This window comes from Phasianus colchicus, chromosome Z (genome assembly GCF_987193195.1).
Source record: "Phasianus colchicus chromosome Z, bPhaCol1.hap1.1, whole genome shotgun sequence".
NCBI classification, from domain to species: domain Eukaryota; kingdom Metazoa; phylum Chordata; class Aves; order Galliformes; family Phasianidae; genus Phasianus; species Phasianus colchicus.
In genome coordinates this window covers 8552651-8623423 of record NC_143476.1, presented here as the reverse complement: position 1 = coordinate 8623423, position 70773 = coordinate 8552651, and the positions used below count along the sequence as shown (strand labels likewise).

Here is a 70773-nt window from a genome sequence, read left to right as displayed (position 1 = left end):
CTGAGATGTCACTGATAAGAAAGATTTAGAGACCTTGGAAGTTATATTTTCTGCCACAAAGATTTCAGCGAGGCCAGTGGCAATATAAGTTACTACCATATCATCCAGATGATTAAATGCCACTTAAATGTTTTAAGGACAAGGAATAGTTCTGCTGCTTTATCTATCCTGTTCATTATCCTTCTCCTTAGCTCGTAAAGCAATAGGATAACAATTTCATTTGTATGACAGTGGTAACTGTCCAGCAGGAACAAGCCTGAGACCATCAATTCATTTCCCAAAAGCCATCCATTACTTAATCACAGCACGTTTAACACTGGGATTCAACTGAGTCACATACATTAACCATGTTATGCTTTCCTAATTGGAGACTTTAGTAGATAGTGTTTACATTAAACGTACATGAAATTCTGTTAATGAGTTTCTGATTCTTCCTCATGTTTGGTACTTACACAAACACTTTAAACGTGGGCAAATATTGCACAATGATATCTGTATGTCTGTAAATTCTCCTTCAACACATTGTTCATGTTCTTTTCATGTAAATTTGAAAGCACACTCTATGGCAGTTTGTAAGCGGAAAAAAAATTAAGATAGGACTACTTCTATTCTCTGAACATAGATTTGTGAACAGAAAGTTATATCAGCGTACTCACATTTATATTGAAAGCCATTTGTGGGATTAATCAATCTCTGAACCAAGGAAAAGACATCACACAGGTGATTTGGATTATTACACATTACAAATTAATAGAAAGGCTGATAGTCATAGTAATTAACTCAAAAGCAACTCACAGATCGAGCATACACTGTGGCAAAGCCCACTTCCAGATGATTCATAAATAGAAGAGAGCAAACTGATGAATCATTGTCCTGTGAAAAAAGTTTGCCAAAGTCTCTTATTGTACTTCTTTTCAGCTCCATCATTCCCTTGCATCTCTATTCCCCTTTCTTCACAGCAAGGACCTCCGTTATCTCCAGTGCGTGGACCTGCAAGGAGGTACTGTTGGCTGTAGCTTAAATGCAGCTCATCTATGATAGATGAGAAAGAGTAAAGCTAAAAAAAGAAGCCTAAAGCTTGTGGTTATACTAACTTTGATGAGAACAGAGTATGGATGAATGGTGATTGTGTGAAGGTCAGCAATTTCTGCAAAAGGAAAAGACAAAAACCATGAAAGACAGCACACCAGTATTGAGAAATCAGTCGCACAGAGTGATCAAAGGGAATGAGAGGAAACTGAGCACGAGACATATTTGTGACTCATTGCAATATAACCAATAGAATGTATTACAAATTAAAAAGTCATTATAGAAATTGACAATCATACAGTAAGAGAAGCATAAAAGGTCTCAAAAAATCACATATGTAAAGCAGTTTATGTAAAACAACTAAAAAGATGTAGAAGAAAAGAATACTACAGTAAAATATCTGTTTGTCTTTTAAAGAAAGTACAACAGTCACATTAAAATCTTCTAAAGTGAAAAAGATGACGTTGCTAAAGAGTGAATCCTTCAAAGATGTATTCATGTACATGAACAGTCCCACTTTAACACATGGAAACACTTATGTGAGTAAAACTCTCAGCAAATGTTTTAGGAGAACTTTGTGTCTTCTAACTTCCCATTTTTTCTTACATCTATTCATTTACCTCCATCAGCATTAGCAGCAGTACTAATATTGGTTGATGTGCTGTAGTATCATTTACCCACAATTTCCATGTACTTCTATGGGTAGCAGAGGAGTTACTGAACTCAGGTAGTCCCTAAGTGAATGCCCAGATCTTCCAGGAAGATCTTCCAGGTTGTGGATGCCCCATCCCTGGAGGTGTTCAAGGCCAGGCTGGATGGGGCCCTGGGCAGCCTGGTCTAGTACTAAATTTGGAGGATGGTGGCCCTGCCTGTGGCATGAGGGCTGGAGCTTCATGATCCTTGAGGCCCCTTCCAACCCGGGCCATTCTATGATGCCATGATTCTGTGATTCCAAGCCATGGTAGCATAAGCTGCTTTTCAGGAACAACTAGAAGGCCAGCTGTCTGCTCAGTTCCATCATTCTTCCCACAAAAATTGCATACCCAAACTGACTGCTAGCAGACAGTCAGACATCATATATTCACCATTTTTTCGCTACTGAAATAGAGGTTCAGTGTGATCCCTGTTGAGCAGACAGCCAGGTGAGCTTTCTGACTGCCTCTCACCACTCATACCATGAAGCAGAGTTACGCAAAGAAAACACTGCTGCCAACATCCAAAATACACCTGTAATTTGGGGCATCATCACATCCACTCTTACAGACAACACCCCCCAACTCCTTTTCACCTTTTCCCAGCAGATTCTCTTAGTACTTTTGCCCCAGTGTTTCCCTTGTGGAGGATTCTTACCCCACTAGTCTTGACAAAGAGTGGAAAAAATGTGATGAAGCAAGCATACTCACAGCGTTTGGTAGAAATTCATGGTGCTTTAGTCTGTAGGGGTTAAATCAATGATGCTTTTTCACTTAGCAGAGGTATCTCACACATCATATATAGAAATTTTTGGCTCCGTGCATGTGATCTGAACACTAAACTCTTCATTTCTTTCTCCTTTTCTCCACTGTGTTACATTTAATTTTTCCCTAACTGAGCAACATTGTGCAGTTGCAGTCATAACAACTGTTCTCAGTCTGGATTTACCTTTGGAGGTCAATATTAATTATTCTGCCATACATCTCCTATTTCAGAACTGCAAGCAGCTTTCATGTCTTCTCTATTTTTTTCAGTTAGTCCAGAAAAAGGTATTAACTCACCCTACAGGTCTTGCCATGGGGCTGTTCTGCCATTCATACAAAGAAAATTGTCTTTCTTCTCTGCAGAGTACAGTGAATTTTTCATCTTCTCACCTAACAATTATATCTTTTAAAGAATAAAAGTAAATACAACATTAGTGAGGATTCAGTAACAGTAGGTCAGCTATAAACACTTGTAAATGGGAAACATATAGTGAACATCTTTGGAATTACAACATTACAGCATTCTGATTTTAGGAAAGTTACAATTAAGCTCCACTTCAATACAACCAGCTCTATATTACAAACTCAACATAAATGTATGGTGGAGCAGAAGTCCTACTCAGTGCACCTCGTGCCTTTTACCCAGTTATTCAGATACAGCACTGTCACAGTTCTGGCCTGGTTCAACCTGGTTCCCTGACTAAATGGCACAGGGGGACCCTGTGATGGGTCTAAAAACAAAACAGCAGCAACGAGCTAAGGGAGAAAATTAATTCACTAAGTATTAGAGCACAATGTGAGAGAATGCAATGTAATACAATACAATTGGAATTGTAGCTAATAAACTAAACAAGAAATTGTCCAAAACCAAAGGCCTTACTCTAATGTTGAAGGTGAGACAGCTAGGGAGCATACACTGCAGAGCCAAGCAGAAAAAGAAGTCTCATGACTCCCAGTTTTCTCTTTCCCTTTAAGCAGAAAATGGAAATGGAACAGTGAGGTATTCTGGGAGATACAGTTCATTCTTTCTCTTCTGTGAAATGTGCCTGGAACTATCAACAATCCATGGAACTGAAGCCTTAACTCTTTAACTCCCCGTGCATTACCTGATGCTATGATGTGGAATACCAATAGCAGAAATCCTGAAACCACAACAAGTATGCCAGGGGACAACATCAGGGCCAACATTGTCTATCTTCATTAATGACCTGAACGTCTGGACAAAGTGCACTCTCATCAAGTTTGCAGATGGTACAACATTGCTGCTGAGGCACTAGTTGAGTGTGCTGCCATTCAAAGGGAGCTGGATTGGCTGCAGTATTAGGCTGAAAAGAATCATGTGATATTCAACAAGAAGAAATGCAAAGTCCTGTGTCTGTCAAGGAATGACTCCCCAGTACATAACGACAGGATGAGGAGAAGCACTACAGAAAGGAATCTGGGTTCTGCAGGACAAAAAGCTGACCACAAGCCAACACTGTGCCTTCACAGCAGAGGAAGTCAGCGACCTCCAGAGTCGCATTAGGCAAGGCATTGACAGCAGGTCAGCAGAGGAATTCCCTCTCCTGTACTCAGTTCTGGTGCAATACATCTGGAGCTCTGGGCTTCCTGGTATGAGACAGGAAGCTACTGCAGCAGGTGCAGTGAAGGGGCACAAAAATAACAAAGGAAGAGGATAATTTGACATGAAGAGAAGCTGAAAGAACTGAGACTGTTCAGCCTGGAAAAGAAGAGGCTTAGGGGGATCTTGTTGATGATATAAATTCTTGATAGGAAGGAATGAAGAAGAGGGAGCCAGATTCTGCCCAGTGATAGGATAACAAGTGATGAACACAAAGTGAATACCTGTGAAAGTCTGTATAAATAGGAAAAACAAAACAAAAAAACAACAGTTTTACTCCAGGAGAAGACAAACACTGGAACAGATTGCCCAGAGAGGTGATGGAATTTCTGGAGATGCTCAAGCCCAATTGGACACGTCTGCGAGCAACACCCTGCCTGAGCAAGCAGTGGACTAGAACATCTCCAAAGGTGCCCTTCCAGAATCTGTGATTCCAATTGAAATTCTCTGAAATTACTCTTCTTGTCCCTTTGGGTGCTCCCAGATGAAATCATTAGGAATCACACAACTTCTTTCCCTAATCGGATATAAGAATCTAACACCTAGAGAGCTGCATTTTTCAAGACTGTCGTGTTGTAAGCATTTACACGGCTTCATTTTTCATGTGAAGCTATATTCATTCAATCTGGAGTTTACTTAAGTAGTTTAGACCACACTTCAGAACTTCATCACATCAGTGGTTCCACCCTCACTCTAAAGGTAATGCTGCTTTTCCTGAATACTCTCTGATTTGGCCCTGAGAGCTCACAAGCTACACCTGCTCACTAACTGAAAATACAGCAGCAAAAATTATTTCCTGATTTGTTCGCTTGCATCAGCCCAAGACATTTCCAAACCAAACCCTCCAGGTGGGCTGAGAGGGTATGGTCTATCTCCTCTGGTTCCTGACTATTGAGTCCCACCACGTCAGAAAGTACAGCACGTCAAAAAGTCTGTGCAGTGCTCAAAAGGGAGATGGGGAGAAGCTAGGTTGGCACGATGAGATATTCTGCACAGCCCTTACTAAGCTGATGCTCAGATAAATCCCTGCTGTCTAGTGTAAACTCCTTTACCTTTTACCTCCAGTTACCTCATCTAATGATCCTCTAGTAAGATGAGGTATATCCATTATGCCCTATCCCCCATTCTTCAGGTGCCCTCTGTGCTCTGTCTGAAGTCAACTCAGGCTCTGCAGGTGGCAGTATGTCCTACCTGTTGCTAAGTCCACACGTTCTCCTTTCCCTACCATGACATTGCTACCCAAAGCTTGCACAGTCTTAGAAGAAAAACAAAAGGACAAAAATGTTCTCCAGAAAATAAGTCCCCTTCTGTTAGCCTGGGCTCATGTAAGGGCCAGTCACTGAAGGAAGTTGTCGTAGTTTGGCCAGGTTTGGTGATAGGGAGCTAAGGGATCTATGGACTAGGAAGACAAAAGGGTGGGGGAAGAGGCAAGAAAACCAGCAGCAGTGAACTAAGGGAAAAACTTCATTTAAAAAATACAGTGTCGGAATGTGAGATAATAGAATACGATGGGATTTTGAGTTAATAACTCAAATAAAACAGGAGAGAGTTTACAAAACTGCATTCCTTACTCTAATGCTATAGGAGAGGCAGCCAAGAGCACAGAGAGCAAAGAGAGGCAGTCTTGAGACTCTGCCAGTTTTATCTTTTTGTTCAAATGGAAATGGAACAATGAAGTCTTCTGGGAGTTGTAGCTCACTCTTTTCTTCTGAGATCAGGAAACCAGAAATGCTGACAAGCCACTGAACTGCAGCACTAACCCTTTAACTCCCAGTACAGTGTGATGTTATGATGTGGAATACTGACCAAAAATCATAAGACCACAACAAGAGAGGATCTCTTGGAGCTAGGCTGCTTCCTGGGAAGGAGTGCTGTGTAGCCATAGAGCCCCTTCACCAGCTGGGGGAGCACAATTTTTCTTGCTATGATTACTGGTCTACCTGTGAATGCTTTGCCTGGTATCTCCAAGAATCTGTCAGAAACAATTTTACTCCTTTGTGAGCAGGGCACCTACATTACCTTTATGTTGTGTGTTCAAACAGTGCTAGTCTGCAGCCATGTGCAAAGCCCTACAAAATCATTAGGGAAAAACTTGTGCCAAGACATCTGAAGGCACTTCTCCAGAAAATACTGGTGGGCAAAACACTGTGCACCTTCTCTCTGCCTTTGATCTCTTACTCTGATTCCCTGAGAAGGAAAGTGCAGAGGCTGGAAGGGAACCACAGGGCACTTCGACAGCCCGTCCACCAGTAGGGATGCATGCGGGACCGTGGCTATGCAACATGCCCACAGAGCCACTTGTCTTCAGCTCTGACAGCTACCTGCAAGTCTTGGACTTCAGTGACTCTGAATAGGGTGCTCACTCTTAACTACTAATACACTACAAAACATTTCAGATAGTTACATTTAGTACTGTTGGAGCAAAGGTTTACTCCAGCTTGAATACATGGAAAACAGAATTTGCTTCTAAGGCCTCCAAGGGTAGACATAATGGCTGCAATAAAATAAATCAGTGATCTACATTTGCTGCTGTTCTCCATCCCAAACATTTCACTGTCGGAGCATAATCAGCTGAGACTACAGATGAGCCTTTAAGAAATTAGCTTAGGAGTTACTGTGCTGTGATCAAGTTACAAAACAACAAGAGGCTCTAATACTTGGATTCAGAGTGCATCAAATTGCTATTCAATGTGAAGAATGAACATTTAATAAACCAACCTACTTGCCTTTCATCTGTCTTCACCATTTTTACCACAAGACTTACAGAAATGTCATTAGAAATTGACAGGTATCTCAGTTCATACGCAGCCTCCTTCTGTAAGATAACAAATACTTAATTGCCACCCAGGGAGTAGGGATATATTTAAGTTTCCCCCACAGCCTTATGGAGTTTGCATCCAGGTCACCTACGTTCCTATAGAGCATGCAAAGCACAAGGAACAGATGTAAAAGTATACACACACACTCAATTCACACCTCTCTACTTGTGTTCATTTTTTTCTCATGTGAACAAATGAAGAACCCATCTGGAGATCAAGGGGAAAACAAATAAAAACTGCACATAAATAGAAGGCATTCTGGGAGCCTGTATGGACTGTAAGCCTGTGTAGCTACTTCTACTATAAACTTGTACTATAAACAGTAATTGAATAAATTGTTGATGTGGTTTTCAGACTAAGAATTAGAGCCACATTTAACTCTCTTTCAGGCAAAGTCCCTGATCATGAGGCTTTCAGCTCTGCTCTTGTTGATGTTTCCTCACTGGGGAGCAGGAGACAACTCTATGCTGAGCAGTTCATCAGCAGGATCTGTCTGGGATGGAAGACCCTTTCCCAGTCCTGGGTCTGTTTGTAGCTGAATCTTATTTCTCCTCTCCAAAGTCTCAAGACAATACTGAATCCTGTGCTCCTGCACTGCCCTATACTGGTCAAGTGCTCTCATCACCTTATCCAACAGCACAGCCTTAAAAGTGCACAGAACTGTGCTGCAGTTCAGCACATACAGGACTGCTGAACGTGACAGGCAGCTTCAGAGACACCCAGACTCGTCTGAGCCAGCAGCAGGAAACAAGGAGCACCCCAGAGCACCTCAACTTTCATCAGTGCCTGCATGTGGGGAACTGAGCCAAGTTCCTAGCTCCATGTGCACACCGACATGAGGACACCTATGTTCAGGAAAGCAATTAACTGGAAATTGAATCTCACTCTTCCTCTGAAATGTTGCAGTCTTCTTTACAACATTTTTAGATGACTGTATAAGAACAGAAAAAAAAATCCATAAAGACATGATTTAATTAAAATTTGTCACCTTCGCTTGATCTTAAAGAGCACTTTCTCTATTAACAAATTTGATACATGAAGAAGGAAAGACAATTCAATCTCTACAATCTCCACTAGATCTTTTTTTTATCTCTCTCCATCAAAATATTTCTAATCCCTTTCTACACCCTTGGTATTCACCCAAAAGCTAATATTAAAATCCACCCCATCTTCATTCTTATTTTCATCTTTATAGATCAAAAGTATTTAAGATAATCTGTGATCCTGAGCAGATCCCAAGCAGCACCCAAATACAAAGTGATGAAGAATAGAAAATAAAGGATATACAATAACTATTTCTCCTGCTATCACAGAATCACCGAGGTTGGAAAAGACCTGCAAGATCATCACCAATATTTCTCACTAAACCACATCCCTCAACACAACATCTGAACGTTCCCTGAATGCCTCCTGGGTCGGTGACTCCACCACCTCCCTGGGCAGCCCATTCCAGTGCCTGCCCACTCTTTCAGAGAAGTACTATTTCCTAATGTCCAACCTGAAGCTCCCCTGGTGCAACTCGAGGCCATTTCCTCCAGTCGTGTCACTAGTTACATGGGAGAAGAGGCCGAGACCAGCTGGCTACAACTTCCCTTCAGGTAGGTAGAGAGAGCTATAATGTCTCCCCTGAGCTTCCACTTCAGCAGACTGAACAATGCCAGCTCCCTCAGCCAAGTTGGTAACAGCCTACACCATTCTGTTAAAGAGAGGAGCTGCATAATATTGTGGCAGATTAAAATTACTCAAGTACCCCAATAGGCAGCAAGGTAAATATTAAAACTAAAGTCCAGTGGGATCAAAAGAACCAAACATAATTTCCAATCGTGCAAATTTTAATTTCATTATTAGGGAGTCCCAAACTTCATGGAAACCAGGAGGATTCACCACTCAACTAGACTTTACTAAGGGTGTTTTATCATACAGTTCTGCACCTAGCTCTCAGGTTTCCTATAAAGCTGCAAGGAAATCTGCCCCTCCAGCAAGTCTGTTACCTTGAACACATCCCATGTCACAGTGCATTTGGGAAGAGTGACAACTGCTAACTCTCCTTGTACACTTGTGTGTGCATTTACCCTAGAGGTCTCCCTGTAAGCAGGAAGCAAAGGCTGTCATTGCTCCAGATGTGTGATAATACGAGATCAATGTCTGAAGCAGCCTGTCTGACAGTGAATCTCTGCTTGGAGGAAGATGAGGAAGAAGGTTAGATATCACATGGACTTCTTCATTATTCATATCTGTCACTTTTATCTCAAGCTGTGAGTAACTGTCTTATTTTGTAGGTTTTCTTCACAGCTGCAAAGCTCAAGTCTTTTGCTTCTGCCTTGCTACACATTCCACTGGAGCCACAGATAAGGTGCAAGATGGGCACCTTATCAGATGTTCCCCCAGACAACAGAGGAGATGCAGCCAGCACAGCTGCTGCTGCCACATGGCATTTCTTATCCCCCTGACATTTCAAAACCACAGGAACAGCTTCAGCTGTCAGTGAAGTGCTTTCTGAGAAGGCATACTGTTTTGGAAAGAGTAAAGACATACTGCCACACTATGTAGTACAGGAGATGAACCAAAGATACACATACCCTACAATTCACACCAAGATTTACTTACATACTAAATAGAGATACAGAGAGTTTTTTAGATGGCTTTCTTAAAGTGACTTCCAGCTCGAGGCGAGGCAAAAATAAGAGATACATAAAATGAATACATAATAAGCAGTTAAGTTAAAAAAAGAAAAAAGAACAGGGCTCAGGTAAGGTCAATTTGCAATAGCTTAATAGGTTTGGGATGAAAGATGGGATTTGTGACTGTGATCAATCATTAATACTTAGAGTTAAGGTCTACATGAAAATCTTTCAAAATGGAAAGACTCATTGGTATGCCCCTACCTTTGTCAGCTGCTCACTTCTTAACTGTATATTGATGATCTTAAAGGCAACTGCCATAGTCTATTTCAGGCTATGAGTAAATACATGGAGAATACTCAGTTCTGCAGTGCTGGCTGTCTTGTTATCTTTTTGGCAAAAAAGGCCGGGGGCTGAATGGTGCCTTTAGAAAGACCTGACATTTCCCAAGCGAGCCTGGAAAGGAACACATTCTATCTTCTTTTCCCTACAAAGTTCCTGCTTAGCCCAGATTTTTGATTCAACAGAAGGGGAATGCAAGCTCATCAAATATGCCTGCAGCGTGTGGCTACAGCTCTCCTGAGCTCTAAAACATTACATCTTTTTCTGCGAAAGGTACATTTGGCCTGCAGGTTTGCCCAGGGAATATCAGCTTCTATGTTTTCCTTCATAATTCTATTCCATTTAGTCAGAGCTGCAGCCAAACAGAGAATGCCATGACCATTGCTACAAACATCTCAAATGATCTCTAAAAAGTCAGAAAGAAGATCTGAACTTTGAGACTAATGATGACTGATGATGGTTACTGCCCGACTTTGTAGCCCCATCATCTGGAAACAGTGATGAAGTGAGAACATACATGCACACACAGCTCCAGAAATTGGATTTCCTGCACCATAAATTGACCACTTTCAATGGTCATTTCTTTCTAATAACTTGCAACTTTCCATCCTGCAACAAAACATCATCCTTCAACCCAGTAGAGATCTGTATTGCTTCCTTTACATTTTGAAAGTTACAGTTTTTATGAGATAAGAAGAGGCCAAGGGGAGAAGTTGGACATACTGCTCATTTTCTGCTGAGCCATACCTGTAACATACTCTGTGGGATCCTCTTACTTGCCACAGCATGTCATTTTTAATTGCCATATCATAAAATAGTTTTTAATGCATTGAACATTAAGGGATTTAAATCTCTTTAATGCTCCTGGATGGCAACCTCTCAAGGTTCATACTGAGGCCAGCTCCATATAATAAATAGAATGTGGGCAAAAAAGCAGTAACATAAATTAATGACAAGTATTGTAGAGAATATTTGAAACACTTGAAATAAGATCTCTAGGAGTTTTGCATTTCCAACAATAAGCCAAAGCAGTAAGTGAGGGAGGAAGGAAGGAGGGAGGGAATATTTCTGTTCTTTCCGGGGTAAAGTCATTTATTACTCTCCAAGCAAAAGGTTTTATACAATTTAATACAGGTCAATACTGTCAAGATGTGTGACATCAAACCTATACAAGGAAGAACCCACAACAGCAATCAGATGTGCATAGGCTGGGGTAAAGCAATATGAAAACCATGGTATCACTGTACTCAATAGAAGGTTAATCTTGAAGATATGAAAGTGCTGTCAGCAGAGGTATAGGCAATGTTTCAAAAACAGTAATGTATACAATGCAATATGAGCCAGTCTGGGGAACTTAACAGCTGTCTTATCCCAACTAACTATGCAATTTACAGAAATCTGTGATTATTTAAGAAATGTGGACAGCAATACCTACACTAGCAGGAGCGAATGGGATCATTTTAGCTAAGATGAAGATTTTCCTATCAAATTATCTCCAAAGAATGAAGAGAAATCAAATTTACGTAATTGAGTTCAGCATATAGGTATTTGAAACCAATTAAGGTTATTTAGATCCTTTGTGTCATTAATGAGCAGTTTCAGATGAGGAAAAGCTCTCTCAACGCACCATTAACAAGCCCAGCAACACTTGTGAAATGAGCTGCAGCTTGGACACACATCAGTGCATCAGGTCATACAGGAAGACATTCCTTTTCAGAGCACATTTTGGCTGTTCTCACAAAACCAGTCAGAAAGCTCCCCATCTGTCTTTTCCAAAGGTATTTTTAGTATCTGAGACAAAGACTTGTTACAAAAGCCTATCAGAATCCTAACAGTTGATAATTGTGGGGTTATTTTATTTTATTAAGGTTATTCTTTTTTGCTAGTTTCAGTGTCTGAACTAAATGATCTTCATTAGTTTGCAAATATTAGGTCTTGTACCTAAGTGCATGTATTTGTAAGTATCCCAGTAGATATCTATGATACATGAGCACTGACAAGTTTCCATGAATGATAGTGCTTGGAATACCAAATTCATTCTTGCTCACATAAAGGATTTTTTCTAATTCTATTTGAATTATTCTAAATTATTCTAAATAATACACAATCTTTTCTGCTTGTTATATGGGTACAAAAGCACATCACTTGTAACCACTATGCTATTTTGCAATAACATCTACGTCATCTCTGAAGTTTTGAAAACTTCAGATTCAAAAAGAAGCTTCATCTTATCTCACATTACTTACATGCCAACCATAACTGTTAAGTTGTTCTGAGTATCCCATTGCCAAAGAAAATGCAAATTTTGCATATTTTTCCTTTTCATACATTCTTCCTCAATTCTAAAGGCATTTTCCATAGAATAACAGAGACTTCTGTGTTCAAGCAAGTCCATCTGTTAAAAGTTAGATAATTTAACAGATTCATCTTCTCAGGCTAAGTTTATACTCAGCAGCTTTCCAGGAGGAGTGCCCAAGTGATCATGACGGCCAAGTTCAAGGCTGGGCAAGCTGTAGTCAAAGTTTCTATCTACTGCAGTTTAACAGTCACATCAAGGCTGAATCAGTCCTTCATCCAGTGAATCAATATATTAAAGCTAGACTCAAACTACAGCAAATCTCAAACGCACCAATGCAGACTTCTGCTCCGACCTGCACAACATCTGAATGAATGCCACAGGGTAAGCGGGTTAGATACAACTCCTACAAAACTCAAAAAATGAAAGACAACAGTCACAAATCACAGCAAATGAAGGGGATTTTAAAGGCTTAGCCTTCTTGCTGTTTGTTGTAGCATGTTTACTTAGCACTCTGAGCATGTCTTCAGTTGACAGATGAAAAACATTGTTTTTACTCATAATGAATAGGCATACAAGAATTCTGAGAACCTTGATCTTGCCACAGTAAACTCAAGAGACTGGAAACTCTAAAAAACAAAGTTGGGAAAGTTTTAACAATTCCATCAACAGCAAGAAATTCTTGACTGCCTGATCAGATTGAAGCAGGGTGGCAATAAATCTCATCAGCTCAGGATGAAGAGGAGGTAGTACTGTCTGGACACCAAAGGAAAAAGAGGACTACATGGAAAAGGTTGCACTTCAATAAATGCCTGGGGAAAAAAAAAAAAAAGAGGAAACGACCAAATCTGAGAATAAGGCACAGAGAGGAGTGAATACAGCTGAGGTTCATCCAAGCAACAAACTTACGAATGAATCGGTGACGCTGGGGAGATGAAGTCAGCTATGCCAGCAAACATTAAGATAGAGATGGTAAACAATACAGAAAACAGAATCAAATGAAACTAGACCTTTGACTTCTAAAACGTCCCCACATAATCACTGCTAAGCTTTCTTTGAGCAAACCTAAAACCATGCCTGCTTTCTTGTTAACTTAGTAAGAGATTAAAGCTCATTGTCCAGAATAAAGTTTCAAGCCAAACTGGATTACCAAGGCAAAAATCAAGTATCTGTAAACAGGGGTAGGAACATCAGATGAAAAGCCAGAAATGTAGTTAAAAGGCAGGCAGTGCCCAGGGATTTGAGATAAAGGGCACAGACTTCACCTACGGATCCAGTAAATTGACACTGCACATGCTACTGCAACTGAAGAGCATGGGAAGCCTCCTCAGCCCTCTGATTGCTATTAAATCTTGGTAGAAGAGATGCTAATAGAAAATAGCTTCAAGCCAATTGCAAATGAAAATCCTTTCATTCAGCTGCATTTACCACACGGTACACTGATATTCTCTTCCAAATAATAATAATTTTTAAAAAAGTATGATTTCAAGCTTTATTTTCTTTTCTACTAAAAGCTTCTAATAGGAGAAGGGAAATTCTGATCTTGTCTGACCTTGTCTGCAAGGCCCATAATAGGACTTAATTGCATATTAGGGCACAGATTTCCATTGCTCTGGCCCCACACCATCAGTTTGAGTCGTGTGTTAAATGCAGCATATTTCAGATCAAAAGCCAGATGCCTTGACCATGCAACCCCTACCGTGAGTCTTTTACTGAACTCCATGAATTCATGTATGGCTGTAATGCACCCTGAGCCTTCTGAGTTCATAGGATGACACTGTTTAGGCATCTCATACTGCTGCTGAGACCTCCAGCTCCAATTCTATCTATCTGATCCATACTGAATCTTCTTCATTAATCTGTCAGTCCATCACCAAGAAAAAGCCCAGTCCCTCTGCACACGGATGCAATAAGGGAGCCCCAGGTTATGAAGGCAATATTTACCAGATGATTTTTTATCCAGATGATTTTTCTCACTTTTACATAGGACCAGCCTGACTTCCTTGCAAGCATCGCAGACGTCACACTGCCAAGGCCTGTCACCTCTTCTGGAAAACACAAGTGCAGCAATGCTTCTTCCTTGACAGGAGGACAGGTAACAGAAGGAGGCCCTGGCCTTGCCCCATCATCAGTCACATCAGACCTCTACAGAGGAGTTGGGGCAGCTTTCTTGTCGGCTCTGTGGTGGTTGGAAACAGATCTAAACAGCTACAGTTAGAAATGTCTCAAGCTCTCAGGACGATTTCCTTCAAACTGCTCTCCCAAAAAAGCACTTCTACACAGTAAGCCTCAGTAACAGAAGAGGTCTATCTTTTCAACAGATTTTCTGTTTCTTAGCTAAATGCCATAGCAGTACTCTTCAGAGCAGGAAATCTGCCATAGTGATTGTCTCCAAGCCACAAATACGATCAGGTATAATAATGCCCTCTGATCTTTAACTTGACACAAAACTATTTACTTGTTGAAGTAGATAGGTAGGAAAGGAGCATTTCAAAAGACCCAGAGCCAGTCATGCACAACCTTTAAACGTGCATCTGCATAATCTGGAGTGTGTGAGCCACAAAAGTGTCTTAAATGGAACCTGCCTTCCAGGAAGAGATAGCAGTTTGACTCAATAAGCCACGCTGCAACTCTCAGCAAAACAGAGCATACACAGCTCAGTGCTCAACTCCTTTCCTGACATTAAAGGCTACAAGTGAACAGAGCTGAACGGCTAGAACTGCCGTGGATCTCTGCTCTAGGCATCATTCTCACCTGTTGATTCAGTACTGCAATCAAGTTTTAAGTTTCCTTCACAAAAACTCCAGCTCCCATTTAGTACCAGTGATTATGCCACTTGGGTTATCCTGCCTTTGTCTAGAAGTACAGCAAAAAGCTGGCATGTTGGGAAATTATCCAAATGGGAGTACCCCTTCAAATAAGGGGTCTGCATAGTGTTGTGCATGGATCAGATGCTTCTTCGGTGCTGCATAACTTGGGGTTCTTAGCATATAAACGGACATCAGTTATTTATTATTCTGTCCTTTTAGCATTCCATCTAATAAACAGCAGGTCAAATGGTACCTTACAGACTCTGAGTGCCTTTCATACCAGGATCCTAATGGACCAGTACTCCCCCAGCACCAAGCAAATACACCAAGAGTACAGGACAGAGCAGTTAAATTGTTATCTTCCTCAAAGTACATAAGACACCACATCCCAGAAAGAACAGTACCGCATGGAAGGATTTGTGTGCCTCCTTAAAATAGAATTTCTGTTCTCTAGAATCAGCCATCCAAAAATTAGACATATTATCTTAAGTTAGTATTTACATTCCCTATATATTCAGCAAAGAGAAAGCAGTGATGAAGGACAGCAATCCATACCTTTTCAAGACAGCCCTCTGGGATGGGAAAGATTAAGCTTCCTCTGTAGATGCACTTAGAACGTCCATAGCAGCCAAATCTGATCTTCAGCCAGCTTAACTTCACACCTAACGGTTACAGGTTTGATGTCAAGTGAGATGATTTGTACCCCAGTTGGTACTGACAAGGAAGTCAGAACAGGCTGGAATCAAAGTATTTGAAGTGTACTAAGGACAAGATAAGTACAGCCATCTATATTGCTATATAAAAAGACGGAATTTTAAGAAATACATACATCCATCTGGTACTGACGATCCATTATTTGGCTATGCCCTCAGTGCTCCACACAGTTCTGCTGGATTTTCTTCATCTTGTAATAAACGACCCACCTGTTGACTCAAGACCAGAGAAATGTATTGGTAAGGACTGGGAACCAAAAAAAATCCATTTTTGACTAGCAACTATTTCTATAATATTTAAATTTTATTTAAATTTTTAAATAAAATATTAATATATATATATATATATTATATTATAATTAAATATTTAATAAATAAAGAATTTAAAACATCCCTTTCTTGCTATAACAGAGTGACTGAGTTACTGGCCCACCATTAACCTGAGCATCTCCAAATATACTGCTATGCACACACAAGCATAAACAGAGATTATGTCAACCTCTTATTTAAACAAACTTGAATACAGGAACTCAAGAAAAATAATTTATGATTAATGTGGAATTGTAAGTATTTACAGACTCCTTCTCTAGCTTACTTTTAGAACAGAAATTCTTACTGATGTTTTCATGATGTCCATTCTTACTCCTTGACTTCCATTTTGCCTTCTTGCTCTCAAGAAAACAAACGATAAAAAAATACTATTAAGCAATTAGTTCTCTGCTTAGACGCCTCTGCTTGCAAGTTGTTCTACTGCAGGATTTCTCTTTATTCCACAATACTACAGTTTGCCAGGTTTTCATGTTTGCCCTAGATAATTCCCAACTGCAGTGAACACATGCTAGAAAACCTTAGTTATACTGTATAATCAATGAATACACAGACATTATAATTACGAAACACAAGAGAGTTTGGCTAAGCAGATTATTACATACACCAAAGAAAGAACAGATAGAGTGCTTACGCTTACCTGGGCTTGTTGAAAAACTCCAAAGAAGGGATCTCCAGAAAAAGATCCTTCCCCACTGGTAGTCAGCTCTTAAATGGGTCTAGGAAAGGTGCAGCCAGGCTCCACTCCTTCCAGCAGCACAGCTGAATTGCCTTCACCTGTGCTCCCAGGGCTGACTCATTGCTCGCCTCAGGTGATCAATCAGAGGTTCAGGCCATTCTTCCCATACATATATACACCATAAAAATCAAACTACAGCTTCAGAAATACATGTAAGCACACTGCTTACACATCCTTGCTTCTCGGCCAGGATGCTGGGTTTTACCCAACCTGAGCTATTGCTCCCCTCTACTCTGTCCTTGTGAGGCCCCATCTGGAGTACTGCATCCCAGTACAGTAAGGATGTGGAGCTGCTGAAGCAGGTCCAGAGGTGGCCTTGGAGATGATGAGAGGGCTGGAGAACATTTCCTGTGAAGAAAGGCTGAGGGAGCTGGGCTTGTGTAGCTTGGAGAAGAGAAGGCTCTGGGCAGGCCTGATTGCAGCCTCCCAGTACTTGAAGGGAGCTTACAAGTTTTTACACAGTCTGCTAGTAATAGGACAGGGGGAAATGATTTTAAATTAAAAAGGGGGCAATTTAAGTTAGATGTTAGGAGGAAATGCTGTACCCAGAGGTTGGTGAGGCGCTGGCACAGCTGCCCAGAGAAGCTGTGGTGCCCCATCCCTGGAGGCGCTCGAGGCCAGGCTGGATGGGGCCCTGGGCAGCTGAGCTGGTGGGGGGCAGCCCTGCACATGGCAGGGGTTGGGGCTGGGGGGGCCTGTAAGGTCCTTTCCAATCTAAGCCATTATATGATTCTGTGATCTTCCAAAGGTATGTGAAGGTTGACATATTTTTGCACCTTTTTAATCATTATAAATTAAACCATTTCACAATGTTAGATTAAGGATGATACTTACTACAATGGTTATGCAAGAAGTGCAGATATGAGATCAGCCAGGGGCTTTTATCCCTGACCAACTCTTGATTAAGGCGAATGCCAGGAAGTCCATGGAAAGCAGTGACTTCATAAGGTGACAGCCAAAAGCTAGACCCTCAAATAGGAAGGATCTGCATAATTCCTTCAAAAGACACAACAGTCTAGCTGAAGTTTTGGCCCTGAAAGCATTGCCCCAGCAATCTTTGTATTCAGATCTGCAGCAGTGAATTAAGGCCATATATTTTTATATATAGTTAAATTATTAAGTTATTAAATTATAATTAATCAAATTAATTAAAAGTGATAGAATTTAGTGTGTTATCATGTACAAATAAAAAATCCCAGTTGTTATATTCTTCCAGACAAAGATTTTTCACATGCTTTGAACCATTAAAACAAGGACATCCAGTGCTTCTAAGGACAATAACAGCATACACTACTGAGGGATATTTAAGAAAGTGTATAGGTTATTAAAACTTGTTCAAAGCATGCAATTAAACTTAGTGCTATTTTCTTTTCTGCTCGGAACTTAATATTCAGATGAAAAACTAACTACCAAATCAAATTATGACATTTCTAGTATTTCTAATGAAAAAACAACTTTCTTTCAAACAACCAACACAGAAGTCTGTTTTTATATATTATTACTCTGAGTTACATTATCCAGTTAAAAATACCCCAGATGTAAGGGAATCTATTCCTTTGAACACAGAAAATAGGCAGTTATAACATTTCTAACAACAAAATGTTCCCTCATGTTACAGAAGAAGACTTGAGAAACCAGCAGACCATCTGGCCAAAAAAAAAAAAAAAAAAAAAAAAAAAAAAAAAAGTGTACTTTACTAACTGTGAACTTGTGGAGGCTTTTTTTCTTGGCATAAAACCAGCCAGCATTCCTTTACCCATTAACTATTTTGAACATGCACTGGAAATCAAGGGCTGGCACTGAAGATAAACATGGCATTTTTCTACAAGGGAGACATTACAAAGAAGTTGTTCTTACGTGGTAAATAATAGAAACTCACAGAAGAGTAGGATGAAATAGTGCAGTTCTTCCAGCACTTTGCTGCATGGCTGCCAATCTTCTTTCTAACTTCTGAAGAAAACACAATGGCTCAGCTGTGAAAAGTTTCCTGGACTGTCAAGTAATTGGAAGGGAAAAAAAAACAACAACAATGAAGACTGATAATGCTCTGTTTTACCTAACATAGTAATTATAACCTCATATGCTGTTTTATTCCCTCACAATTACTTGGCCCCGTACAAATGTTTTCAATATATTGATATTACAGTGAAAAACAAGTAGATAAAACAAGGTTTTACCAACACACCTCTTTTAGAAGCCCTATTTATTAGTGTGCCATTTTCAAATTTAGTGATAACATATTTTAAGCTAGGAAGAGAGTCATCATCATGCTAATATCTATTAATCATTGTAATTATGAAAAAACTATTAGATACATGTTGCATCACCTGACTGAATATCCCTATGATGCATCTGTAGTTTACATCTACTGACTTTCTGATTAGCAAAAATAAACCAAATCAAGTAAGACCTCTCATCTGTGGCTTGGTTTCCAAATTATATTCAACACCTAGCACGTACATCTTCTGTTACTGCAGGTCTGTATTTGTGCTGTCTATTTTCATGTCACATCACCAAAACCTTTTTTCCTTGAGCTTGTTTTTTTAAGTGTTAAAGATGATGCCTCAGTTAGATGGAGAGCCAGCTCCAGGCACAAGAGATGTACCAGCAGAACCAGAGATACTAGGGTAGCAAAGTACAGGATCCAGACCTCTTTTATGCCAAACAACAGAAACTTTTGTAGAGCACTGAATTCAGGCCATGCAGCATGCACACAAATGCTGAACAACCGAGTCAAATACTTAGTTTTTAATGACAGTAAATCTTTATGTAGGTGTTCTTCAAGGTACTGTGACACTCGTTTCAAAACTGACTTGTTTCTACCTAATTCAACTCTGTGGCTATTTGTTATTCTGGTTGTCACACTGCTGCAGCACTCTAGTCACAGGCCATAACCTCAGTGACTAAGGACTGAACAAACAGGACACAAAGCTGCCAGGTGGCCTAGAGAAAATGAGTTTTCCTCTAGTCACAGCTAGAGTGGACTGCTGAATGTTTGGAAGAGAGTGCCAAAGAGAGAAAACCAAGTTTTAATCTGCTTCTCTGTCTCAGAATTTGGAACTGACTTTGTTTCCTGACAAAGTTATCCACAGACAGCATGGATAGAGACAAAAAATTTATCCAAAACCCAGAGGAAGTTAAAGGTGTTGTCTTGCTCCTACCCCACCCCCCCCAAAACAAAACTGAAAAAAAAAAAAGTTGGAGAATAATGAGAGAAGCTCAGAGAGGATACAGTCCCTGAGGAAGGGCAAGAATTCAGTAAGAAAAGCCTGGTTAAATGTGAGGCAGGTGTCTGATAATTTGAAAAAGATAAGCATACTGATGTGGATCTGAGATTCAGCTGCAGTCATCAAAGGCTTTAGTGAGAGAAATTCTAGAGAGATGTCAAGGATGGAGGATGGATTGTTGCCATGATGAAATCAGAGGAGAGTTCAGAATACCAATAAGTTTAGGAATGGAATGCCTGGAAAGAAGTTCGAAGAGTGGGGGGAGGAAAGGGTCACGGGTGGGTTTCCTCTGTGTAGGAAACAAAGAAACTGAGTGCAAGAAAGGCATCTGAAGACACTAGAAGATTACATGGAAACAGAACAGAGAAAAGCAAATGAGATGTTTGTATTTGTGACAGGAGGAAAGGAAGAGTAAGTGGCAAGAGATAGAAATCAAAGCCAAGAGAGTGTGTATAGCGTCTTTTATCATAGAATCCTTAGGGTTGGAACAGACCTTTAGAAGTCATCTAGTCCAACTCCTCTGCAATGAACAGGGACATTTACATCTACATCAGGTTCCCCAGGGTCTGATCCAGCACACTGCCTTGAAAGTCACTAGGGACACAGCATCCACCACATCTCTGGGCAATCTGTTCCACTGCCTTACCACCCTTACTGTAAAAAATCTTTTTCCTTATATCTAACCTAAATCCATCCTTTTTAAGCTTGAAACCATTTCCCCTGGTCCTATCACAACAGACCCTGATAAAGAGTCTATCACCTTTGTTCCTGTAGCTCCCATTGAGATCCTGAAATGCCACAATCACCTCAGAGCCTTCTCTTCTCCAGGCTGAGCAGCCCCAGCTCTTTCAGCCTGTCCTCATAGGAGAGGTGCTTCACCCCTTCGATAATTTTTATGGCCCTCCACTCAATACAATCCAACGGGTCTACGTCTCTCCTGTACTGAGGACTCCACATCTGGACACAGGACTCCAGGTAAGGTCTCACCAGCACAAAGTAGAGAGGAAGGATCCCCTCCTTCACCCTGCTGGCCACACTGCTTTGGGTGCAGCCCAGCACACGGTTGGCTTTCCGGGCTGACTCATGTCCAGCTTTCCATCCACCAGCACTCCCGGGACTTTTTCAGCAGGGCTGCGCTCAATCCTTTCATCCCCCAGTCTGTATTGCTAATGGGTGTTGCCTCAGCCCAGGTGCAAGACCTTGCACTTGAATTTGCTGAGGCTCTCCCAGGCCGAGTGCTCAAGCCCGTCCAGGTCCATTTGGTGGCACCCCATCCCTCCGGTGTGCTGACCACAGCCCACAGCTCGGTGTCATCTACAGACCTGCTGAGGGAACACTCAGCCCCACTGCCAATCTCACGGACACAAAAGAACATCAGTCCCAGCAGCGTGCGACACCACTTGCCTCCGATCTCCAGCGAGACGTCGAGCCACTGAGCACCAGCCTCTGGGCACCGTCCTGCAGCCACTTCTTCGTCCAGGCTTCTCCTCACAGAAACCACCAAAGCCCTGCGCAGAGAGGGATGTGGGAGCAGGAGAAGCAACGCGGGAGCAGGAGAACACTCACACTGCAGAGGTGGATCTCTAGCACCTCATTTTCCCAGCAGAACCACCCACAGAAGACACAGCCTGGACTAACTGAGACAGCAGCCAGGTTCACACGAAGCGCCGCCATTTCACACAGCGGCCGCCGAGCGCAGCAACAACGGAACAGCAGCCCTGCCTGCGTGTGGCAGCTGAGGCGCTTTCGCCGACACAACCCGCAGCTTCCATCTCCACAAGCCGCCCGGTCTGCCGGCGCCCAGCAGCACCCGGGGCTCCGCAGCTGCGGCGTCAGCCTTCCGCCGGGCGCGGCCGCGGCCACTCGGCGCCTCCGGAGCTGCGGCCGCCGGGCCGTCAACGGGAGCCGCGCACTCACCGCTCGCCCGGCGGCGCCGACGGCCGCCCTCGCCGCGCGGTCCCGCGTCCGAGCGGCTCGCGGCTTCTCCTCGTTAAAGCGGCCCGGGCGATCCTCGCGCCCCGCCGCCTCCGCTCCGCCCCCGAGGCTTTTTCCAGGCGAGCCCCGGCGACGTCCCCGCCGCGTCGGCCGCTCTCGCGAGAGCCGCCCGGCCGAGAGCCGCGCGGCCGCTCCGTCGCCTCGGGGAGCCGTGAGTGAGGGAAGCGGCCGGAACCGCGCCGCGCCTCGCGGGCCGTCGCTGCGCTTCTGGCGGGAACGGCTCCGAAGCGGCGAACCTCGGCGGTCGAGGCGTCCGCACTTCGCGGTGATGCCGGAGGACGTGCCGCAGTGTGGGAAGTCTCCACATAACGCTCTGGGACGGCGTCTCGGATAAAGCAGACGTTCTTCGCAGTTGCGGTGGCGGCCTCCTGCAAGCAGGAGAGCCCGAGAAAGCAGGGTTCCATCTTTCATCCCCTCTGCCCGACGCTGCTCTCTTTCTGCCCCGGTTCCTCACAAATACAGGCAAACACAGGAAAAATGTATTTCTGCAGAGTTTAATGTCGCTACAGAAGAAGGCAGTACGTGACAAGTGGTTCATTTGTTCACATCTCACTCTTTCACTAACACTGCAAAATCCAGTGCTTTGTTTTCCAGCTGCCGACTGCTCAACCCTGCCAAATACAGAAATGATACACCGATCTGTAACATAAAGCTTGGCTGGCAGTTATCCTGGTCAGCTTTTATCATTTCCACGTAGACTTCATGGGTTTCCTCATTGCTGCAGGTTAATCGTAGGCCTTGTCAGCAATCTGTGTCAGTGGCCGTACGTTCAGGTGTTGTGATGACAGATAATGATGAATGCCCGTGATATCAGAGGTGACTGTTGGTGGTACGGCAGCAGAGGCTGAACCTTCCTACAAATACTCCATTACGTTCTGTTGTCGTGCCAGCAGATGGCAGCAGAGCTGCAGTTTCCATCGAAATCAACAGCAGGCATTACTTTTGGAGCGACCTACATCGGAGTGTCCAAGTATCCGTATGCACTTGTGTACAGCAATGAAAAAGTCATGGAAAAAGCCCCCTGCAAGGAATGCAGGGAGCATTGCCTTTGCCAACCCCTGAACAAAAGACTGCAGTGTTTTTCTCAGTAATGTCCCAGACGTTTCCAATGGGAGAGAAGGAATCTGTGGGACTGACGGTGGGAAATTCAGCCTCTTTTTTCATCCCCAACAGAGCTGAAATCTGGGCAACCAAAATTACCATGAGATATCTTGGCAATATAGAAGCCAGTATCCTACACTAGGGAAACCCGTGAGTTCTGCCAAAACCCCAAAGCATTGACTGCAAAATGCTACAGTGGAGGAGTGGAAAAGTGGAGAAAATCTTGTTCCTGTGTCCTGGGAAACTCTAGCAGCTTTGTGCCATGGTGAGAGGCCCTTTCTCTAGTAAGATAAGGGCACACCAATGTTGCTGGAGAAGTAAGATCGTGCTTTCTTGGCAAGTAGAAGAAATACAGAAATAAATTTAAAAATTCCTCAGAAATATTTTTGGCTGAGACTTTTTCAGTCCACATCTTTAACCTTTTGGAACACTTTTAATTCTTCGATTTTTGTTGTTGTTGTTTTGACATGGCTTTTTTTTTTCATTCCCATTCAGCATTTTGGTCTCTTATCTACTTATCTGTTGGTAAAATGTGTCAGTGTTTCAAAAACATGTCTAAAGACAGAATTAGTTATGCCAAGGATGAATACACAGCTGGAAAGCCTATTTCTTCCTCCATTAGTTTTGGGCTTGTTATGATACATCCTTCATGAGACAAGTGCTCACAGCAGAGTTCTGGCAGTGTCTGTTTCTCCATTTTCTCTCCGTTTCCTAGTACCCAGAGCAGCTGTTTTCTCAAATCAGTACATTTGGACTACGTTTTGTCTTCCATCTGACCACTGTACACTGAACAATCAAGGATTAATCAAGAGGAAATCAGCTTCTCCATGCTCGTGCATGACCTGAGATTTGAGCTGTCCTTTTCAAGACATTCACAGATGTCACTTACAGTCAGGATTCTGGTGCAGACCTGCTTAAACAGCAAAGCAAGGTGTGCTTAAATGCCTGCTTATCAATGCCTCTAATAGAATGCATTCCTACATTTAAATATGCACAAAAATGTTTATGGATTTTTAATTGTTTGTATGTATTCACGTATATTTCATGGATCTATAATATGTAATTACATATAATTTATGTAATTAAGTGTAATTTATACAATTATATAATTAAGGTATTTGTAATATATGCATATATGCATTAATTCTCTCCTCCTTCTACTGACCAGGGATAACTACGTACTGGAAAATACTCACAAGTCTGCCAGCAGACTGCTGCTCACAAGGTCACATCCAACCCCGCAGTTCAGGTGGACAATGCAGTCGTGACAGCAGCAGTAGAGGAGCTGCTAAGGTGGAAACTCGACCAGCAGTCACATTTCAGCTTGGATCCATCTCTAGAAGAGAGACACCAGTGATACTATCAACACAGAATTAATGCATGGGCAGTCACTGCAATGGTCTGTGATGGCAGCTGAGCTCCAGGTGTGAAAGGTTTATCTATTGCATTTCTTAATTAATTATTATGTGAATATTATTGACAGGTTTTGAATTGCAGATTTTGGTTTCAGCTGTTCAGAAGGTCAGTGCTCCCAAACACTGAACCTACAAGCACAAACTGTGAGATGGTTTTGATACCTCCTATGGGCTCTCTGTACATGGAAACAAAGCAACAAATGGGCCCTGCAGGTAAACACAAACCTGCTTTTAGCACCATCCATCCCTGTGCCGAACATCAGAGGGGATCTGCTCTGTGTCCCACATGCAGAAAGGCAGTCTCTTGTAGGCATTTGGAGAACTAGATGCTCCAGGAAATCCATCCATTCCTTCTTTCTGCAGTTCTTTTGGCTTAAAAATGGTCTTTCCAACACAACAGCTGGGTAACTTGTGTTGCTATTTCATTCATTTTGCCCTTCCTTTTGCTCTCCTTTTCGTGCTGAGTCAAAATTCCCAGCAGAATTAACTTTCTGTTTCTAATGATCAGTGAGAAATTAGCTGGTAACACATCTGAGGAGCTGCCAATCTGGGTTTGTCCAGCTAGCTCAGCACAGGTGATACCAGCAAGCAAGCAATGACATAAAAATACTCAGCATGAAGTGCCTCTTGCAAAGAGTTGCCAGAGCATTTCAGATCAGCACAGAGTGTTGGGAAGTTTCTATCAGTGCTGTACTATTTCATCAAGGATTAATGTAAGTGCAGTGCCATCATTGCCCTCCATTTACTGAAGGGGCCTCCACACATTCTGGTTGTTGGCAGACACTCAAAGATGTGGAAGGTTTGATAGGTAAAAGAGCAGCTCCCTCCTTTTCCGTGACAGTTCTTTCTTTGTTCCTTAAACATTTGCATTTTATGTGTTATACTTTTCAGTCAGTCAAGAGAAAGTCAAGAGGGTTTTTTTTTTTTTTTCATTTTCAGAATATAGGGGTTGTTCGTGTTTTGTTGTTGTTGTTGTTTTGTTTTGTCTTATTTTCCCATAACTGAATGTCTTAAAGAAACGCAAATAGTTTGAAGACCATTCTTCCCAGAATGCATCTTCCAGTTGAAAGGAATAACATTTCTTACTTAGCCTGGAGCTTGAAAGGATGGATAAGGGAACTGGCAGCTCTACACTTTCTTATTTAAAAAAAAACATACAGCTGAAAGGAATCATGTAGTACGTAATGCAGCTATCAATATATCTGGGTGCTTTTTTTTTTTTTTTTTTTGTCATTTATTGATCTTTCTTGTATTTCAGATTGATCAAGCAATCCACCAGCTTTGCAGAATTATGCCTACCCTGCAAGCCAGAAATGCTTCAAACCCATCAGAAGACATCTGTAAATACCTTGGCACAGCCCTTCTCCAGATCAGCCCAGTGAGGGCTGAAATAACTCATGATTCCAGCTGACAACGTGCTGCTTTCTAACAGACGTTTTGCAGGAAGGGTTCTTTCCTTTGTCATTTGGCACAAACCTTTTCCTGCAGAGAATTAAAAATAAATTTCACTGCCGGAAAGATGTGGAGATCATCAACACTGCGTTGCCATGCAGCTTTTGTTGCAGCTTGGCAATGTTCTAGCTCTGACATCAACAGTTCCCTCATAGATCTAACAGCCAGATGGGTGTGAAGTTGTGAACTACTGACTGAGCTGCTCTTGAAGTCATGCCAAGAGAGATCTCTGCAGGCACACATTCATTCTGCAGGGCAGTGCTGTAAGGTCACAGGAAGAACGAGGTCAGAAGTGCCTTGTCTGATGTTTCTGGGGTGTGCATTGGCTCGACTGGCTGCCCACAGTCACTGAGCTGCAAACAGAAGAGGTGGGGATAATCATTCATAACAGGTCAGTTATCCATTGGGTTTTTGCATCTCTTTATGTTTGCAAATGGTCCATCAACAGACCCTGATTTTCCTGAATGCATTAGTTACTCAGAGTTATTGCTGACACAGGACACAAAGCACAGAAGTGCTGGCTGGGGTCACCTTTCTCTGAGGCTGAGCAGGGCTGCCATCAGCTAGGCACTTCACAAGAGGGCTGGTGAAAGAAAGGGAGCATAAAAAAAAATCTGACACACAGCTCCTTCTCAGACATTGTATGGGTAATGTGAAGGTGAAAATACATTCGTGATTTGAGCTGTTAAGCCATTCTGATTCACCCTTTGCATCCACAGCATACAGTTTTTTCCCACACTGCTGTTTCTATCCAGCAATGTGCATATGTGCAGTGGTACAGAGGTTGGTGGCCCTGCCTGTGGCAGGGAGTTGGAGATTCCTGATCCTTGAGGTCCCTTCCAACCCGGGCCATTCTGTGTGTGTGTGTGTGACTGGCTAAACACCAATTGCTGCTAGCTCAGCAGGTGTACTGCTAATTATTGAACGTCTGACAGCTGCTTATCAACACTTGGCCACTATTTCTGGACACCTGCTCATCCCTGAAGAGAGAGAAGTTTGGAAGGAGGACAGAGGGGAGTCTCTTGATGCCTGCCTGTTGCATCCCAACCTGCCCACAGAGTGAGTCAGTTCGGCCTTGTGTGGAGGCCCTGGCTTCTTTGGAGTCTGTTTTTCTTTTGCTGAGCTTCTCCTATCCAAACAGAATGGCCTTACAACATGCTTTCTGGTCCTTAATACTAAACCCATGCAATTTGTAACTATTACAGTTCTGTAAGTGAGAATTGATCACACGATTGAACAACTGTATTTCTAAAATATGTTATGAAATAACTTCTTTTTACTAATACTAATAAAGTCTTTCTACTTTTTCAAACTGTTTCTAAGGGCAAATTACTAAACACATGGTGCTGTACTACTTCAGAGCAATCCCACATTTGATAGCCAGTGCAGAAACAACATTCCATCCTACAGCATTAGCTAGTTCAGAGGTACCAGGCGTGTATCTGGATGTGGCTGTTGTGCTTAACTGGGGCTGAGGGATCAGAAATGACAGCTCCACTCTTGGAGACCACAGAGTTAAAATGGAAAGATAAAATAGTTGCAGGGCAATTGTTCTCTGTGCCTGAAGCAGGGACCGATTTATGGGGGAGAGATTTAACAGTTAAATGAGGATTACAGCTGCAAGTCTGTGAAACAGATGTCAGGTGTCAATGAATGTGTTAACAGCTGTGATGAAGAAGAAATGAATCCAAAGCTGTGGGCAGGGGAAGGAAATCGGGGTGGACTCACAATTTTCCCTTACAAATAACTGCCCGAGGAGGGAGTGGAGCTGTGAAACAGCAACAATATCCCATAGCCTTAGAAGGGAGAGTGGGTCTAAAAGCTGTAACACAGACACTGGTTAAGGATGGTCTTCTGGAACCTTGTCTGTGGCCTTATAACACCCCAATCCTGTCGGCACGGAAGGCAGACGGCACGTATCGGCTGGTGCAAGATGTAAGGAAATGACTGAACCCGTTCTCAAAAGACAGCCTGTGGTTCCTAACCCCTATACCCTAATGAGTCAGATCCCACACGGACAGCAGTGGTTTGGTGTGAGAGACCTCAAAGATGCTTTCCGGACAGCCTCTGGACTCAGAGAGAAATGGCTGCGTTTGTATGAGGACACATTGTAATCCTATCGTGATTCGTGATGATACTGTAGATACTGGAACTCGTGCTAATCTTTGTCTTTGCAGCATTTGAAGCAAGCAGCTGGTGCTGCTGTCATGCAGAAAGCTCCCTTCCAACCACTCAGCAAGCATTTGGATGAGACAGCTTCCTGCTGGGGAGCCCTCCGACATCACTGCTGCCTCCTCCAGAACCATACCTGCAGATGCTTCAGAGCTCTTCAGCATGGACTTCCTTCCTCCCATCAGCAGCTGCTCCTGCACTGACCTTCATTCACACTGGGATACCATCTGCTTCCAGCAGGAGCTGACCTGCGAGACAGAGAAAGGAAACGTGGGATGAGCACCAATGCAGAAGCACAAGGCTGTGTCACCACCACGTCTTGCAGCCTTGGGAAGTCAGCTGCAACTGCAGCCTTGGTCAGAATTACAGCGGGCACCGTAAATTAAGTGAGACCTCTGAAGTTGTTGCCATGATCAGAAATAGACGCTGAAATCGCTCACATAACTGTCGGTGGTTCCCTCCAAATTCTTTTGCTTTGGGGAACAGATGGACTCGGAATGGAAGGACACGAGAAAAATGACATCTGTTTGAGCTCAGCAGACTTGAGAGGTGGGCCTGGGTGAACCTGATGAGGTTCAGCACAGCCAAGTGCAAGGTTTGGCATTTGGGCCGGAGGAATCCCAGGCATTCTTTTGTCATCGTGGTGGTTTCCAATAGACCCCAACAATGAGACATCAGGTCGCCGTGTGGGCTCCTGGGTGACACTGCCATTTCCCAGCCATTGCAGCCTAGGGGCAAATAAAGTAAAATACTTCAGAAAGATCTCACACTGATTGCATATTTTACTGTTCTTTTACACAAAACAGAAGGGGAGGGCAGCAGATGCATGCAGCTGCATCAACACCCAGGCTGCTAAAGGAATGGAAAGACAGAAACATCAAATATCAATGCCTTATTCTAATGCAAGGAGGGAAGCTTTTTTCAATGTTACCTTTTATCATTTAAAATAAGCAGTTGGCACTCTTAAAGGAAAATCCTAGGCCCCAGGTTCTGGCAGTGTGGCAATCTGGCACGGACTCAGCTGTGAATGATCCAAACAGTCTGTTCCAGATTTTAACATCCCTTCTATGCATTCACAAGTTTTCTCTCTTGACTTCCCCTTACAGCCGTTAGATGCCAGCAAAACATCCCACAAACACTCCTTACCTCTGTGCACACAGGCACCCATCCAACCAGAGCCATCAGTCATTCCCAGCCATGCGCTCTTCCTCCAATCATGGTCAGCATCACACGGCCGTCACGCAGCTCACTTGACTCAGTTTTTCTCTTCTTTCTGGAGGTGGCCTTGCTTCTCAGCCTTACCTTCTCGTGATGTTTATCTCGCTCTGCAGCTCCTGCTCTGAATAGGCTTTCTTGGATTCCCGCATGACAGGCACAAAATGCAGCCACAGCCCCTGCCACCAAGGTCAGCTCTTCAGCACACATTACCTGAGGAGCACTTGGCAACTCCTGCAACCTGAGCAGTGCCAGGAAGACTGTTTCACTTCTGCTTCTCCTGGCTCAGAAATTCATTTTCCTACCTAGAAAATGTAATAAATAAATAAATAAATAAATAAAATAAAATAAAAAAATCCTGACACAATTGATGCTATGGAATTCTGGAAGGCAAGGGATTTGCCCTCTGTGATGAGAAGTTGAGTGCAAAGAACTAAGAAGAGCCATGAGCAGGTTGTGAACTTGTGGGTAAAATTAGGAAGTGCAGCAGTGCAGGGCTTCTGGAGGTGAGGGTCTGCTACAGCCGCCTGGAAAGAGAGCCTGTTGGTGGGAGCTGCTTACTGCAGCCAGCAGAAGCATCGCACTCACTGACTCTCATCCTGATGGGGGATTCCAGTCAGTCTGGGAAATCAGCATGGCTGGCTGCAAGCAATCTGACAGACTCCTGGAGTGCAGTGAGAATCACTCTGTGGTGCAGGCATTGGGCACAGCAAGCAGAAGGGAAGCATTGCTGGACATGGTGCACACCAGGGGTTACGACAGGAGGCGGTCAGGGCTGCAGTGACCATGCCCTCCTTGAGTTGGTGATCTCAAGGAATGCGGGCCTGGCAGGAAGCAAAGGCAGGAGCCTGAACTTCAGGAGAGCCAGCTGCAGGCTGTTCCAGGAATTCTTGGACGAGATCCTCTGGACAACTGTTTGTAGGGGCAAAGGGATGGAAAAGAGATGGTCACTTTCTCAGAAAAAAACTTGCTCAGGTTGCAGGCTGAGCTGCAGGAGAGGAAGGGGAGGAGGTGCCAGCACGGCTCTGCACGATGCTCTGCCACACTGGGCAGCTTGATCATGGCTCAGCAGTGGGATCAGACGAGGAGAAGGGGAGAAGGAAATCAAGGATGGGAGGGAGCCATCAGACACAGTCAATAAGTGTCTGTGAAGTCTTGCAGACCCAGAGATTCCCAGGTTGTTTCTGCTTTTGCAGCATTTGTGTGGTGCAGGGTGAGCAAAAGGTTCTGCTGCTTGATTCTTCTGCAGGAGCCGCCTAAAAGGGAAATGGCCACTGAGCTGCAGACCAAGCAGTACTGCCTGACCTTGGCCAGGGGGAGCTTCTCCTGCCGCAGTGTGCTGATGACAGGTCTGGAGATGATCTGCACGGCCAGCTCGTAGGTGGGAGCCAGGAAAGGACACGATGGGAGGAGAGAGGTGTTAAAGAACAGCCAAGGCATGGAAATGCATTAGAAGGCCCTGAAAAGCATCACAAAGCCACAGCCAGGAAGCTTGGGAGTATCATGAGCAGCATCCAGGATGCGAGAGATTATTTGCTACCATGCCAAATGGTAGCAGAGCTCCCCCTGCAGACATCCCAAAGCCAGACAAAACAGGAACAAACCCTGAGCTGTGCTGCACGCACCCCACAGCCACAGCATTGCAAGCTGGGGTGCCTTGCTGTGTGCTGCATTCACCCCAGTCCGTGTGAATGAAGACTCTGGAGGCAGTCAAGGCGTTGATTGAGCACGAGTGTGCTTTTATTATTATATAAAGGACAGGAGGGTGTGAGAGGTCCACGGTGAAGATGGGACTCATCCTGTCTTGTCATGGAGAGAGTGGCTCAGAGCTCTCAGTGCTGCTGTCCGGTGCCTGGGACTGGAGGCCTGATTGAAAGTCCCCCTGCAAGAGGCTCTGCTCCTCTTCACTGATGCTGACCTGCTCCTGCATGGAGGTGCTGCTGTCGGGGCACTCACACTGTGCTTCAGATGGGCTGCACTGCAGAGACTCTGGGTTAAAATCCACACTTGTGACTGTGGTGTCTGGGAGGCTCAGGTCAGCAACTTCAGCAGAGCCAGGTGTAATGAGAGCATGGACTTCGATGAGCTCCTTCTCTCCATTAATGTTGTTAGATGGAAGGCTGCTATTGGAACTGCAGCAATTTGTGCTTCCTAAGAGCTCTCCACTGATGGAAGCACACAGAGCATCCTCGCTACTTGCCCTGGATCTTGTGGGTTGGCAAGGGCTCGATTCACCTAGAAAGGATACACAGGGGTTAGTGTCAAACTTTCACAAGCTGAATTACGACAGTGGTTCTTGATCAGGGGTGAAGATTTAGGCACGGGATTGAACGCTAGAAAGAGATACATGTGCAGAGCAAGCTTGAATTGTATGTTCCTGAAAAGCAGGGATTTGGAAGCTGCATTTGCACCCTTACCTGCCAGGACTACCACTGCTGTTTCAGAGGGCTGCCTGGCATTGCGCTGCAGTTGGCGTTTGCTGCCAGAGGATGGCTTCCTGAGGCTGAAGCAGCAACACCAACTGCTAGCTGGTGATTCCTCATTCTTGCTGGGTGGATTTTGTCTGGAGAGAGAAAACAGCCAATGCATTGAGTCGTGCGTGGTGCAGGGTGAGGGAAGAGCAGCACTGAGCTCTTGGCAGCAGTTGCTTGTTCCTAGCACTGCCTGGTTTCTGCAGGAAAACACAAAAACCCACCCAAACAATGATGCTGGGTGCTGGAAAAGAAAGTCCTCTTTACCTGTCAGATGGAAAGTCAACGACGGTGTGGAATTTGCCCTGCCCAGCTGCAGGGCTTTCTTCCACTTCTATGTCCCTGCTGCTCTCTGTTACCACAGAAGAGGTGCTGTGGCCTCGCCTCTGTGCCTGTGCCTCCTCCAGGCTGAGCAGCTTTGTGGCAGCAGAAGAGACCCCCACAGACTTGGGACCTGGGAGAGAATTGTGCCCTGTCAGGGAAAACCACAGGTAAGAGCGAGGATCAGAAAGCAGCAGCACAGCCACCACAGTTCTGGGGGAGGTGCTGTATTTTTCTCAGGCTTGCTTATCCGAGCCACTGGAAGAAGAGGAGCCCAAAATAACCATGTGGGAAGAGGTGTGTTTATGGCAAAGGACACGGTCATCATTAAGAGCAGCTTACTGTATCAAAATAGGCAAGGAAAAACCCAAGGAAATGGGGGCAGGGAACTGAGAAAGCTTCGCTGCCACACTTGCATCAAGCTTTTCCTGCGTGCAAACCATAATAATGACGGTTTCCTCCTTGTGAAGTTTGGGCTTGGACATTCTCAGCATCCAGCAACAGGATGCCATACCCTAATGGAAGTCCAGAGGTCTGCTGTCCCCTTGATGGTAAAAGAGTATCTCAAAGGTCCCGGAGAAGGCCTGCATTTGGTCAAGGTGTCAGGTCAAGATCAAGCTAATGGAGGAAGACACTCACCTGCTGCATCTGCAATGTCTGCTCCGGATTTGGAGCCGAAGAGGACGTCGGTGTGGTTGATGATGAATTCCACCACATCCGACTGCGTCTGCAGCTCCATGCAGGCAGCTCTTCCGCTGGCGCAGGCAGACTCGTTCTGCTGTGATCTGTAGAAAAGGCAGATTTTAGAAGTCATTTTTCCAAGACCGTTTCCCCGAGTCTGAATTGTTGCAGCCAAAAGCTGTCAGCTGAGGCTCTGGAGACTTCCGCAGTGGGCAATCAGTGATGCCACTGCAGAAATTCCCCTGGATGATCAAGGACACGTCAGTCCCATCTCAACAAGACTGCAGAAATTGTCACCTAGACATTGTGCCCGTGGGGATGGAGAACAGCTCAGGCTCCTGCTCTTCTGTCAGCCACAGATTTTACAGGAGAAGAGCACATTTGATGGAGAAAAAGGGAGCACTGTTTTTTTTTTTAATGGAGAACAGATGTAAGTGTTGTGTTGGAACAGAACCAGCAGTTTACCTTAAGAGGTTTGGAGCCCACACAATGGCTAGGTTCTTGGCATGCATGTTTGTGATGGTGGAGCTCCCAGCCAGACACGCCAAGTGTCTCATCAGGAACTCCAGTGTCCTGGAAAACAAGAGAGGCAAACGTTCAGCACCAACGAGCATGCCGTGCTGCAATTCAGAAAGCAAACCTCCATTCATGCTACTTCTTGTGATTGCTACTGTCACCGAAGATGAAGTAGATCCAACCTGACTGAGTGCCACGCTGCAGCACCAAGCCCCAGCACAGCACAGCCGCAGCCATCAGCTGCACCAAGCGTGCCCCCGTGCCCAGGAACTGACCCCATAAAGTAAGCCCATGGAGCCTTCAACCCTTCAGCATACACAGGCATCGTGTTGCCGGCGTGAGACAGAGCCTGGAACCGCATCGTTGCCCTCTGCAATGCAGCAGGGCTGAGCTCAGCAGGCTGAGGGCAGCACTGACCTGTAGTGAGGAGCGGGCAGCTGCTGGATGACGTCCTGCATTCTGAGCAGCCGCTCCTCCTCTGTAGCGGCACCAACAGCATCCTGGAGTAGTGCAGAAAGGGAGCGAGACACCAATCAGGCTAGTACACCACTGCGAGTAAACCTCGTGGGGCTGACAGCAAAAGGGCCTCCGAGCTGGGGCACTGCTGCAGCCATCTGCCAAGAGGCCCAGGAAGAGGGAAATGAAAGACGTGGCCTTGTGCTTACCGAGAACTTGCCGTACAGCTGGTGGGTGAGCAGAGGGTTCGGGAGCTCCCTGAAGTACATCTTGCAGAGGGAGCTCACGCTGTGAATGTCGCGGACGGTGAGCTCAGGAATCTGCTCCGACTCAAATTCCTGCCTGGAGAGAGGGACGCAAACCCGGTTGAGCGAGAGGAAGGCAAGCCCAAAGCCACACCAGATGCACTCAGGCTGTGTCAGTCGCAGCACTCTTACCGCAGCCTCTGGATGTTGGACGCGACGCCGGACAGGCGGTATATCCCCTGCACCACGCCGTGCTGCTCAATGAACTCAGCGCAGCTCTGGAGGACCTGGGGGACTGAAGAACACGTGCCAGCCGTCAGTGGAGCTCCTGATTCAAGTCCTGCTGCAGCTTGTGCTTCCGGGAGTCACATCCCATCCACTAAGCCCAGCCAGGCTTGGCTGAAGCAAATACAGATGTGCTTGTCTCTTAGGAGCATCCGCCTCACTTTATCCTTCAGCCATCAACTCCCATTACACGTGTCTCCACGGCTATCAGCCTGCCCCCTGCTAGATATGAGCTCCCTTTCATCTTCTTTAGATGCCCAGCAGAGGAAGATCTCAGGAATGGGCAGCTCCTTACCATCACGACCGGAGTGGAGAAGATGCTCTCCCAGGTCACCGCCAAACACCCTTTCCTTCTCCACCTCCCGCTCGGTCGGTTTCTTTGGGCGGGCCTTCACCAAGGAACGAAGGAAGGTGAGGATCTTGCTGCGTTTCTTGGGCACTGCACAACAAAAGGAAGAAACCAGGTCATTTCAGGTCTGGCTCCGTTGGACGAGGCCGAGCACAGCACATTCTACAGAGCACGTCAGAACGGGAAGAACATTACCAACCAGTACATACAAAAAGGGATTTTCCCCATGCCTGGAAGAGCCCAAGGCCAGGCTGGATGGGGCCCTGGGCAGCCTGGTCTAATCTGACATTAAATGTGGGGGCTGGGAGACCATCCTGAGGCAGGAGGGTTGGAACATGATGATCCCTGAGGTCCCTTCCATCCCAAGCCATTCTATGAAGATTCTATAGTTTCCCCAAGTCCAATCATAAAATCAGGAGGATTGGGCCAAATCTCTGCCCCATGGTGTGCATGAAGGATCATCAACCCAGAGGACAATGTGGGATGGATAAAGGAGGTACTAAACATGGAACGCACCCCAAAAAAGACTTCATTTTGCTTCCCCACACCGTCAAATGTAACATCCCTACCTGGCTTTGGTACTGAGTTGATGAGTGCCTCAGGAATGTTCTTATTAATGAGTTCCACACACTCCCCTGGGAAAAATCCAACCTGTAACAAGAAGAAAAGAGAGGCCAACTATTGCATGCAGCACTTCTCAGATCTGAACTGTTAAACCAAAAGCCACGTAACATTTCCCTCGGAACGTGCTTGCCTGACGTTCCATGAGACTATCCAGCAGAAAATGGCCATAGTTCACAGCATAAAGGTAATAATTTTTCAACATTAGCAGCCAAAGGCAAGGTCCTCTGACACCGACACAGGGAAACTGTTTATGTCCACTAGGCATCCTGTGCAGGCAGAGCAGCTCTAAGCTGAGATTCCTGCCTTTGCTGAAGTTGCACTCTCCAGTCTGAAGCTTGTGCCTACCTGGAAGCTGAGCTTGCCTCTCCACCAGGGGGTCAGCTCCTTTGGTGGCATGTCAATGACACACACGATGTCTCCCACCTGCAAGAGATTGCAGTGTCAATCCCAGCTTCAGCACGGCTGGGAGGAAAGCACAGCTCAAATGTCTGCATTCTTCTGCACTGCCAAACATCGCCGAGCATTAAAGCACTTGCACCAGTGCAGCTCTGAAGGCATTTGCCACTGTAAAATTGAGCAACAAGGAACGCCTTGAACTGCTTACCTCAAAGGAGAGTTCATCCGCTGCCTGGGCAACGTATCTCTTAATAGCATGGGCAGCAGCAATAGCTGGAACATTCACAGGTGCCACCTCATGGTCCAGCAGGGGCTTCCCCTTGTTCTCAGCCTGAAACAGAGAGCACAGGCCACGGTGAGGAGCTGGGAACCAACAAGGAGGACTTCAAGGTGAGGAGCACATGTGCAGAGAAAGCTGCAGGAAATGCACTCGGTCCTTATCATGGGCACTTCAGAAGGAACTGCAAGTCTAATAACGGCTGTTTCTCTCCCTGGTGTGCAGCAGGCACACGCCAGGCAATGCAAAGATGCATCTCTCCCCACCCAGACTAATCAGCAATGGCACTGACGCAGACAGGTGGCCTTGTGTATTTTGCCACATCCTTTCCTGCGCTCTTTGTGCAGGAAGGCTGACTGTTTCAGATGCTAGGAGACCGTGAAGAGGGAAACCAAAGCTACGGCTGCAGTTACAAGGTGCAAACAGTGCCATTGCAAGCACCAAGCAGCTCTCTTGAGCAGTCCAACCAACAGCAAGGCCAAACAGAGCAGAGAATGATTGTTGTTTCTGCATCCATTTCAAGGGAAAAGTCAGTAGAGGACAAACACAACAGCCGAGATGGCTCTCGTACTTTTATAAACTTGCCACACTTGCACTGCTGTCTTGCCACAGAGGAGCTCTCTTGGAAAGCAGGAGAGCACATCTGCGGCTCACTCTGCTGGCTGCAGTCAGGGAACAAAGACCAATCAGAGCTTCATACTCTACCTCTGTCCATGCCAGGTCAGGCCCACAGCTGATCTCGCTGCACGCCACAGCCATCAGCGTAGGTGTGACAAGCTGGAACTGAAAAGAAACACACTTTTATTTTCTCTGTTCACATCTCTGCTGTGCTCCCTACAGCTGTCGGGCACACTCACACAGCCCAAGCACGCCTGCTGGTGTCCCTGGTGATGCTGTGCAGCTCTGCACAAGCTGGGGCTGGGACTCTTTGCCTAAGGGATTGCTTTCCATAAAACCAGCTGGTCACAGCACCACAGACAGCATCCTTCTGAGGCCTGAGCTGCAGAGCATGTGGAGAAAACCCACACGTGACCAGCGTCCCATCAAAGCTGGATGAGGCTGTGTTACTAAACACGGGGCGTCACGGGCTGCTAAAGCATGTGGGGGGACAAACAATGGCAGGTACCTGGCAAGAGATCAGAACGAGGGAGACAAATCTCACGAATCCGCAGCCGTTCCTTGTCACTATGCTCTGATCTTCCACGAGCAAAAGCTGCAGCAGGGAAGCAGGCAGAGGGTGGAGAGAGGAGAGAGAAAGAGCAGGTCAGTTTGCTTCCACGGTTTAGCAAAGACTACGAGGGGAAAACCAAAATCTGCCCTCCCTCAACTTAAAAACTTAAGTTTTCAACTTAAAACCATTTCCCCTTGTCCTGCTGTTATCTACCCTTTCAAAGAGGTGATTCCCCTCCTCTTTTTAGGCGCCCTTGAGGTACTGAAGGCTGCCATGAGGTCACCCCACAGCCTTCATTTCTCCAGGCTGAACAAGCCCAGCTCCCTCAGCCTGTCTTTGTAGGGGAGGTGCTCCTGTCCCCTGATCATCTCTGTGGCTCGCCTCTGGACCCTCTCCAACAGCTCCCTGTCTTTCTGGACACTGTACTGCAGCTGGGGCCTCACAAGAGCAGAGCAGGGGGGGACGATCACCTCCCTGTCCCTCATGACCACCCCTCTGCTGATGGAGATAATGTGATCCTATGAGCTCCGCCAGCCAGCAGTTCTCAGCACTCACTGTCCCCCCGTCTCTCCCACACTGTCTCAGCTTACCTACAAGGTGCTGCACAGGACGGTGTGAAGACAAAGGGACGCAGTCGGTGCACAAGTGCAACAAGCGAGCTGCTCAGTCAGAGCTCCAGCGCTCCAATGAAGGGACGCAGCACGCACTGCTCCTCCCCTCATTCTAGCCCTTATGACATCACTGAGGGCCACCAGGCTGCTCCACCACGACGGACAGGGTGGGGAGGCAAGACCAGTCACAAGGGCAGAAGATTCCAACAGCCCAGCCCAACGTTCTGGAATCAGGGGCTGCTTGGAATTCTACCCCAGCCAAATCCTGGAGAAGCTGGCACGGGGTCGTCATGACCAAAGCGCAGGACCTGGCGCTTGCTCTTGTTGAGCCTCGCACAACTGGCCTCAGTGCATCCCTCTGGAGGGCCTTCCTGCCCTCAGCCAGATGGACGCTTCCTCCCAGCAGCGTACCTTGCAGTGCTGGGCCCATGTCAAATCCACACTAGAGTGGGTTTTGTTACATTCAAGGGCATGTTGCAGCACCCATCTATTTCACCTGGAAGGAAATAAAGCAGGAGATGGGAGAAACACAGAACTACTGCCAGACTGCTTTATCCCTTTCTTAGCCCAACTTCCCTTGCCTCATCCCCTACCCCAACTCCTAAATGATGCCCACAGGCTGATAGTTGGATCTCAAGTCCATAGGACTCCTTTCACAGGGCTCCATCAAAAAGGCTGTCACACTTGTTCCGTACGCTCACACTGACCCAGCAGTGGTATCACAGTCACTTAACACACACACAACAACCAAACCCCGAGCATGCACATCCCTTCCTGCGTGACTGCAGCCCACAGCTCCCCTTCACACCTCCGTGGATCTCTGGTGTTTTACACTGATGCAGCCTCGCTGCAGCTCCGTGGCTGTCACACAAGGCCTGCAGGACCTCTTTCTCTGCAAACCCCGTCTGCAGGCATTGGTTCACGAGGTTCACCTCCTGCCCTCCTGAGCAAAAACAAGCACTAAGAACAAGAGCAAAGCACACTGGACTCGACCTGGCTGGATCCCCAACCCTCAGTCCTGTCAGTCGTACCCTGGCGTGGAGACTCATCCCCAAAGCCTGGCTGGACATCAGCACAGGCATCATTCTTCAAACGCCCCATCCAAGCAGCAAGGGATCAAAGCGTTGGCACAGCTGAAACAGAAATGCTGTGTGAGTTTCCTGTTAGCACTGAGCAGGAACAAATCTACCGCTGAGCAGCAGGATGTGAGACAAGCAGCAGAAGACACCCAACCTGCAGAACCAGCTCGTTTGGGGTCGGTCCAGATGTTTGTCTGCTCCCTTCCCTGGCCCAGGCCAAGCTTGTGAGCTGCTCCTCCTTGGTGCAGGGGGAAATGGTGCAGATGCCATGTGGTGTGCACAGCATGCCTTTTACTTGCTTTTCCTATCTCCATCTTCCATTAGCAAACAGCATCTCCAGCCTCCAGAGATCACTGAGTCCAACCCCTGCACAACAGTGAAAAAAAAGATATGATAAGGGGTACTTAAAGCACAGCATCTGTAATCAGATCAGACTCCTGCACTGTGAAGACTTCCATGAGTATTCCTGCAGAGTGCATCACTTAGTCTCTCTTTAGCCTTGTGTTCATGGTTTTCCTGTAAGAGCTTGTCTAAACACTGCCTATAATCGTGGTTATGCTAGAAGCATTTGGATTTGTTGATCCTCAGTGTGATTTCAGTAACAAATCCAGATGCTTTTTTGTTAAGGGCAGCTTTCAATTTCTCAACTGAAATTTCAATATTGCATTAGGTGTTGACAACCACGGGGCTGCAGTACAGAGAATTACAGGGAGATTAATTTCTCCATCTCCATTCTCCTAGACATTTATGATTACAGTGATGTAGTTATATACAAAGTTGCAAGATACCAAAGCTAGAATAACCTCTTGGTGCAGCAGGATGTCTGGAGCCCAAGTGCAGAGTCTCAGTGTTCCAAAGCCTTGAAGAGGTGCACCGTATGTGCTGGGGCTGATGACACAGACACTGGAGCAAGGCCAGTGTGATGTTAGAAACTTGACCAGCAGCTGATCTGTTGTAAGCCATTTCTGGACACAAACGGGATCTGGTCGACTTAGGACATGACCTTTGGGCTGGAGAGCAACTCCCCGAGGAATCACACAGCCACTGCAGACCGTTGGCAAGAACCCCATACCAAAACAGCTCATCTGCAATCAGTTTTTAATCTGTGCAGCAGTGATTGGAACAGGCGCACGCTCTCTGCAATTGCAGGAATGTTCACAAGTGGAATGTACATCACCTGTGTGCTCCAGCTCTTCTGTGTGCATGCTAGGAGCAGTGATCCCCCTGCACCCAGGGCTGCAATAAGGTCCTGTGGGCTTTCTAACCTGCCCACCAGCAGCCCAGGCTGCCCAGAGCCACATCCAGCCTGGCCGTGGATGCCTGCAGGGATGGGGCATCCACAGCCTCCCTGGGCAACCTGTTCCAGTGCCTCACCACCCTCTGGCTGAAAAACTTCCTCCTCACATCCAACCTCAACCTCAACACCCCTCGTCTCAGTTTAAAGCCATTCCCCACGTGTCCCATCACTGTCCACCCTCCAAAACAAAACACCTCGGCTGTTCAACACTGAAAGAGCAAAATAACCCACAGCTCTTACTTCCACTGTATGCAGTTAATTCCAAACTTAAGGTCACAGGTTAATTACTCATGTGATCCTTCCTGACAGAAGAACTACTCGTAGTGATGTGTAGGAGTAAGGAACTGTTTGAAAAGGTCATGGACATATTAGAACTTGCAGCATTTATCTTAATAGATGCCTACATTGCAAAGCATTTTGTAAAACACATGTTACAAGTACTGTGCATTGGATTACACTATATCAAACTCTAAGTAACAATACAGGTTGCTTTTAAATCTACACTTACATGCTAACTCCTTGATAAAATTCCTGACTGCCTTCAGTTTTATAGCCAAAGCAGTGTTTGAGCTGGTAATGTACTCTTGAACAGCACTGCTGCCTTTAGCATTTGTATGTTTAGATCTGAAAAGAGAACTTGGTCATTATTTCACGATGAGAGAATCCTATATGACAAAACAGAATTACAAAAATCTGACAATACTGTAAAATGCCAGCGTAAGAATGTGGCTTTGATATTTTTTTTTTCTTTTTTTTTTTTTAAATGGTGAGTGTACCATTAATTCAAGACAAGAATTTTGTTTGTAAGTCGATCTCTATAACTGTTCTTGGCATCATTCTGTAGGATGAACTAGATACATGGAATTTGGCACTGGCTCCCCAGGGCAGTGGTTTGGCACTGAGCTGACAAAGGCCAAAGAGCATTTGCACAATGCTCTCAGACACAGGGCTTGACCCAGAGGAGGTCCAGTGTGGAACCAGGAGGTGGAATACATGATCCTCGAGGTCCCTTCCAAATAAAGATATTCCATGATCCTCTAATACTTATATTCCCAAGTCCTGTACACAGTGCTCAGATGCTTAATTGAAAGGTTCCATGAAACAGTGAGGTATCTATGTCCCTTTACCACTCAGTTATTCAATTTGCCACGTGGATCTTTTATCCAGTCACATTAAAAAACCCCTCAAAGTATTTCCTTCAGTCTTCCATTCTGATAGAGCTTTCTGGAGCAAATAAAGAGTTGCAACTCAGAATGTCCACACCTCCCTTCCTGCACCCTGCATACTTTTTTCATTGCACTGTGATTACGTACCATTCTATTGTCACCCTCATTCTGTCCTTATCTAGGCAGTTTACTGCCATTAAATTTTCCAGCAACAGATGCCCACAAGTACAGCCAGCCTAGACTTATTTCCAATACTTATCTTTGTCCTGATGTCCTTGTAGGAGCTGGGACATTTCTCCATCTCAGCAGCAGAGGGCAGGAGGGGTCCAAGGTGAGGGCACGCTCTCCTCTATTTTTCTGGCACTCAAAGACAAAGGGAACAAGAAAACCAGATGTGTTTCCCTGCCCATGGCAAACACCAGCCTTTCCATCCTTACAGTCCTTCCTGCCATCAGCAGAGATATTTTGCTTTCTTGTGCCACTTCATCCCTTTAGCATCTGGCATTCTAACAAAAAAGTACTTACAAGGAATTTTAATATTTTCATATTAGATGTCAGAATTAGAACCATTATGTTTACCAAATATTTAAAACGTTCAACCCAGTGAGAAGTGAATTGATGTTGCATTTAGCATTCGGATAAGAACTTGTAAAGGAAGTAAAAAGTGCTGCTTTCATAAACTATAGTCTCATTGTCAAGCCTTGCACTGTCTCAGCAGATTATTACAGAATGTTCATTCAAGCAGGAATTAAGAGATGCGTCTGAATTGATAACAACAACGAGTAATTAAGAAAGCTTGACTGCAGTCTGCTTGAGGATTCCAGTCTGAAGTGTGTTCCACCTGATGACAACTGGGAATGTCTTTCTCTCACCATTAGAACCATTGCACCTCTGACTAAACACATAGCTAATCACCACTGAAAACCTAGGTGCAATTTCTGCAGTGCACAGACCAACTACGCGTTGATTAACATTCAGAGAGATTGTGCAGGTGTCCTTTTAGGAACTGGCCTACAGTATGCTAAGAGGGATGGATGTGGGGACATTAGGATAACGTGCCCTCTGCCTGTTAAGACAGCCCCAGCAGAGCAGGTCAGCAGGCTGAAGAGCTGCGTGGGTCACCAGGGCTCAGAGACTTCACTCGGCCATCTGCAAGTTGAGGGACTTCAGCCCAAGCTGCCCTTTTCCATGCAGGCAAGGAGGCCAAGAGAAGGTGGATCGGCACGGTTCTGGTGCAGACAGGGGCTGCAGTGTGAGCAGGCCTACACAGACAAGGCTGTGCCCACACAGAGTGACAGCAGCTTTCGCTGTGAGCAGGTTCCCAGGGGGCCTGAGCCATGGCAGTTCTTGATGGCAGCATGTTCCAATCAGCCCTGGAAGTCTTCTCTGGACGTCTGTCGCATTCTGGAATCCACACTGAGGACGCAGTCGCTGTGTCAGAGCAGCTGGCAGAGTCACGGGGAACCGTGACGTAGTTGGCCCAGGGAGCAACAACAAGGCCTGCACTGCTCAGCCATCCCAGGCCAAAGGGGAGCACGAGAGAGAGCAGAGGAGAGAGGGGGGGAAAGAGGGCCAGGAAGGAAAGGCCTGTGCCTGAATGGACGTGTAGCAGCAGCTGCTGACAGCAAACTCGGTGATGGCAGGGGCACAGCAGAGCAGTGCAATGCTGGCAGCTTCCTGTGTCTTTCACACAGGCACTGCAGACATGGCCAGCACTGGGAGATCAGCAGAACTGCTGCACACCTCTGCCAGCCCAGGCCAGAGGAGTGCAGAACAGTGAGCTGCTGCTGAGGGGAGAGAGGATGGCCTGAGAGCTGACCTGAGAGGCAGGGCTGGCTGTGTGACAGCAGCCTCTGTGTCCTCCTCCTGTGTCTGTGAGGGCCAGAGGGCCAGAAGAGAACATGCCCAGACAACGAAGCCCTGCTGTCCTCTGCTGCTCAGCTGGAGAGATGTTCCGCCTTCCTGAAGGACGCTGATCCAAAGGGAAGGAATCAAAGGAAGTCCAGGCTGGCTGTCCTTGTGGGCATCAGCTGCTGGCAGCTGCCTCTGTGCTGCCATGGGCAGGGCACAGCACACACAGTGTTTGCAGTTCCCTGTGTGACACTGGCCCTGGTGACCTGACAGCCATAAGGAGACAATAGAAAGCGCTGCCTCCCTCTGCCAGATGAGGCAAAGGTGAGAATCCCAGAATCACAGCATGGCCCGGGTTGGAAAGGAGCTCAAGGTTCATGAATCTCCAACCCTTGGCTCTCCAAGGGTGCACAGGGGGCTTTGTTCTCCCTGTGGTGCAGCTTCAGTGCCAACTCACAGCTGAGCTGGTTGGCACACTGTGACAGCCTGCCGCTCTGAAGCTCTTGGGGCAGTGCTCAGTTCTTTCTGAAGTACTCTGGAAATGCTGCTTCTCCTTCACCAAGTCTGTTTCCAGACAGACGTCTTTTTCTCCTCTGTACACACAAACAGTATCTTGTAACTCCCTGGCACAGTGCTCAGAAGTGATACTTCTGGAAGCACGTCAGAGAAAAGTGGCCTTGTCCCAGTGGACTTTCAGAGCAGATGAGAACAAGTCTTGGTTGACGGCTTTCTTCTGCTTCTGGAACTGCACAGCCAGGTTGTGTGTTGTCATACTTTATGCCAGAGTGCCAAACTGAAGTAGTTTCTGCAACTTCTTTTTTTCATACTTGTCACTCTTTGCTGAGACCTTAACTTAGTCATTTTTAATGCGCTCTCATCTAAACTACTGTGTCCTCCAGTGTCAGTGTTGTATGAATCAGGACTGTGGGATTTCATCAGTGAAAGGATTCTGCTCTAATGACTGTCATTCTAAAGCTGATATTGTTTCTACCGCATCAGGCTTGCATGAAGCATCTCTGATCAACAGAGAAATCAGAAAAATTGCTTTTCCTATTGCAGTTTCCTTTTAACTAGTGATGAAAGCTGTCAGTTTATTTTTGGCACCAGAAATGCTGGGATGCAACCAGGTTAGATAAGAAGTGACACTGAGTCAACAGTAAGGGAACACAGATGAGACAGCATCACACAGCTCTGGAAAAGATGTTCCAGCTCTGTGTCTACCTACCCCTTCAGGAGATGAAAAGTACTGGCTTACTGAGGTGTCCTGGGTTGCAGGTTCTGTTAATCTCCATTTTTGGAAGAGCTGCTTGCAATAAATACCTTGTAAGGTGAATGAGCTTGATAGAAGTAGGGTGTGAAAGAGATGGATTTGCTGTTTCCCTGAAGGTGCAGGAGTATTGCTGTGCCTACAGTCAGTAAACAAGGCAGAAATCACTGTGTTCCTCAGAATGAAAAAGAATAAAAATCTTTTTGGGAGTGACAGCACGCCTGAATGAAGCACAAATCTAAACATTTAAAATAAGGGCTAGTGTCAAAGGGACTTGCAGTATTTCTCGTGAAGAAATATTTGATGCTTCTTTAGGAAAGTCATCCTAACAAAAGTGTACTGATGTCTTTGCTGAGGATTTCCTTGGTTCCAGCCTGAAGGTGTGCGCAGGCATGAGCAGGCAGTGCTGAGCTGCAGGTGAGTGCCTGTGTCCCACAGCAGGAAACCCGTGGATGTCTTCAGGGGTTTGAAATGGGCAGAGCTGTAAAACCTGCAGGCTTTCACTGAAATTGTCCCCTGCTTTATTTTGTAATCTTAGTTTCACCAATGCTTTCCAATATTATTTTCGTATGAATGCAGATACATGGGATAGGATTAAAAGTTTTTATGGTGCTGCTGTATAATTTTCTGTGGTCATCATAAGCCAATAAAAAAAATAAATGGTAATCAGGCAATCTATTAACAACCTGTGGCATGTGTCAAAACAATGAAATTCCTTGCAGGAAGACAATATTGCTATATAATAATGTGGCTATCCAAAACTGTTAATTATACTTGATGAGCTGGAGATAATCCTGAAATGCGGGACTTTGATCTTAGCCAAGAATAATAAAACTTATTATCATTCTTAAATTGGCAGCTGCTATAAAAAGCCTGTGTCTTATTTCCCTTTTGGTAACACTGGCTAAATCAGAGAAACTGATAAAAGAATTTCATGATTGCAGCTTAGGGATTCTTTCCCACTTGAGCAGAAGTAATCTATGTCCAAAAATGTCTGTAAATACTTTTTCTATCTTATTTTGCCAGATGTATTGATATTTGAGATGAATGGCAAAAATACTTTGCGTACATAGATAAGCAATGCAAATTTCCTGGATTGTTTTAGAGAAAAAAGCTGTGGTTATCAGATCGTTTCCATGCAGAAATAAGATTTACAGAAAAATTCTCATTATTATTATTCATGCATGAATAAGTTCAAAACAGAGATGTGGGGGATGTTGTTTCAATTCCGTCTGATTGTAGGAAGGACTGTCAGGATGGAAAGCCTAGTGTCTGCCATGGGCAAAGAAACACTTCTGGTTTTCATGTTCTCTTTGAGTGGAAGAGGCCATGAGGAGAGAGTGCCCTAAACTTGGACCCTTTTTGACCATTGCAGCAGAGATGGAGAAGTGTTCAACCTTCTAGAAGGACTTCAGGACAAAGATATGTAATGAAAATAAGTCCAGGTTGGCTGTCCTTGTGGGCATCAGCTGCTGACATCTGCATAGTTGTTGCTATGGGAATGGCAGAACAGCTGGAATGTTGCATTTCCTTGTCTGACACAAGCACTGGTGAATTCAAAGCCAGAGGGGTATAATAGAAAGAGCATCACCTCCCTGCCAGATTAGGCAAAGGTGAGTGGGATGTTGTTTCAATTAGTGCTGATGGCAGGAAGGACTGTAAGGATGGAAAGGCTGGTGTTTGCCATGGGCAGGGAAACACATCTGCTTTTCATTTTGTCTTAATCTTTCAGTGCTAGATAAATAGAAAAGAGTGTGCCCTCACCTTGGAACTATCCTGCCCTCTTCTGCTGAGATGGACAAATGTCCCAGCTTCTAGAAAAACATCAAGACAAAGATATGATATGAAAATAAGTCCAGGCTGGCTGTCCTTGTGGGCATCAGCTGCTGACATCTGCATTGCTGCTGCCATGAGCATGGCACAGCAGGTAAAAGATTGCTTTTCCTTGTGTGACACAGGAACTCTTGACTTGAAAGCAAGAGGGATGCAATAGAAAGAGCTGCAACCTCTGCCAGACATGGCAAAGGTGAGTGGGATGTTGTTTCAGTTGTGCTGATGTCAGGAAGGACTGTAAATGTGGAATGTCTGGTTTTGCCATGGGCAGGGAAACATCTGGTTTTCATTTTCTCTTTCTCTTTCAGTGCTGGATAAATAGAGGAGAGTATGCCCTAACCTTGGAACTCTCCTGCCCTCTGCTGCTCAGAGGGAGAAATTTCCAGCTGCTACAAGGACATCAGGACAAAGATATGTAATGAAAATAAGTCCAGGCTAGCTGTCCTTGTGGGCATCAGCTGCTGGCATCTGCATTGCTGCTGCCTTGAGCATGGCACAGCAGGTAAAAGATTGCTTTTCCTTGTGTGACACAGGAGCTCTTGAGTTGACAGCTAGAGGGATGCAATAGGAAGATCTGCAACCTCAGGCAGACATGGCAAAGGTGAGTGGATGGTTGTTTCAATTAGTGCAGATGACAGGAAGGACTGTAAGGATGGAAAGGCTGGTGTTTGCCATGGGCAGGGAAACACATCTGGTTTTCATTTTCTCTTTCTCTTTGAGTGCCAGATAAACAGGGGAGAGCGTGCCCTCACCTTGGAACTCTCCTGCCCTCTGCTGCTCACAGGGAGAAATGTCCAAGCTTCTAGAAGGACATCAGGACAAAGATATGTAATGAAAATAAGTCCAGGCTGGCTGTCCTTGTGGGCATCAGCTGCTGGCATCTGCATTGCTGCTGCCATGAGCATTGCAATGCAGGTAAAAGATTGCTTTTCCTTGTGTGACACAGGAGCTCTTGACATGACAGCTAGAGGGATGTAATAGAAAGAGCTGCAACCTCTGCCAGACATGGCAAAGGTGAGTGGGATGTTGTTTCAGTTAGTGCTGATGTCAGGAAGGACTGTATGGATGGAAAGGCTGGTGTTTGCCATGGGCAGGGAAACACATCTGGTTTTCCTCTTCTCTTTCTCTTTGTGTGCCAGAAAAAGAGGAGAGTGTGCCTGCAACTTGGAGCCCTCCTGCTCTCTTCTGCTGAGATGGAGAAATGTTCCAGCTTGTAGAAGGACATCAGGACAAAGATATGTAATGAAAATAAGTCCAGGCTAGCTGTCCTTGTGGGCATCAGCTGCTGGCATCTGCATTGCTGCTGCCTTGAGCATGGCACAGCAGGTAAAAGATTGCTTTTCCTTGTGTGACACAGGAGCTCTTGAGTTGACAGCTAGAGGGATGCAATAGGAAGATCTGCAACCTCAGGCAGACATGGCAAAGGTGAGTGGATGGTTGTTTCAATTAGTGCAGATGACAGGAAGGACTGTAAGGATGGAAAGGCTGGTGTTTGCCATGGGCAGGGAAACACATCTGGTTTTCATTTTCTCTTTCTCTTTGAGTGCCAGATAAACAGGGGAGAGCGTGCCCTCACCTTGGAACTCTCCTGCCCTCTGCTGCTCACAGGGAGAAATGTCCAAGCTTCTAGAAGGACATCAGGACAAAGATATGTAATGAAAATAAGTCCAGGCTGGCTGTCCTTGTGGGCATCAGCTGCTGGCATCTGCATTGCTGCTGCCATGAGCATTGCAATGCAGGTAAAAGATTGCTTTTCCTTGTGTGACACAGGAGCTCTTGACATGACAGCTAGAGGGATGTAATAGAAAGAGCTGCAACCTCTGCCAGACATGGCAAAGGTGAGTGGGATGTTGTTTCAGTTAGTGCTGATGTCAGGAAGGACTGTATGGATGGAAAGGCTGGTGTTTGCCATGGGCAGGGAAACACATCTGGTTTTCCTCTTCTCTTTCTCTTTGTGTGCCAGAAAAAGAGGAGAGTGTGCCTGCAACTTGGAGCCCTCCTGCTCTCTTCTGCTGAGATGGAGAAATGTTCCAGCTTGTAGAAGGACATCAGGACAAAGATATGTAATGAAAATAAGTCCAGGCTGGCTGTCCTTGTGGGCATCAGCTGCTGGCATCTGCATTGCTGCTGCCATGAGCATGGCACAGCAGGTAAAAGATTGCTTTTCCTTGTGTGACAGAGGAGCTCTTGACTTGACAGCTAGAGGGATAGAATAGAAAGAGCTGCAACCTCTGCCAGACATGGCAAGGGTGAGTGGGATGTTGTTTCAGTTGTGCTGATGTCAGGAAGGACTGTAAGGATGGAATGTCTGGTTTTGCCATGGGCAGGGAAACATCTGGTTTTCATTTTCTCTTTCTCTTTCAGTGCTGGATAAATAGAGGAGAGTATGCCCTAACCTTGGAACTCTCCTGCCCTCTGCTGCTCACTGGGAGAAATGTCCAAGCTTCTAGAAGGACATCAGGACAAAGATATGTAATGAAAATAAGTCCAGGCTGGCTGTCCTTGTGGGCATCAGCTGCTGGCATCTGCATTGCTGCTGCCATGAGCATGGCACAGCAGGTAAAAAATTGCTTTTCCTTGTGTGATACAGGAGCTCTTGATTTGACAGCTAGATGGATAGAATAGAAAGAGCTGCAACCTCTGCTAGACATGGCAAGGGTGAGTGGGATGTTGTTTCTGTTAGTGCTGATGTCATGAAGGACTGTATGGATGGAAAGGCTGGTGTTTGCCATGGGCAGGGAAACACATCTGGTTTTCATCTTCTCTTTCTCTTTGTGTGCCAGAAAAAGAGGAGAGTGTGCCCTAACCTTGGACCCCTCCTGCCCTCTGCTGCTCAGAGGGAGAAATGTTCCAGCTTGTACAAAGACATCAGGACAAAGATATGTAATGAAAATAAGTGCAAGCTGGCTGTCCTTGTTGGCATCAGCTGCTGGCATCTGCATTGCTGCTGCCATGAGCATGGCAAAGCAGGTAAAAGATTGCTTTTCCTTGTGTGACACAGGAGCTCTTGACTTGACAGCTAGAAGGATAGAATAGAAAGAGCTGCAACCTCTGCCAGACATGGCAAAGGTGAGTGGGATGTTGTTTCAATTAGTGCTGATGTCAGGAAGGACTGTAAGGATGGAAAGGCTGGTGTTTGCCATGGGCAGGGAAACACATCTGGTTTTCCTCTTCTCTTTCTCTTTGTGTGCCAGAAAAAGAGGAGAGTGTGCCTGCAACTTGGAGCCTTCCTGCTCTCTTCTGCTGAGATGGAGAAATGTTCCAACTTGTAGAAGGACATCAGGACAAAGATATGTAATGAAAATAAGTCCAGGCTGGCTGTCCTTGTGGGCATCAGCAGCTGGCATCTGCATTGCTGCTGCCATGAGCATGGCAAAGCAGGTAAAAATTGCTTTTCCTTGTGTGATACAGGAGCTCTTGACTTGACAACTAGAGGGATGCAATAGAAAGAGCTGCAACCTCTGCCAGACATGGCAAACGTGAGTGGGATGTTGTTTCAGTTGCTGCTGATGTCAGGAAGGACTGTCAGGATGGAAAGGCTGGTGTTTGCCATGGGCAGGGAAACACATCTGGTTTTCATCTTCTCTTTCTCTTTGAGTGCCAGATAAACAGGGGAGAGTGTGCCCTCACCTTGGACTCCTCCTGCCCTCTTTTGCTGAGATGGTGAAATATTCCAGCTTCTAGAAGGACATCAGGACAAAGATATGTAATGAAAATAAGTCCAGGCTGGCTGTCCTTGTGGGCATCAGCTGCTGGCATCTGAATTGCTGCTGCCATGAGCATGGTACAGCAGTTAAGATTGCTTTTCCTTGTGGGACAGCTGTTAAGCCATTCTGATTCACCCTTTGCATCCACAGCATACAGTTTTTTCCCACACTGCTGTTTCTATCCAGCAATGTGCATATGTGCAGTGGTACAGAGGTTGGTTGCCCTGCCTGTGGCAGGGATTTGGAGATTCCTTATCCTTGAGGTCCCTTCCAACCCGGGCCATTCTGTGTGTGTGTGTGTGACTGGCTAAACACCAATTGTTGCTAGCTCAGCAGGTATACTGCTAATTTTTGAACGTCTGACCGCTGCTTATCAACACTTGGCCACTATTTCTGGACACCTGCTCATCCCTGAAGAGAGAGAAGTTTGGAAGGAGGACAGAGGGGAGTCTCTTGATGCCTGCCTGTTGCATCCCAACCTGCCCACAGAGTGAGTCAGTTCGGCCTTGTGTGGAGGCCCTGGCTTCTTTGGAGTCTGTTTTTCTTTTGCTGAGCTTCTCCTAGCCAAACAGAATGGCCTTACAACATGCTTTCTGGTCCTTAATACTAAACCCATGCAATTTGTAACTATTACAGTTCTGTAAGTGAGAATTGATCACTTACATCATAACTTCTTTTTACTAATACTAATAAAGTCTTTCTACTTTTTCAAACTGTTTCTAAGGGCAAATTACAAAACACATGGTGCTGTACTGCTTCAGAGCAATCCCACATTTGATAGCCATTGCAGAAACAACATTCCATCCTAGAGCATTAGCTAGTTCAGAGGTACCAGACGTGTATCTGGATGTGGCTGTTGTGCATAACTGGGGCTGAGGGATCAGAAATGACAGCTCCACTCTTGGAGACCACAGAGTTAAAATGGAAAGATAAAATAGTTGCAGGGCAATTGTTCTCTGTGCCTGAAGCAGGGACCGATTTATGGGGGAGAGATTTAACAGTTAAATGAGGATTACAGCTGCAAGTCTGTGAAACAGATGTCAGGTGTCAATGAATGTGTTAACAGCTGTGATGAAGAAGAAATGAATCCAAAGCTGTGGGCAGGGGAAGGAAATCGGGGTGGACTCACAATTTTCCCTTACAAATAACTGCCCGAGGAGGGAGTGGAGCTGTGAAACAGCAACAATATCCCATAGCCTTAGAAGGGAGAGTGGGTCTAAAAGCTGTAACACAGACACTGGTTAAGGATGGTCTTCTGGAACCTTGTCTGTGGCCTTATAACACCCCAATCCTGTCGGCACGGAAGGCAGACGGCACGTATCGGCTGGTGCAAGATGTAAGGAAATGACTGAACCCGTTCTCAAAAGACAGCCTGTGGTTCCTAACCCCTATACCCTAATGAGTCAGATCCCACACGGACAGCAGTGGTTTGGTGTGAGAGACCTCAAAGATGCTTTCCGGACAGCCTCTGGACTCAGAGAGAAATGGCTGCGTTTGTATGAGGACACATTGTAATCCTATCGTGATTCGTGATGATACTGTAGATACTGGAACTCGTGCTAATCTTTGTCTTTGCAGCATTTGAAGCAAGCAGCTGGTGCTGCTGTCATGCAGAAAGCTCCCTTCCAACCACTCAGCAAGCATTTGGATGAGACAGCTTCCTGCTGGGGAGCCCTCCGACATCACTGCTGCCTCCTCCAGAACCATACCTGCAGATGCTTCAGAGCTCTTCAGCATGGACTTCCTTCCTCCCATCAGCAGCTGCTCCTGCACTGACCTTCATTCACACTGGGATACCATCTGCTTCCAGCAGGAGCTGACCTGCGAGACAGAGAAAGGAAACGTGGGATGAGCACCAATGCAGAAGCACAAGGCTGTGTCACCACCACGTCTTGCAGCCTTGGGAAGTCAGCTGCAACTGCAGCCTTGGTCAGAATTACAGCGGGCACCGTAAATTAAGTGAGACCTCTGAAGTTGTTGCCATGATCAGAAATAGACGCTGAAATCGCTCACATAACTGTCGGTGGTTCCCTCCAAATTCTTTTGCTTTGGGGAACAGATGGACTCGGAATGGAAGGACACGAGAAAAATGACATCTGTTTGAGCTCAGCAGACTTGAGAGGTGGGCCTGGGTGAACCTGATGAGGTTCAGCACAGCCAAGTGCAAGGTTTGGCATTTGGGCCGGAGGAATCCCAGGCATTCTTTTGTCATCGTGGTGGTTTCCAATAGACCCCAACAATGAGACATCAGGTCGCCGTGTGGGCTCCTGGGTGACACTGCCATTTCCCAGCCATTGCAGCCTAGGGGCAAATAAAGTAAAATACTTCAGAAAGATCTCACACTGATTGCATATTTTACTGTTCTTTTACACAAAACAGAAGGGGAGGGCAGCAGATGCATGCAGCTGCATCAACACCCAGGCTGCTAAAGGAATGGAAAGACAGAAACATCAAATATCAATGCCTTATTCTAATGCAAGGAGGGAAGCTTTTTTCTAGGTTACTTTTTATCATTTAAAATAAACAGTTGGCACTCTTAAAGGAAAATCCTAGGCCCCAGGTTCTGACAGTGTGGCAATCTGGACTCAGCTGTGACTGATCCAAACAGTCTGTTCCAGATTTTAACATCCCTTCTATGCATTCACAAGTTTTCTCTCTTGACTTCCCCTTACAGCCGTTAGATGCCAGCAAAACATCCCACAAACACTCCTTACCTCTGTGCACACAGGCACCCATCCAACCAGAGCCATCAGTCATTCCCAGCCATGCGCTCTTCCTCCAATCATGGTCAGCATCACACGGCCGTCACGCAGCTCACTTGACTCAGTTTTTCTCTTCTTTCTGGAGGTGGCCTTGCTTCTCAGCCTTACCTTCTCGTGATGTTTATCTCGCTCTGCAGCTCCTGCTCTGAATAGGCTTTCTTGGATTCCCGCATGACAGGCACAAAATGCAGCCACAGCCCCTGCCACCAAGGTCAGCTCTTCAGCACACATTACCTGAGGAGCACTTGGCAACTCCTGCAACCTGAGCAGTGCCAGGAAGACTGTTTCACTTCTGCTTCTCCTGGCTCAGAAATTCATTTTCCTACCTAGAAAATGGAAAAAGAAAGAAAAAAAATCCTGACATTAGCAGACACAATTGATACTATGGAATTCTGGAAGGCAAGGGATTTGCCCTCTATGATGAGAAGTTGAGTGCAAAGAACTCAGAAGAGCCATGAGCAGGTTGTGAACTTGTGGGTAAAATTAGGAAGTGCAGCAGTGCAGGGCTTCTGGAGGTGAGGGTCTGCTACAGCCGCCTGGAAAGAGAGCCTGTTGGTGGGAGCTGCTTACTGCAGCCAGCAGAAGCATCGCACTCACTGACTCTCATCCTGATGGGGGATTCCAGTCAGTCTGGGAAATCAGCATGGCTGGCTGCAAGCAATCTGACAGACTCCTGGAGTGCAGTGAGAATCACTCTGTGGTGCAGGCATTGGGCACAGCAAGCAGAAGGGAAGCATTGCTGGACATGGTGCACACCAGGGGTTACGACAGGAGGCGGTCAGGGCTGCAGTGACCATGCCCTCCTTCAGTTTGTGATCTCAAGGAATGCGGGCCTGGCAGGAAGCAAAGGCAGGAGCCTGAACTTCAGGAGAGCCAGCTGCAGGCTGTTCCAGGAATTCTTGGACGAGATCCTCTGGACAACTGTTTGTAGGGGCAAAGGGATGGAAAAGAGCCGGTCACTTTCTCAGAAAAAAACTTGCTCAGGTTGCACGCTGAGCTGCAGCAGAGGAAGGGGAGGAGGTGCCAGCACGGCTCTGCACGATGCTCTGCCACACTGGGCAGCTTGATCATGGCTCAGCAGTGGGATCAGACGAGGAGAAGGGGAGAAGGAAACCAAGGATGGGAGGGAGCCATCAGACACAGTCAGTGAGTGTCTGTGAAGTCTTGCAGACCCAGAGATTCCCAGGTTGTTTCTGCTTTCATAGCATTTGTGTGCTGCAGGGTGAGCAAAAGGTTCTGCTGCTTGATTCTTCTGCAGGAGCCGCCTAAAAGGGAAATGGCCACTGAGCTGCAGACCAAGCAGTACTGCCTGACGTTGGCCAGGGGGAGCTTCTCCTGCCGCAGTGTGCTGATGACAGGTCTGGAGATGATCTGCACGGCCAGTTCGTAGATGGGAGCCAGGAAAGGACATGATGGGAGGAGAGAGGTGTTAAGGAGAGGCCAAGGCATGGAAATGCATCAGAAAGCCCTGGAAAGGATCACAAAGCCACAGCCAGGAAGCTTGGGAGTATCATGAGCAGCATCCAGGATGCGAGAGATTATTTGCTACCATGCCAAATGGTAGCAGAGCTCCCCCTGCAGACATCCCAAAGCCAGACAAAACAGGAACAACCCTAGAGCTGTGCTGCACGCACCCCACGGCCACAGCATGGCTAGCTGGGGTGCCTTGCTGTGGGCTGCATTCATCCCAATCTGTTTGAATGAAGGCACTGGAGGCAGTCAAGGCGTTGATTGAGCACGAGTGTGCTTTTATTATTATATAAAGGACAGGAGGGTGTGAGAGGTCCACGGTGAAGATGGGACTCATCCTGTCTTGTCATGGAGAGAGTGGCTCAGAGCTCTCAGTGCTGCTGTCCGGTGCCTGGGACTGGAGGCCTGATTGAAAGTCCTCCTGCAAGAGGCTCTGCTCCTCTTCACTGACACTGACCTGCTCCTGCATGGAGGTGCTGCTGTCGGGGCACTCACACTGCTCTTGGGATGGGCTGCACTGCAGAGACACTGGGTGACAGACCACACTTGTGACTGTGGTGTCTGGGAGGCTCAGGTCAGCAACTTCAGCAGAGCCAGGTGTAATGAGAGCATGGACTTCGATGAGCTCCTTCTCTCCATTACTGTTGTTAGATGGAAGGCTGCTGTTGGAACTGCAGGAATTTGTGCTTCCTAAGAGCTCTCCAGTGATCGAAGCACAGAGAGCATCCTTGCTACTTGCCCTGGATCTTGTGGGTTGGCAAGGGCTCGATTCACCTAGAAAGGATACACAGGGCTTAGTGACAAACTTTCACAAGCTGAATTACGACAGTGGTTCTTGATCAGGGGTGAAGATGCTAGGCAGGGGCTGGAATGCCAGAAGGAGATAGAAGTGCACTGCAAGCTTGAATTCTATGTTCCTGAAAAGCAGGGATTTGGAAGCTGCATTTGCACCCTTACCTGCCAGGACTACCACTGCTGTTTCTGAGGGCTGCCTGGCATTGCGCTGCAGTTGGCGTTTGCTGCCAGAGGATGGCTTTCTGAGGCTGAAGCAGCAACACCAACTGCTAGCTGGCGATTCCTCCTTCTTGCTGGGTGGATTTTGCCTGGAGAGAAAAAACAGCCAATGCTGTGAGTCGTGCGTGGTGCAGGGTGAGGGAAGAGCTGCACTGAGCTCTTGGCAGCAGTTGCTTGTTCCTAGCACTGCCTGGTTTCTGCAGAAAAACAGAAAAACCCACCCAAACAATGATGCTAGGTGCTGGAAAAGAAAGTCCTCTTTACCTGTCAGATGGAAAGTCGATGACGGTGTGGAATTTGCCCTGCCCAGCTGCAGGGCTTTCTTCCACTTCAATGTCCTGGCTGCTCTCTGTCACAACAGGAGAGCTGCTGTGGCCTCGCCTCTGTGCCTGTGCCTCCTCCAGGCTGAGCAGCTTTGTGGCAGCAGAAGAGACTCCCACAGACTTGGGCCCTGGGAGAGAATTGTGCCCTGTCAGGGAAAACCACAGGTAAGAGCGAGGATCAGAAAGAAGCAGCACAGCCACCACAGTTCTGGGGGAGGTGCTGTATTTTTCTCAGGCTTGCTTATCCGAGCCACTGGAAGAAGAGGAGCTCAAAATAACCATGTGGGCAGAGGTGTGTTTATGGCAAAGGACACGGTCATCATTAAGAGCAGCTTACTGTATCAAAATAGGCAAGGAAAAACCCAAGGAAATGGGGGCAGGGAACTGAGAAAGCTTCGCTGCCACACTTGCATCAAGCTTTTCCTACATGCAAACCATAATAATGACAGTTTCCTCCTTGTGAAATTTGGGCTTGGACATTCTCAGCATCCAGCAACAGGATGCCATACCCTAATGGAAGCCCAGAGGTCTGCTGTCCCCTTGATGGTAAAAGGGTATCTCAAAGGTCCTGGAGAAGGCCTGCATTTGGTCAAGGTGTCAGGTCAAGATCAAGCTAATGGAGGAAGACACTCACCTGCTGCATCTGCGATGTCTGCTCCGGATTTGGAGCAGAAGAGGACGTCTGTGTGGTTGATGAGAAATTCCACCACATCCGACTGCGTCTGCAGCTCCATGCAGGCAGCTCTTCCGCTGGCGCAGGCAGACTCGTTCTGCTGTGATCTGTAGAAAAGGCAGATTTTAGAAGTCATTTCTCCAAGACCGTTTCCCCGAGTCTGAATTGTTGCAGCCAAAAGCTGTCAGCTGAGGCTCTGGAGACTTCCGCAGTGGGCAATCAGTGATGCCACTGCAGAAATTCCCCTGGATGATCAAGGACACGTCAGTCCCATCTCAACAAGACTGCAGAAATTGTCACCTAGACATTGTGCCCGTGGGGTTGGAGAACAGCCCAGGCTCCTGCGCTTCTGTCAGCCACAGATTTTACAGGAGAAGAGCACATTTGATGGAGAAAAAGAGAGGACTGTTTTTCTTAACTGGAGAACAGAGGAAGTGTTGAAACAGAACCAGAAGTTTACCTTAAGAGGTTTGGAGCCCACACAATGGCTAGGTTCTTGGCGTGCATGTTTGTGATGGTGGAGCTCCCAGCCAGACACGCCAAGTGTCTCATCAGGAACTCCAGTGTCCTGGAAAACAAGAGAGGCAAACGTTCAGCACCAACGAGCATGCCGTGCTGCAATTCAGAAAGCAAACCTCCATTCATGCTACTTCTTGTGATTGCTACTGTCACCGAAGATGAAGTAGATCCAACTTGACTGAGTGCCACGCTGCAGCACCAAGCCCCAGCACAGCACAGCCGCAGCCATCAGCTGCACCAAGCGTGCCCCCGTGCCCAGGAACTGACCCCATAAAGTAACCCCATGGAGCCTTCAACCCTTCAGCATACACAGGCATCGTGTTGCCGGCGTGAGACAGAGCCTGGAACCGCATCGTTGCCCTCTGCAATGCAGCAGGGCTGAGCTCAGCAGGCTGAGGGCAGCACTGACCTGTAGTGAGGAGCGGGCAGCTGCTGGATGACGGCCTGCATTCTGAGCAGCCGCTCCTCCTCTGTAGCGGCACCAACAGCATCCTGGAGTAGTGCAGAAAGGGAGCGAGACACCAATCAGGCTAGTACACCACTGCGAGTAAACCTCGTGGGGCTGACAGCAAAAGGGCCTCCGAGCTGGGGCACTGCTGCAGCCATCTGCCAAGAGGCCCAGGAAGAGGGAAATGAAAGACGTGGCCTTGTGCTTACCGAGAACTTGCCGTACAGCTGGTGGGTGAGCAGAGGGTTCGGGAGCTCCCTGAAGTACATCTTGCAGAGGGAGCTCACGCTGTGAATGTCCCGGACGGTGAGCTCAGGAATCTGCTCCGACTCAAATTCCTGCCTGGAGAGAGGGACGCAAACCCAGTTGAGCGAGAGGAAGGCAAGCCCAAAGCCACACCAGATGCACTCAGGCTGTGTCAGTCGCAGCACTCTTACCGCAGTCTCTGGATGTTGGACGCGACGCCGGACAGGCGGTATATCCCCTGCACCACGCCGTGCTGCTCAATGAACTCAGCGCAGCTCTGGAGGACCTGGGGGACTGAAGAACACGTGCCAGCCGTCAGTGGAGCTCCTGATTCAATCGTGCTGCAGACTGTGCTTCACATCCCATCCACTAAGCCCAGCCAGGCTTGGCTGAAGCAAATACAGATGTGATTGTCTCTTAGGAGCATCCGCCTCACTTTATCCTTCAGCCATCAACTCCCTTTACACGTGTCTCCACTGCTATCAGCCTGCCCCCTGCTAGATATGAGCTCCCTTTCATCTTCTTTAGATGCCCAGCAGAGGAAGATCTCAGGAATGGGCAGCTCCTTACCATCACGACCGGAGTGGAGAAGATGCTCTCCCAGGTCACCGCCAAACACCCTTTCCTTCTCCACCTCCCGCTCGGTCGGTTTCTTTGGGCGGGCCTTCACCAAGGAACGAAGGAAGGTGAGGATCTTGCTGCGTTTCTTGGGCACTGCACAACAAAAGGAAGAAACCGGGTCATTTCAGGTTTGGCTCCGTTGGACGAGGCCGAGCACAGCACATTCTACAGAGCACGTCAGAACGGGAAGAACATTACCAACCAGTACATACTAAAAGGGATTTTCCCCATCTCTGGAGGAGCCCAAGGCCAGGTTGGATGGGGCCCTGGGCAGCCTGATCTAGTCTCACATTAAATGTGGGAGCTGGGAGACCATCCTGAGGCAGGAGGGTTGGAGCATGATGATCCCTGAGGTCCCTTCCATCCCAAGCCATTCTATGAAGATTCTATAGTTTCCCCAAGTCCAATCATAAACACAGGAGGATTGGGCCAAATCTCTGCCCCATGGTGTGCATGAAGGATCATCAACCCAGAGGACAATGTGGGATGGATAAAGGAGGTACTAAACATGGAACGCACCCCCAAAAAGACTTCATTTTGCTTCCCCACACCATCAAATGTAACATCCCTACCTGGCTTTGGCACTGAGTTGATGAGTGCCTCAGGAATGTTCTTATTAATGAGTTCCACACACTCCCCTGGGAAAAATCCAACCTGTAACAAGAAGAGAAGCCAACTATTGCATGCAGCACTTCTCAGGTCTGAACTGTTAAACCAAAAGCCACATAACATTTCCCTCGGAACGTGCTTGCCTGACGTTCCATAAGACTATCCAGCAGAAAATGGCCATAGTTCAAAGCATAAAGGTAATAATTTTTCAACATTTGCAGCCAACGGCAAGGTCCCCTGACACCGACACAGGGAAACTGTTTATGTCCATTAGGCATCCTGTGCAGGCAGAGCAGCTATAAGCTGAGATTCCTGCCTTTACTGCAGTTGCACTCTCCAGTCTGAAGCTTGTGCCTACCTGGAAGCCGAGCTTGCCTCTCCACCAGGGGGTCAGCTCCTTTGGTGGCATGTCGATGACACAGATGATGTCTCCCACCTGCAAGAGATTGCAACGTCAATCCCAGCTTCAGCACGGCTGGGAGGAAAGCACAGCTCAAATGTCTGCATTCTTCTGCACTGCCAAACATGGCCGAGCATGAGAGCACTTGCACCAGTGCAGCTCTGAAGGCATTTGCCATTGTAAAATTGAACAACAAGGAACGCCTTGAACTGCTTACCTCAAAGGAGAGTTCATCCGCTGCCTGGGCAACGTATCTCTTAACGACATGGGCAGCAGCAATAGCTGGAATGTTCACAGCTGTCTCCCCATGGTCCAGCAGGGGCTTCCCCTTGTTCTCAGTCTGAAACAGAGAGCACAGGCCACGGTGAGGAGCTGGGAACCAACAAGGAGGATTTCAAGGTGAGGAGCACATCTGCAGAGCAAGCTGCAGGAAATGCACTCGGTCCTTATCATGGGCACTTCAGAAGGAACTGCAAGTCTAATAACGGCTGTTTCTCTCCCTGGTGTGCAGCAGGCACACGCCAGCAAAGATGCATCTCTCCCCATCCAGACTAATCAGCAATGGCATTGACGCAGACAGGTGGCCTTGTCCATTTTGCCCCCTCCTTTCCTGCGCTCTTTGTGCAGGAAGGCTGGCAGTTTAAGATGCTAGGAGACCGTGAAGAGGGAAACCAAAGCTACGGCTGCAGTTACAAGGTGCAAACAGTGCCATTGCAAGCACCAAGCAGCTCTCTTGAGCAGTCCAACCAACAGCGAGGCCAAACAGAGCAGAGAATGATTGTTGTTTCTGCAGCCATTTCAAGGGAAAAGTCAGTAGAGGACAAACACCACAGCCGAGATGGCTCTGGTACTTTGATAAACTTGCCACGCTTGCACTACTGTCTTGCCACAGAGGAGCTCTCTTGGAAAGCAGGAGAGCACATCTGCGGCTCACTCTGCTGGCTGCAGTCAGGGAACAAAGACCAATCAGAGCTTCATACTCTACCTCTGTCCATGCCAGGTCAGGCCCACAGCTGATCTCGCTGCATGCCACGGCCATCAGCGTAGGTGTGACAAGCTGGAACTGAAAAGAAACACACTTTTATTTTCTCTGTTCACATCTCTGCTGTGCTCCCTACAGCTGTCGGGCACACTCACACAGCCCAAGCACGCCTGCTGGTGTCCCTGGTGATGCTGTGCAGCTCTGCACAAGCTGGGGCTGGGACTCTGTGCCTAAGGGATTGGTTTCCTGTAGACCAGCTGGTCACAGCACCACAGACAGCATCCTTCTGAGGGCTGAGCTGCAGAGCACGTGGAGAAAACCCACACGTGACCAGTGTCCCATCAAAGCTGGATGAGGCTGTGTTACTAAACACGGGGCGTCACGGGCTGCTAAAGCATGTGGGGGGACAAACCATGGCAGGTACCTGGCAAGAGATCAGAACGAGGGAGAGAAATCTCACGAATCCGCAGCCGTTCCTTGTCACTTTGCTCTGATCTTCCACGAGCAAAAGCTGCAGCAGGGTAGCAGGCAGAGGGTGGAGAGAGGAGAGAGAAAGAGCAGGTCAGTTTGCTTCCACGGTTTAGCAGACTACGAGGGAAAATCCAAAATCTGCCCTCCCTCAACTTAATGAGTTAAGTTTTCAACTTAAAACCATTTCCCCTTGTCCTGCTGGTATCTACCCTTTCAAAGAGTTGATTCCCCTCCTCTTTTTAGGCTCCCTTTAGGTACTGAAGGCTGCCATGAGGTCACCCCACTGCCTTCTTTTCTCCAGGCTGAACAAGCCCAGCTCCCTCAGCCTGTCTTTGCAGGGGAGGTGCTCCAGTCCCCTGATCATCTCTGTGGCTCGCCTCTGGACCCTCTCCAACAGCTCCCTGTCTTTCTGGACACTGTACTGCAGCTGGGGCCTCACAAGAGCAGAGCAGGGGGGGACGATCACCTCCCTGTCCCTCATGGCCACCCCTCTGCTGATGGAGATAATGTGATCCTATGAGCTCCGCCAGCCAGCAGTTCTCAGCACTCACTGTCCCCCCGTCTCTCCCACACTGTCTCAGCTTACCTATAAGGTGCTGCACAGGACGGTGTGAAGACAAAGGGACGCAGTCGGTGCACAAGTGCAACAAGCGAGCTGCTCAGTCAGAGCTCCAGCGCTCCAATGAAGGGACGCAGCACGCACTGCTCCTCCCCTCATTCTAGCCCTTATGACATCACTGAGGGCCACCAGGCTGCTCCACCACGACGGACAGGGTGGGGAGGCAAGACCAGTCCCAAGGGCAGAAGATTCCAACAGCCCAGCCCAACGTTCTGGAATCAGGGGCTGCTTGGAATTCTACCCCAGCCAAATCCTGGAGAAGCTGGCACGGGGTCGTCATGACCAAAGCGCAGGACCTGGCGCTTGCTCTTGTTGAGCCTCGCACAACTGGCCTCAGTGCATCCCTCTGGAGGGCCTTCCTGCCCTCAGCCAGATGGACGCTTCCTCCCAGCAGCGTACCTTGCAGTGCTGGGCCCATGTCAAATCCACACTAGAGTGGCTTTTGTTACATTCAAGGGCATGTTGCAGCACCCATCTATTTCACCTGGAAGGAAATAAAGCAGGAGATGGGAGAAACACAGAACTACTGCCAGACTGCTTTATCCCTTTCTTAGCCCAACTTCCCTTGCCTCATCCCCTACCCCAACTCCTGGATGATGCCCACAGGCTGATAGTTGGATCTCAAGTCCATAGGACTCCTTTCACAGGGCTCCATCAAAAAGGCTGTCACACTTGTTCCGTACACTCACACTGACCCAGCAGTGGTATCACAGTCACTTAACACACACACAACAACCAAACCCCGAGCATGCACATCCCTTCCTGCGTGACTGCAGCCCACAGCTCCCCTTCACACCTCCGTGGATCTCTGGTGTTTTACACTGATGCAGCCTCGCTGCAGCTCCGTGGCTGTCACACAAGGCCTGCAGGACCTCTTTCTCTGCAAACCCTGTCTGCAGGCATGGGTTCACGAGGTTCACCTCCTGCCCTCCTGAGCAAAAAAAGCACTAAGAACAAGAGCAAAGCACGCTGGACTCGACCTGGCTGGATCCCCAACCCTCAGTCCTGTCAGACGGACCCTGGTGTGGAGACTCATCCCCAAAGCCTGGCTGGACATCAGCACAGGCATCATTCTTCAAACGCCCCATCCAAGCAGCAAGGGATGAAAGCGTTGGCACAGCTGAAACAGAAATGCTGTGTGAGTTTCCTGTTAGCACTGAGCAGGAACAAATCTACCGCTGAGCAGCAGGATGTGAGACAAGCAGCAGAAGACACCCAACCTGCAGAACCAGCTCGTTTGGGGTCGGTCCAGATGCTTGTCTGCTCCCTTCCCTGGCCCAGGCCAAGCTTGTGAGCAGCTCCTCCTTTGTGCAGGGGGAAATGGTGCAGATGCCATGTGGTGGCTATGCACAGCATGCCTTGGACTTGCTTTTCCTCTCTCCATCTTCCATCTTCCATGAGCAAACAGCATCTCCAGCCTCCAGAGATCACTGAGTCCAACCCCTGCACAACAGTGAAAAAAAAGATATGATAAGGGGTACTTAAAGCACAGCATCTGTAATCAGATCAGACTCCTGCACTGTGAAGACTTCCCTGAGTATTCCTGCAGAGTGCATCACTTAGTCTCTCTTTAGCCTTGTGTTCATGGTTTTCCTGTAAGAGCTTGTCTTAAACACTGCCTATAATCGTGGTTATGCTAGAAGCATTTGGATTTCTTGATCCTCAGTGTAATTTCAATAACAAATCCAGATGTTTTTTTGTTAGGGACAGCTTTCAATTTCTCAACTGAAATTTCAATATTGCATTAGGTGTTGACAACCACAGGGCTGCAGTACAGAGAATTACAGGAAGATTAATTTCTCCATCTCCATGCTCCTAGACATTTATGGTTACAGTGATGTAGTTATATACAAAGTTGCAAGATACCAAAGCTAGAATAACCTCTTGGTGCAGCAGGATGTCTGGAGCCCAAGTGCAGAGTCTCAGTGTTGCAAAGCCTTGAAGAGGTGCACCGTATGTGCTGGGGCTGATGACACAGACACTGGAGCAAGGCCAGTGTGCTGTTAGAAACTTGACCAGCAGCTGATCTGTTGTCAGCCATTTCTGGACACAAACGGGATCTGGTCGACTTAGGACATGACCTTTGGGCTGGAGAGCAACTCCCCGAGGAATCACACAGCCACTGCAGACCGTTGGCAAGAACCCCATACCAAAACAGCTCATCTGCAATCAGTTTTTAATCTGTGCAGCAGTGATTGGAACAGGCGCACGCTCTCTGGAATTGCAGGAATGTTCACAAGTGGAATGTACATCACCTGTGTGCTCCAGCTCTTCTGTGTGCATGCTAGGAGCAGTGATCCCCCTGCACCCAGGGCTGCAATAAAGTCATGCTGGGTTTCTAACCTGCCCACCAGCAGCCCAGGCTGCCCAGAGCCACATCCAGCCTGGCCTTGGATGCCTGCAGGGATGGGGCATCCACAGCCTCCCTGGGCAACCTGTTCCAGTGCCTCACCACCCTCTGGCTGAAAAACTTCCTCCTCACATCCAACCTCAACCTAAACACCCCTGTATCACCAGCCTTTCCATCCTTACAGTCCTTCCTGACATCAGCAGCAACTGAAACAACATCCCACTCACCTTTGCCATGTCTGGCAGAGGTTGCAGCTCTTTCTATTGCATCCCTCTAGCTTTCAAGTCAAGAGCTGCTCTGTCACACAAGGAAAAGCAATCTTTTCCCTGCTGTGCCATGCTCATGGTAGCAGCAATGCAGATGCCAGCAGCTGATGCCGACAAGGACAGCCAGCCTGGACTTATTTTCATTACATATCTTTGTCCTGATGTCCTTCTAGAAGCTGGAACATTTCACCATCTCAGCAGAAGAGGGCAGGAGGGGTCCAAGTTAAGGCACACTCTTTTCTTTTTCTGGCACACAAAGAGAAGATGAAAACCAGATGTGTTTCCCTGCCCATGGCAAACACCAGCCTTTCCATCCTTACAGTCCTTCCTGCCATCAGCACTAATTGAAACAACATCCCACTCACCTTTGCCATGTCTGGCAGAGGTTGCAGCTCTTTCTATTACATCCCTCTAGCTTTCAAGTCAAGAGCTCCTGTGTCACACAAGGAAAAGCAATCTTTTACCTGCTGTGCCATGCTCATGGCAGCAGCAATGCAGATGCCAGCAGCTGATGCCCACAAGGACAGCCAGCCTGGACTTATTTTCATTACATATCTTTGTCCTGATGTCCTTCTAGAAGCTGGAACATTTCACCATCTCAGCAGAAGAGGGCAGGAGGGGTCCAAGTTAAGGCACGCTCTCCTCTTTTTCTGGCACTCAAAGAGAAAGAGAAAATGAAAACCACATGTGTTTCCCTGCCCATGGCAAACACCAGCCTTTCCATCCTTACAGTCCTTCCTGACATCAGCAATAATTGAAACAACATCCCACTCACCTTTGCCATGTCTGGCAGAGGTTGCAGCTCTTTCTATTGCATCCCTCTAGCTGTCAAGTCAAGAGCTCCTGTGTCACACAAGGAAAAGCAATCTTTTACCTGCTTTGCCATGCTCATGGCAGCAGCAATGCAGATGCCAGCAGCTGATGCCCACAAGGACAGCCAGCCTGCACGTATTTTCATTACATATCTTTGTCCTGATGTCCTTCTACAAGCTGGAACATTTCACCATCTCAGCAGAGGAGGGCAGGAGGGGTCGAAGTTGCAGGCACACTCTCCTCTTTTTCTGGCACACAAAGAGAAAGAGAAGATGAAAACCAGATGTGTTTCCCTGCCCAGGGCATACAGTAGACTTTCCTTACTTGCAGTCCTTCTTGACATCAGCAGCAACGGAAACAACATCCAACTCACCTTTGCCATGTCTGGCAGAGGTTGCAGCTCTTTCTATTGCATCCCTCTAGCTTTCAAGTCAAGAGCTCTTGTGTCACACAAGGAAAAGCATTCTTTTACCTGCTGTGCCATGCTCATGGCAGCAGCAGTGCAGATGCCAGCAGCTGATGCCCACAAGGACAGCCAGCCTGCACTTATTTTCATTACATATCTTTGTCCTGATGTCCTTCTACAAGCTGGAACATTTCTCCATCTCAGCAGAAGAGGGCAGGAGGGGTCCAAGTTTAGGGCACACTCTCCTCTTTTTCTGGCACACAAAGAGAAAGGGAAGATGAAAACCAGATGTGTTTCCCTGCCCATTGGAAAAACCAGCCTTTCCATCCTTACAGTCCTCCTGACATCAGCACTAATTGAAACAACATCCCTCTCACCTTTGCCATGTCTGCCAAATGTTGCATCTCTTTCTATTGCATCCCTCTAGCTGTCAAGTCAAGAGCTCCTGTGTCACACAGGGAAAAGCAATCTTTTACCTGCTTTGCATGCTCACGGCAGCAGCAATGCAGATGCCAGCAGCTGATGCCCACAAGGACAGCCAGCCTGGACTTATTTTCATTACATATCTTTGTCCTGATGTCCTTCTAGAAGCTGGAACATTTCTCCCTCTGAGCAGCAGAGGGCAGGAGAGTTCCAAGGTGAGGGCACACTCTCCCCTGTTTATTTGGCACTCAAAAAGGAAGAGAAGATGAAAACCAGATGTGTTTCCCTACCCATGGCAAACACCAGCCTTTCCATCCTTACAGTCCTTCCTGCCATCAGCAGCAACTGAAACAAAATCCCACTCAACCTTTGCCATGTCTGGCAGAGGTTGCAGCTCTTTCTATTGCATCCCTCTAGCTTTCAAGTCAAGAGCTCTTGTGTCACACAATAAAAGCAATCTTTTACCTGCTGTACCATGCTCATGGCAGCAGCAATGCAGATGTCAGCAGCTGATGCCCACAAGGACAGCCAGCCTGGACTGATTTTCATTACATATCTTTGTCCTGATGTCCTTCCAGAAGCTGGAACATTTCTCCATCTCATCAGAAGTGGGCAGGGGAGTTAAAAGGTGAGGGCACCCTCTCCCCTGTTTATCTGGCACTCAAAGAGAAAGAGAACATGAAAACCAGATGTGTTTCCCTGCCCATGGCAAACACCAGCCTTTCCATCCTTACAGTCCTTCCTGACATCAGCACTAATTGAAACAACATCCCACTCACCTTTGCCATGTCTGGCAGAGGTTGCAGCTCTGTCTCTTGCATCCCTCTCGCTATCAACTCAAAAGCTCCTGTGTCACACAAGGAAAAGCAACTTTTACCTGCTTTGCCATGCTCATGGCAGCAGCAATGCAGATGCCAGCAGCTGATGCCCACAAGGACTGCCAGCCTGGACTTATTTTCATTACATACCTTTGTCCTGATGTCCTTCTAGAAGCTGGGACATTTCTCCCTCTCAGCAGAAGAGGGCAGGAGAGTTCCAAGGTGAGGGCACACTCTCCCCTGTTTATCTGGCACTCAAAGAGAAAGAGAAAATGAAAACCAGATGTGTTTCCCTGCCCATGGCAAACACCAGCCTTTCCATCCTTACAGTCCTTCCTGACATCAGCACTAATTGAAACAACATCCCACTCACCTTTGCCATGTCTTGCAGAGGTTGCAGCTCTGTCTATTGCATCCCTCTAGCTTTCAAGTCAAGAGCTCCTGTGTCACACAAGGAAAAGCAACCTTTTACCTGCTTTGCCATGCTCATGGCAACACCAATGCAGATGCCAGCAGCTGATGCCCACAAGGACAGCCAGCCTGGACTTATTTTTATTACATATCTTTGTCCTGATGTCCTTCTAGAAGCTGGGACATTTCACCATCTCAGCAGAAGAGGGCAGGGGAGTTAAAAGGTGAGGGCAGACTCTCCTTTATTTATCTGGCACTCAAAGAGAAAGAGAAAATGAAAACCAGATGTGTTTTCCTGCCCATGGCAAACACCAGACTTTCCATCCTTACAGTCTTCCTGACATCAGCACTAATTGAAACAACATCCAACTCAGCTTTGCCATGTCTGGCAGAGGTTGCAGCTCTTGCTATTGCATCCCTCTAGCTGTCAACTCAAGAGCTCCTGTGTCACACAAGGAAAAGCAATCTTTTACCTGCTTTGCCATGCTCATGGCAACACCAATGCAGATGCCAGCAGCTGATGCCCACAAGGACTGCCAGCCTGGACTTATTTTCATTACATACCTTTGTCCTGATGTCCTTCCAGAAGCTGGGACATTTCTCCCTCTCAGCAGAAGAGGGCAGGAGAGTTCCAAGTTGCAGGTACACTCTCCTCTTTTTCTTGCACACAAAGAAATAGAGAAGATGAAAACCAGATGTGTTTCCCTGCCCATGGCAAACACCAGCCTTTCCATCCTTACAGTCCTTCCTGACATCAGCACTAATTGAAACAACATCCCACTCACCTTTGCCATCTCTGGCAGGGAGGTGATGCTCTTTCTATTATACCCCTCTGGCTTTGAATTCACCAGTGCTTGTGTCACACAAGGAAATGCAACATTCCAGCTGTTCTGCCATTCCCATAGCAACAACTATGCAGATGCCAGCAGCTGATGCCCACAAGGACAGCCAACCTGGACTTATTTTCATTACATATCTTTGTCCTGATGTCCTTCTAGAAGGTTGAACACTTCTCCATCTCTGCTGCAATGTTCAAAAAAGGTCCAAGTTTAGGGCACACTCTCCTCATGGCCTCTTGCACTCAAAGACAAAGGGAACATGAAAACCAGAAGTGTTTCTTTGCACATGACAGACACTAGCCTTTCCATCCTGACAGTCCTTCCTACAATCACCTGGAATTGAAACATCATCCCACACATCTCTGTTTTGTACTTATTCATGCATGAATAATAATAATGAGAATTTTTCTGTAAATCTTATTTCTGCATGGAATCGATCTGATAACCGGAGCTTTTTTCTCTAAAACAATCCTGCAAATTTGCATTGCTTATCTATGTACGCAAAATGTTTTTGCCATTCATCTCAAATATCAATACATCTGGCAAAATAAGATAGAAAAAGTATTTACAGACATTTTTGGACATTGATTACTTCTGGTCAAGTGGGAAAGAATCCCTAAGCTGCAATCATGAAATTCTTTTATCACTATCTCTGATTTAGCCAGTGTTACTAAAAGGGAAATAAGACACAGGCTTTTTATCGCAGCTGCCAATTTAAGAACGATAATAAGTTTTATTATTCTTGGCTACGATCAAAGTGCTGCATTTCAGGATTATCTCCAGCTAATCAAGTATAATTAACAGTTTTGGATAGCCACATTATTATACAGAATATTGTCTTCCTGCAAGGAATTTCATTGTTTTGACACGTGCCACAGGTTGTTAATAGATTGCCTAATTACCATTTATTTTTTTTTATTGGCTTATGATGACCACAGAAAATTATACAGCAGCACCATAAAAACTTTAAATCCTATCCCATGTATCTGCATTCATACGAAAATCATATTGGAAAGCATTGGTGAAACTAAGATTACAAAATAAAGCAGAGGACAATTTCAGTGAAAGCCTGCAGGTTTCACAGCTCTGCCCATTTCAAACCCCTGAAGACATCCACGGGTTTCCTGCTGTGGGACACAGGCACTCACCTGCAGCTCAGCACTGCCTGCTCATGCCTGCGCACACCTTCAGGCTGGAACCAAGGAAATCCTCAGCAAAGACATCAGTACACTTTTGTTAGGATGACTTTCCTAAAGAAGCATCAAATATTTCTTCCCGAGAAATACTGCAAGTCCCTTTGACACTAGCCCTTATTTTAAATGTTTAGATTTGTGCTTCATTCAGGCGTGCTGTCACTCCCAAAAAGATTTTTATTCTTTTGCTTTTCATTCTGAGGAACACAGTGATTTCTGCCTTGTTTACTGACTGTAGGCACAGCAATACTCCTGCACCTTCAGGGAAACAGCAAATCCATCTCTTTCACACCCTACTTCTATCAAGCTCATTCACCTTACAAGGTATTTATTGCAAGCAGCTCTTCCGAAAATGGAGATTAACAGAGCCTGCAACCCAGGACACCTCAGTAAGCCAGTACTTTTCATCTCCTGAAGGTGTAGGTAGACACAGAGCTGGAACATCTTTTCCAGAGCTGTGTGATGCTATCTCATCTGTGTTCCTTTACTGTTGACTCAGTGTCACTTCTTATCTAACCTGGTTGCATCCCAGGATTTCTGGTGCCAAAAATAAACTGACAGCTTTCATCACTAGTTAAAAGGAAACTGCAATAGGAAAAGCAATTTTTCTGATTTCCCTGTTGATCAAAGAAGCTTCATGCAAGCCTGATGCGGCAGAAACAATATCAGCTTTAGAATGACAGTCATTAGAGCAGAATCCTTTCACTGATGAAATCCCACAGTCCTGATTCATACAACACTGACACTGGAGGACACAGTAGTTTAGATGAGAGCGCATTAAAAATGACTAAGTTAAGGTCTCAGCAAAGAGTGACAAGTATGAAAAAAAGAGGTTGCAGAAACTGCTTCAGTTTGGCACTCTGGCATAAAGTATGACAACACACAACCTGCCTGTGCAGTTCCAGAAGCAGAAGAAAGCCGTCAACCAAGACTTGTTCTCATCTGCTCTGAAAGTCCACTGGGACAAGGCCACTTTTCTCTGACGTGCTTCCAGAAGTATCACTTCTGAGCACTGTGCCAGGGAGTTACAAGATACTGTTTGTGTGTACAGAGGAGAAAAAGACGTCTGTCTGGAAACAGACTTGGTGAAGGAGAAGCAGCGTTTTCCAGAGTACTTCAGAAAGAACTGAGCACTGCCCCAAGAGCTTCAGAGCGGCAGGCTGTCACAGTGTGCCAACCAGCTCAGCTGTGAGTTGGCACTGAAGCTGCACCACAGGGAGAACAAAGCCCCCTGTGCACCCTTGGAGAGCCAAGGGTTGGAGATTCATGAACCTTGAGCTCCTTTCCAAGCCGGGCCATGCTGTGATTCTGGGATTCTCACCTTTGCCTCATCTGGCAGAGGGAGGCAGCTCTTTCTCTTGTCTCCCTATGGCTGTCAGGTCACCAGGGCCAGTGTCACACAGGGAACTGCAAACACTGTGTGTGCTGTGCCCTGCCCATGGCAGCACAGAGGCAGCTGCCAGCAGCTGATGCCCACAAGGACAGCCAGCCTGGACTTCCTTTGATTCCTTCCCTTTGGATCAGCGTCCTTCAGGAAGGCGGAACATCTCTCCAGCTGAGCAGCAGAGGACAGCAGGGCTTCGTTGTCTGGGCATGTTCTCTTCTGGCCCTCTGGCCCTCACAGACACAGGAGGAGGACACAGAGGCTGCTGTCACACAGCCAGCCCTGCCTCTCAGGTCAGCTCTCAGGCCATCCTCTCTCCCCTCAGCAGCAGCTCACTGTTCTGCACTCCTCTGGCCTGGGCTGGCAGAGGTGTGCAGCAGTTCTGCTGATCTCCCAGTGCTGGCCATGTCTGCAGTGCCTGTGTGAAAGACACAGGAAGCTGCCAGCATTGCACTGCTCTGCTGTGCCCCTGCCATCACCGAGTTTGCTGTCAGCAGCTGCTGCTACACGTCCATTCAGGCACAGGCCTTTCCTTCCTGGCCCTCTTTCCCCCCCTCTCTCCTCTGCTCTCTCTCGTGCTCCCCTTTGGCCTGGGCTGGCTGAGCAGTGCAGGCCTTGTTGTTGCTCCCTGGGCCAACTACGTCACGGTTCCCCGTGACTCTGCCAGCTGCTCTGACACAGCGACTGCGTCCTCAGTGTGGATTCCAGAATGCGACAGACGTCCAGAGAAGACTTCCAGGGCTGATTGGAACATGCTGC

At 46.8% G+C, this 70773-nt stretch overlaps 2 protein-coding genes and 2 long non-coding RNA genes across 13 annotated transcripts; 1 reads left to right on the top strand and 3 right to left on the bottom strand.

Annotated features, from left to right (window-relative positions):
- Positions 1-13618: 13618 nt before the first annotated feature.
- On the bottom strand, positions 13619-16661 carry LOC149912411 (uncharacterized). Of its 4 annotated transcripts, none has more exons than XR_016461906.1 (4): positions 16304-16661; positions 15825-15925; positions 15551-15731; positions 13619-14233 (listed from the first exon to the last, which is right to left on the bottom strand). It is a non-coding gene; the product is annotated as an uncharacterized LOC149912411 (long non-coding RNA). The 4 variants fall into 4 exon arrangements; XR_016461905.1 differs by having other exon boundaries at positions 16325-16661; XR_016461907.1 differs by having other exon boundaries at positions 13619-14230; positions 16325-16661.
- A 33-nt stretch (positions 16662-16694) lies between these two features.
- Positions 16695-22817, bottom strand: LOC149912410 (uncharacterized). Of its 7 annotated transcripts, none has more exons than XM_090131762.1 (4): positions 21919-22817; positions 21406-21509; positions 18654-18724; positions 16695-17770 (listed from the first exon to the last, which is right to left on the bottom strand). In XM_090131762.1, exons 1-4 carry the CDS (start codon positions 22398-22400, stop codon positions 17642-17644), a joined length of 786 nt encoding a protein of 261 aa, XP_089987888.1. In that variant the 5' UTR covers positions 22401-22817; the 3' UTR covers positions 16695-17641. The 7 variants fall into 7 exon arrangements, 4 of the variants coding, with proteins under 4 accessions (XP_089987888.1, XP_089987889.1, XP_089987890.1 ...); XM_090131763.1 differs by having other exon boundaries at positions 16695-17743; XR_016461903.1 differs by lacking the exon at positions 21919-22817 and having other exon boundaries at positions 16698-17770; positions 18654-18766; positions 21406-21906.
- Positions 22818-26309: 3492 nt separating this feature from the next.
- LOC149912409 (rho GTPase-activating protein 32-like) lies at positions 26310-36752 on the bottom strand. Its single transcript, XM_090131059.1, has 6 exons — positions 36678-36752; positions 35904-36026; positions 35645-35722; positions 35245-35326; positions 34622-34765; positions 26310-26317 (listed from the first exon to the last, which is right to left on the bottom strand). Exons 1-6 carry the CDS (start codon positions 36729-36731, stop codon positions 26310-26312), a joined length of 489 nt encoding a protein of 162 aa, XP_089987185.1. The 5' UTR covers positions 36732-36752.
- A 9807-nt stretch (positions 36753-46559) lies between these two features.
- LOC149912408 (uncharacterized) lies at positions 46560-48443 on the top strand. The gene is made up of 3 exons (XR_016462077.1): positions 46560-46848; positions 47387-47672; positions 48211-48443. It is a non-coding gene; the product is annotated as an uncharacterized LOC149912408 (long non-coding RNA).
- Positions 48444-70773: the final 22330 nt, after the last annotated feature.

Coding starts and splice junctions, on each gene's coding strand:
- LOC149912410 (XM_090131761.1), bottom strand. CDS start 22,400: ATGGAACCCTGCTTTCTCGGGCTCTCCTGCTTGCAGGAGGCCGCCACC. Junction 21,510..21,918: donor TCGGCGCCGCCGGGCGAGCG/GTGAGTGCGCGG, acceptor CTCTCTGCGCAG/GGCTTTGGTGGTTTCTGTGA.
- LOC149912409 (XM_090131059.1), bottom strand. CDS start 36,731: ATGGCTGTGGCGTGCAGCGAGATCAGCTGTGGGCCTGACCTGGCATGG. Junction 35,723..35,903: donor CGGATGAACTCTCCTTTGAG/GTAAGCAGTTCA, acceptor AATCTCTTGCAG/GTGGGAGACATCGTGTGTGT. Junction 35,327..35,644: donor GAGGCAAGCTCAGCTTCCAG/GTAGGCACAAGC, acceptor TTCTTGTTACAG/GTTGGATTTTTCCCAGGGGA.